Genomic DNA, 70,514 nt, shown 5'->3' with positions numbered 1-70,514 from the left:
TTATATAAAATAAAATAAAAAGATTCATACACTTGCCTTGAAATTGTCCTCTTTTTCCTGCAGCCCTAAAATCATTTACCAAAGAAACAAGTTTTGAGACTTCAGTGTCACCGAGCAACTCTTCATACAATTGCAGTCCATCAACCACATTAACCTAAACAAAAGAAAACCATAAACTTCCCCCTCAAAAAAAAACCTACTGATTCCGAATGAACTTCAAATTGAAAAAGATTGTATCAAATGGAGTAGCTACCGTCTTTCCATCAAATATCTCGTTGCCAACAAAAGTTTTTGGAACCATGGAAAGGTTCTGCTTCTCATTCTGAATTTGGATAGAATGTGATTCATTCTCTGGAAAAAAGAAATCACAGAATCCCATGTTTAAATACAATAGTTACAAACGTAGAATAAAATAAAACTTCATTTTGAAAACCAATTATAGACAGTTGATGAACATATATTGATTTCAGATATTCCACCCAGTAAAGCCACCCCCCATCCTTGTATAAAACCCCTCCTAAAACACTCATTATCCCACATCTGAAGAACTCCCCATCCCCCCAACCCAAGAAGAAGCCAAAAAAAGCAAGAACAAAAAGGACAAAGTGTATAACCCTTAGAACTTGAGGTGCATCCATCATCTACCACCACATCTTCAGATTCTGAATTGCCAGATATGGTCCCTTGGGAATTTCCTAAACTCCTTAAGCTGCTATCTTCATGAGATTTTGTAAGAGAATCTGTCACAGCAACCATAAATAAGTATTTAAAATAATGCATTACTTTGAAATAAGCCATTTTTCTTACTTTCTACAACTGAGAATTATTTGAATTGATACAAAACACATGCATACAAATATACATATGATTATGTATTAAGAAGCTTCAACAGGAGAGTAAGAAAAACTGTTGTTTATAGAAGGTTGTTCTCCTCGGTTTTGGATTTTATAAATCAATGAATTGGAAAGGATTCATCTATTATTTCAATTAGTAGCATTTTATCATTGTGTAAGAAAAGAGTAATAAACTCATTTGCAATTTGAATCATCTCTTAGCATTTTGAAGAATACGCTTCACTTTCTGAAAAAGTAACAAACATAATTTTGATCTCCAGAAAAGCCCAAGGGCAAATTGAGATGTCATGAGATGGGCTACTTTTTTTTTTACAACTTGTAAGACAGCACATTTGCCCCCTGTGAAGGCAGAATTCATTGAGACGGGTGGATTATTCTGGTAACTTTTTTAGTCTTAAAAGAGCCATTCTAAGGTGGCGAAAAACCTTCCTTATCAGTTCACAAGTTATGCATTTTGAAATTACTAAACGAAATTTTTAACTTTTCCGCAAATACCAACTAAAGAAACTTCCTAACTTGATCAAGATATGCTTCTTCAAAAGAATTTAGTTTCCTAATTAATTTCATTGCCTAATAATTATTTAAGATTAGAATTTTCGTTGAGCCCTGATGTTCTGATTTGATTTAACATCAAACCAGCATTTACTAAACATTTATGTGAGCACCAAATCACCAATCCAAGACCCAAAAGTTACCTTTCTTCTCTTCAGCAGGCGCTGAACCCTTATCATCCAACTTCCCAAGCTCGGCAGCAAGCTTAACTTGGTCGACTTTCTCCGAAGCCACAACACCCAAAGAATTCGAGTCATAAGTATGAGACTCTACACTATAATTATGCCCTTCCTTGACAGCCTCAGCCCTCTGGTGGCCCTGCTTATTATACCCCACACCAGATCTCTTAAACTCCTTGTTCCCCATTTTTACAGGATCATAGTACCTCTGCTGTCTCCTCCACGCAACGTGTTGCAGTGCATATATCACCTCGGCCACCGAAAAGTACTGCTGCATATGAAGCACAGGGTTCCAATTGCACCTCCTCTGCTGAATACACCCGATAACGACGTCGTACTCGGCCGGTTCCCCTACCGCACGCAAGTGGTGGCAAAGGGAATCTATAATCGCATTCGCTGCAGCAAATTCACCGCGCAGCCAGGAGATGAACCCATCGCGCTCGTCCGGAAACCACTGACGGTGGTGGTGCTGGTGGATCTCGCCGCCTCCAACGGCCCCACCACCACCACCACCACCACCACCACCACTAGCATACTGCATTTTGTCCGATAAAACCACATTTCCCGAAGGCATTGTCATTAGAACCCACTGCTCAAAATTCACTGCTATCACATATAAAGCATGCCTCAGTATCTCCTAGATCCAATCAATCAACCCACGGCTATATTTTAATTCCCAGACAATTCAAGCAGATCCCACCAAATTATACGCCAAATCTAGCAGGAATCAGCTTAAATAACACAAATTTCTTCGATTTTACCACGTTTACAGTAATAAAAACTACGAATTTTTGAAAAACAATGCAAAACCTGAAACGGGTTTCTCTTATTTTGTTCAAATTTCACACTGATCCAATAAAAATTCTGAATTGAAGCGAATTGGGTGAGCTGAGAGGTGAAAATCCAAGCTGGGTCAGTGGGAATTGTGGGGATGAATTAGTCAGATCTGGAAATGGGGTTTGTGGGAAATGAATGTAAGATCAAAATGGTGTGTCTGCCTGTGTATTCATTGGTGAATGTATGAGAGTGGGGCTGAGTCTCAGTGGCGTAGAGATTGGGGTGGGCTTCCAAAGTGTAAGATCTAGGGTTTGGGAAAATGCAGTTTGTGCGCGTGTGTAGTGAGGGTGAAGGTGAAGAATGGCTTATTGAGCACGCATTTGGTATCTATAGGTTGGTCTTAAATGGTGGCTGGGAAACCTTCTCACTCTCTCTCTCTCTCTCTCTCTCTCTCTCTAACTTGAGAGAGCTCGGTGTGGAAGGGACCAAGAGAGCATATTCCTGAATATAGGGGTATCTGGGTCATTTTGTTAGGGTTTTTTCGAACTAGTTTTCATTTTTGTGGAGTCTGTATGGCCCTTTCCCTTTGGGATTAAGTTTCAAGCGTCTAACTAACCGAGGCTGAGTGGCTAATTTTCACTAAAACTCATTTCCTAATCGCCTAATCTAATCATCTGCAACCTGGCTTTGTATTAGTTACCTAAACAACTTCAACCTGCCACCATGAAGATGGCATCGTTTAACATGGTTAGTCGGTTACAGTTTGTCATCATCCACAATCTTCTAATTTCTAATAGTACTCACTACTTCTTGGTTCAAGTAGTGCGGCTACCATGGTCTTTGGGTTTGCAACGGATGTGCCATATATATAGACTTTGTATCCATGTGAAGTTTATATTAATTACATCTCTCTAATCGTACTCCAAAAGCAAGACTAAATTTCTTGATATATATCAAGCAAAATTGAAAATTGACTATCATTATGTTACAATCAGCTATTAGCTATTTTTTTGTAGATAAATTTTAGACTCAAAATCCTACCTTAAAAAATTAGAAAAGATGAAGGTCAATAGTAATGATAAATGAAAAATTTAAAAATTATGTTATCCCCTGACCATCTGTTAGTCCATTTACGGAACGACTGGGCTGGTGTTGCGGGGCCCAGAAGAATTGTTGCTTACTTTTATTTTTGTTGGGCTTCGGCCCACAATATACCCAAAAAATATAGGTAAATAGGCACCATTACAGCACTGCAGTTACCAACCCACTGACAGTGGAAGCGACTGATCTGTGAGTCTGTCTGTGTGCCCTACCTTCTCCATCTCTCTCAACAATGGCGTCCACAGTGATCTCTCAGGCCTCTCTCATACAATCAAAACCCTCTTTCCCTTCTAAAACCTCGCTAAGCCTTCGCCCTACTTGCATTTCCATGCCCTCTACCACCTTCTCACGTACCTCTCTCTCTCTCTCTCTCTCTCTCTCTCTATTTATGTATATATATTTTATCTGCTGCATGAATTTGACGGAAAGATGCTATTTTTGTTTGCAGAGCTGCGTTGTGGTGTGAAATTGGGAAATGGGTTCGCCACAAAAGCTTCAATGGCTGTCGCTGAGTCAAATTCCAAGCCTACTGTTTCCGAAGAGAGGGTCGACAAGCCCATCATTGTTATTGACAACTATGACAGCTTTACCTACAATCTTTGTCAGGTTTCTAGTTTATTTTGTGTTCGTGTATTCCTTTTTCTGAAAACGATTAATTTTTACTTTGGGCCTGGTTGGTGTATACTAAACTACTGAACGGTTTTTTTTTTTTTTTTTTTTTTTAATTTGGGTTTAGGGTTACCACTAGATTAAAACAGCTAGTTTGTACTGAATGGTTCATTGGTAGTGAATGATTTTGCTTTTAACAGTTTTACTTGCTGTTTGGTTCTGGGAAAATGTAGGTGCACTAGGATATAGAATTTTTGTAGTGGAATTGTCTTGTTCTGTTTCATTTATTTTGTGAAATTTGAGAAGCCCCTTTTGTTACCTGTTTGGCTGTGCTTTTAGAGGGGTTAAAGCATTTTAAGATAACCAAAAGTGCTTTTGATAGCATTTGGCATAAACAACTAAAAAGTGTTTACTTTTCCGTGCTTCTTCTTAGGAAGCGCTTCCAAGTGTATTTACAGGAAGCACTTGCATATTTACCAAAAAAAGATTTACAAAAGTGCTTCCACCAAAAGCCCTACTAAGTAAAAGCGCACTTCCTACAAAAGCACTCCCAAACCGTTACTAAATAGTTTTAGAAATTCGCAACAAGCCATTATTTCTTCCACATTTATAGTTATTTTACATAAATAGTTTCTTTCCTAAACCCAAAGCGCAGATCAGCAGACGATCGTATTTCGCTTCTTTTTACATGATTATTCCCCTTGTATTTTTATTTATTGATGGTTCTTACAAGTCAAGAAGGCGTTGAACTAATACCTTATCTATGATGGGTAGTATATGGGAGAGCTGGGATGTCTCTTTGAAGTTTATCGGAATGATGAACTAACTGTTGATGAACTAAAAAGGTAAGAACTTGTACTTAGTTAATCATTATTTGTCGATCCATAAGCATAATTAATGTGTTTTGTGTCATGAAGCAATTATGATAGGACACGTACCCTCTTTAAGGCGTCTGTTTTAATTAACCAACGCATGCATAACCGTCTGTTTCTATCCTTACAGGAAAAATCCTAGAGGAGTGTTAATCTCCCCAGGGCCAGGTTAGTTCTGGTGATGTGTCCTTTTTATGGTAGATGCTTAAAAAAGGAAACAAAGGAAAAACCTGTACATATTCTAGATTTATCACACATGGTATTTTTTTTGTAGGTGCGCCCCAAGACTCTGGAATATCATTGCAAACTGTATTGGAGCTGGGGCCCATTGTACCCTTATTTGGTGTTTGTATGGGTTTGCAGTGCATTGGGGAGGCTTTTGGGGGTAAGTATTCTAAGACATGATTAAGCTTTTTAACAATCTCTATATTTGGTTTATGAATTTGACTGTCTGAGTACCTTGTGTTTCAATGTTATTTTTTCACGTGTCCAACACTCTGTATGAGTGGCAAATAAAACTGTTAAAAGTTCAGTGGACTTATTTTTGTTTTTATTGTGCCGGCTAACCCACTTTATTTTATGGGTTTTTTTTTATCATAATTCGCGTGGTTTTGTCATTTTGCAGGGAAGATTGTTCGTTCTCCTTTTGGTGTCATGCATGGAAAAAGTTCTCTCGTATATTATGACGAGAAGGAGGATAGCTTGTTTTCTGGATTATCAAAGTATGATTTTTTTTTTTCTTTCTTTTCATGATATCTATTAATGGTTTGTTTTCTAGTGTAGATTTCCCCTGACTGTCAGCAAGTATTGACATTCTTATTTAGGCATAGTAACAGGTTTGAAGCATTTTCAAAAACTAGTTCACATTTTTCTTTTTTATCTTTTTTTCCGGTCAAATAGATTTGGCTTATCTTGTGTCAGTTATGGTCTTAAATGTGTTGCAGGCTTGCAGCACCATCTTTATGTTCTGGGTTTTGCTTTACTAATAGTTAATTACCGTTTCAAGCATACTAGCAAATTTGTGGAATTCACATCATATGCCAAGCTGCTAGCTTTAAACTCCTTTTGTTGATGTTCAATTTGTAAGAAGAGCTCTTAGGTTGCCACATTAGTTTTGCAAAGTCTTTGCACATCTCTTTTTTTACAGTTAGCTATATTTTCTTCTGACTTCCATGTAAGCAGGCTTTAAAGTTATATTGCATTTATGGTCAAAACACGTTAGTATCAGTCAATTCGTACACGGCAGTTTAACTGGAAAATACTAGTCAGACCAAAAAAGTGGAAAAATGCTAAACTTAAATTTAAAGAACATGACCTATCTTAAAGTAGTAACTGAATTATCTTGATTATATAGGTATGCATTATCTCAATCTATCCCAAATTACCAATTTCTTATTACATAAAATTATACAAAAATGTATTCAACCATCCTGTGCATTACATGGGCTCTCAACTAGTTATAATAACAATTGAACTTTCCTTCTGTCTTTTCAGCCCTTTTATTGCTGCTAGATATCACAGTCTTGTTATTGATAAGGACAGTTTTCCTAGTGAACAACTTGAGATTACAGCATGGACAGAGGATGGACTGATAATGGCTGCTCGTCACAAGAAATATAAGCATCTTCAGGTAAGAGATTGTCTTCCTCACGAAATGTTACATTCACGAACAGAAAAAGAAAAATTGCAAAATATGGTAATGTTACAACACAGTTGTCTTCCTGGGTGATGTTAGAGAACAATGTGGAATTCGAGATGGTTGCTACCTTATTTCATTACCCCAGATATATGAGATTAATCCTTGACTTCTTATCCCTCCTTTCTGACCTTTAGATGTGATTTTTTCTAACTTTATCCCTGAAGTTGAAGCTGAATGTAGTATTGTTGCTATAACCAAATAAATTGGAAATTGCAGGGGGTTCAGTTCCATCCTGAAAGTATCATAACTACTGAAGGAAAGACAATTGTCCGCAACTTTATAAAATTGATTGAGAAATGGGAGTCTGAATCCGAGAATTAAGCTTGGTTGATCTAGCCAGTGTAATGTTATCCTTCTCCTCAATTTTTTCGTTCAAACTTCATCACATGTATTATATCAAGGTTGTTAACCAAATAAATGTATTTGCTCTGCAGGTTGTTGTAATCCTGGTGGAAGATTACCTGTGCAACCAGACGACTGATGATGGTGTTTTCGTCTAGTGTTGTAGAAATAAAGAAGATGAAAACATTTTCATTTTCATTAAAAAGCTGGTCAAAAGTGGTCGGCTATGTAGCGTGTTTGCTGTGCAGCTTGATTCAAGACTTCGAATATTTTCATACCCTCTGTTTCCTCCTGGCCCTTTGGTTCAGGCCAAAAGAGTATAATCTATGGTCCCCGTAACTGGAAGCCATAGATTTAGCCAATTATTTTGAGAGTTAATCGTAAACTCTAGATCGAATCCATTTTCTATATGATGAGAGATTTTTGTACATGGGATTCTCCTACCAACCACCCGACGCCCTTCTTGACCACTTGTCCAACCTTTGGGGCAGGTGACCCATATCTCCATGGGCGCACCTCTGTGTGGGATCTGATACCAGCTGTTGTAGACTGGGTACTTGCCATTCGATCCAAAAGATTAATCTATTAGGTGATGCCTCTTACCCACCTAAGTAAATTCTTGATTGAACTCATTCTTATCCGATTAGGGACTCTTGCTCCTAAAATGCATGGATTGGACAAGCTAAATGGTCCATGCCAAAGAATAAAGATACGCACTAGTCTTCAACGCTGTCTGTATACAACAATCTGCTTCTTGTAATCGTCGATAGTTGTCTTTAAACACTTGCAACCCTAGTCCCTAGTATTAGTATCCACAACCTAGTCCCGTAGGTTCTCCTATAACCTTAAGTTGTAAACAGCTACATTAGGACATTATTCACTTTTTAAGTGTAGGGTTGGGGGTTAACGAAAGCTAGTAACGACCAATATATCACTGCGGTTTGGTTAAAAGATGTAATTTAATGGTACCCAAAAAAAAAAGATATAATGAAATATATATAAAACTGAAAGTCATATTATAAAATTTATAAAATGTGTTTGGTTAGATTCTTTAATTGATCCTTGTTGTATTCCGTTGCATGAATATGATGCTACAGACAAGATTCGCTGTGTCAGACGGATATAAGCACTCAGCTCAGCAGATGTCAAAGCAATTAGCGACAATGAGGATCTAATCTTATATTTATTTAGTTGGCAAAACATGCAGCAAAGTCAGCCAAAATGGTCGGTTCTGATGGCTTTTGTTTCGGAATCTTGACCATTATCTATTTTATAATTATGGTTTTTTTTTATATTTAGTACTTAAATTTTGATCATTGTCTTAATGTGGTACTTAAACTTTTATTTTGTATCTAATAGGTACCTTATAATTATCTAACATATTCTCTTCTTATACATACGTAAAGACTAAAGAGAAACGTAATAGCATATTAGAGAATATAAAAGAGGATTAGAATGAACTTTCCTTCGCAAAGAGGAAATTGAAATTATTTATTTTGGAATTCACGAAGCAGAGGCAGCCCAACAAGTCTTAATTGGGCCAAGCTGATGAAAAGCCTACTTGATTTTCCTTCTCAATTTTTTTTTTTTTTTTGGTCGAAGATTTTCCTTCTCAATTTGCTCAAGTCAATTTTCATATATCAGGGAGCTTCAAGTGTGGGATTCCACATTTAGCGTTAAATGTGGGATAGGGCAGATAAATCCACTTCATGTAGTTTTTCAACAATATAAACTATCTATTTTTTAGGCTTTTATTCATATATCATCTTTGCAAAAAATTAGTCAAATCAGAAAGAATAATGCTATATTACCACATTCTTATACCATATTTGTATACCATCTTACGTGTCATTATTTTACTGGACAAAGTTTTTCTTTTTATTTTTGGATTTTTGTTTTTAATTTTTAGTGTCCAATGCATGAATGCCATGTAAGTTGTCACATAAGGTGGTATGAAATTATGGTATAAAAATGTGGGATGTCTAGCACTATTGAATCAGAAATCATTTGCCTATCAAACTTTTATCAAACAAATGGACAATTTTGTCGAAAATATTTGATTCGTTTATTTGTTTGATCAAAGTTAAAGAGGCAAATGATTTCTGATTTGACTAATTTTTTACAAGAATAATCTTTAAATAGAGGCCTAAAGAATAAACGGTTCAGATCGTTAAAATACTATATGGAGAATACTCTAAAAAGGATTCACAAATAAAATTATTAATAGGATCCCACAACGGAAGAGACATGTCTCATATATATAGTAAATATGTTTTTCAAGTACATGTGTGCCTAAATCCTGTTAGGACACCAGAGTGGCTGTTGGCAACTTGGCATGTTGCCAACCCTTCCATGAACATTTGCTACATTTGTGAGGTTCAATCTACCTGAGCTGCGATCCTTCACTGCCTAAGAGTAACAGCGCAGCTTATCTTGTGGCCAAGTGTGCTCTTACTATTGAGTATCTCAAAGTTTGGCAACGCTGAAAGAGACCCCTGATACTGGTTGTTTCTCTTTAACCATCTCTCTTCTCTTAACTTTCAATTCTTTCCTCAACGTTTTACATGTTTGAGACCAAGTTTTTTCACCAACTTAGCAATAAGCATACACCAAGTATTTTCCTTTTCACTTTCTTTTATGACCGACATAAATCAAGTTGCAAAGAGGACCACAAACACAAACACAAACCTGCATACAAATTATAGTTGTTACTGCTTTATCTAAGAAAGGGTCAGAAAGGGTTAGTTGCCAGTTACCACTCACCACATGAGCATCATACTCATACTGAACCAAATACTGGCCAGCACATTTCTCTTGTGGTCCATAGGATTTCCATGGATATTATTTATATGCCAGAAAATTCAAAATGTTGTTTACTTTCAGCAATTGGGTTAGGAATTCATTTTTGTCCACAAGTCATGACAAATAACAGGCAGTAGATTTCCCCAATCTTACTTCACCTTCCCCTTTTTTCAGTCACGGACCCAACTTTGAAAGCATGATCCCTATGAATCCAGACTCATGAATATAACCTGCTGCATTCACTGCGAAGGAAAAGTCCAACATGCTGCCATTTGCTAAACCAGCCCTTGTCACATCCAACTGACCTTGGATTCCAATTAACCATTGACAAAGTATCATCCCCATATGACAAGTCTGACTTTAAAGAATTAACCGATACCGAGCCCAAGTTTTGGACATTAATGAAAAGTTGAAAACAAATTTAGCTAATAATATCTAAAAATAATTTAAATCAAGGATACTTCATGATATAAATACAAAATCCAAGCCTAAATCTATTAAGTACCATAGTAATTTCCATCTGCTAAAATATTTATTGAACCCATGAGGGTGTGTTTCAAAATACAGAAATCATCTCACTAAATTCAATTTGTAATAGCAAACTCCAAAGACAGCATGAATGATAACCGGGAACCTCTAAAGGTATGAACTATACACATACCCCCCCCCCCCCTTCCAACCATATAGAACTAACTCTGTTCACCCTCAATAAATCTATGCTCTCTCTCTCTCTCTCTCTCTACACAAACAGACCCAAAGACAGCATGAATGATAACCGGGAACCTCTAAAGGTATGAACTATACACATACCCCCTCCAACCATATAGAACTAACTCTGTTCACCCTCAATAAATCTATGCTCTCTCTCTCTCTCTCTCTCTCTCTCTCTCTCTCTCTCTCTCTCTCTCTCTCTCTACACAGACAAACAGACCCAGCTATATCACTCGAATGCCAATGGAAATAGTGCTCATGTGAGAAAATAATTATTGCAGCCCTCTCAAATAGAAGTAGCATCTGCCTGGCTTCCTCTGCTCCGGTGGTGATGTTTTCCATGGCGGTGGCGCCCTTTTCCAAATGTAACAGGGTCAAACACTCGGAGTCTTTCAGCTTCTTGGGGATTAATCACACACTCTGAAGGAGGAGACTTGTATCGGATTCTGTCATAGCAATAGGAGTATGTCATGTGCTTCTTCCTGAAACTCTCCATTTTAATTCTTTGTAGTGTTGTAACACCAGTAGGGACGGATTCAGAACTTTGGGTGTTATCGCACTTCTTTGATAATTGTTCAATTGGATCGACAGCACAGCCATGTAGAACAAGGTCAGAGAACTCGGCCAAATACGGGGCATACTTATAATTCACTTTGTATTTGCCTCCATTGGTAGCCCAATTGGATCCATCCCATATTGTGGCATACAATGACATTGGCTTAGAGGGAAAGTCACCACCCATAGACTCTGTTCTCTTAACCACTCTAATGGGAACATTGTCAACATAAAATCTGCAAGAGACATTGGAAACAAACAAGTAGACAATTGAAATCGAAATTAGAGAACACATTTAAATTGGTGCAAAAAACACAATTTATATTCTGCAACAAGAAAAAAGAACACAAAAAGGGAACTTTTTTCTCAATGGTAGAGAAGATAAAATAAGAAAACCATTACATTCTGTTTAAGTTCTGCTAAAAGTCAAGAAATGACTACCCACATGATTTTGAATTGAACTACAAAAATTCTATTTTCTTCTGGTTTCCCTAAAACCAAAAACTTGCATAAACTAGCCTAGTGGTTGAATTAGCCTCAATCATACCAAAATTTTGTTTTCTATCTGTCGATTTAATTTAGAATCTACCATTCAAACCAAAATTCTAATCTTTTTCACTTTCTTTACTCAGAAACCAAACAGAGCATCAGCTAATTCTAGTGATGCAAACACAGGACAGCTGGTTTTGATGAAACGAGGGGAGGTATTATGGGAAAACAGAGCAAGTTCGGTAGTGCATTTTCCTAAAAGAAGAAACATGCCTCTACCCTCCCACAGAGGCATCACATCAAACCCCAAAAAACAGTAAAACTCCAGACTTAAGAATATGATACTATTAGTGACAGTATGGGAAACTATGCTTCATGAAAAGCTGATATACTAATCTAAATATGGTGTGGTGAAGTTTGGTTGATGCTCACATGATCTGAGAGTCGGTCCAGAGAATGCTGTACTGATGGAAATCATCAGACGGATCAAACGCGAGATTGTATCTCTCTTCTCTCCCGATGCCGGTGCTTCCATTGCCATAAACATTGGTCTGAATCCTCCATTCTTTGCCTCTTATATTCCCCAAAAACTCAAAATCAATTTCGTCATGGTTCTTTGGAAACATGTCACCATTTGACATCTGTTAACATAAAACACGTAAAATGGATGAGAATCTTTTTAATTTTCATTTTCTGGTTTGATTGAAACATTTAAGAGTAAAAACAAACATTTGGGTGGAAATTTTTATTCATAGGATAGATAACAGAGGGTTGTTTGTTTTATTCCATCACATCTTGAATTTAAACGAAAAGGAAGAAAATACTCATCTGGGTGTGATGGGTTTTTTAAAAGTTTTGAACTTCAGGTCATAAAATGGACTTTGAAATGAAGAGATTAAAGAGTAATCTATCTGTGTTATCATAATGAGACATTACTAGGGATTAGATCCACAATATTTTTTGGACTCCACGAGAAATTTGCAAACAAGGAAAACCATATGGGTTTCATAGTTCAGATTATTCAGCTGAACATAAAAATTTAATCTTCACTGAAAAAAAAAAAAAATCTGGGTCAGATTGAAATATTCAGGTTGTCTTCAATACAACCTAGAGCACAACAAACAAAAAGAAAAACATTAATCAGATGGAAAAAAAAGAAAAATGACTACTTACATAAAACGCAACGACAACTCCAGCAGTGTAATCAGCGGGCAACTTAATCGAAGCACTGAAAAACCCATGAAGGTAAAGGTCCTGAGAAACAAATCCAGACCCTGCACATAGAGACCCACCACATAGCCATGCCCCCAAAATAAGAAAACAAACAAAAACAAAAACTTGGTCAAAAACCCATCAAACAACACCACCCCAAAAACCAGCAATCAAACCATAACACATGATACACGAGAACAATCCAAAGGAAACAGACCTGTCCTTTCGTTTAGTGAGAGATGAACGGATTTCCCATCTCTAAGGACCATGAGGTTGTCATCCCCAAAAAGTTTGCTATACCCTTCATCAAAGGATATGATTGGTAAATTTCTGGTCGACCCAGAAACAAGAACTAAAAGAACAAACACACAGTACACAAATAATCCCAGATGAGAGTAACCCATATTTCTTTTCCTTCCTCTTGGGTCCTAAAAATAAAGGGTTTTTCTTTTCTCTGGTTTTCTTTCTTCTGAGTTTTTTATTTCTTTGTCTGTGCTTATATATAAGAAGGCAGAGAGAGATAGCAAGAGAGAGGTGTGTGTGGAATATATCTCTACAGCTATGGGAGACAGAGAGAGCCGAAAAGCCTAATGAGAGATGGAAGACAGTGCCAAGGGGAAGTCATTTTATTGCTGAGTGTCAGTGGGAGCTGTTGAGCTGTGTTCTGTTCATATGCACGTTGCACCACCTTTTCTTTTTATTTTTTTTTTAGCAAATATTCTATAAATTGTTAACGGAAATAAAAGTATTCTATTATTAAAAATGCTCTAATAAAGCTAAGAGATTAATATGTTAATATAAAGTTAACTATTTTTTTGAGCTCTCCATATAAATTAAAAATTATTTAGTCATTTTATGAAAGTTATAATTATTGATATATTTTTATCAAAAATAATATTTATTTATTTAATCATTATTAGATAATTAAAATAATTTTTAATATAGTTAATTTTTTATAATAATAATATTTAAAATGGAGCCAAACAAATAGACAATTTGTATTATAAAATAAGTCATGTAACAGGCCAAAAAAATAATTAGATTTATATCAATTTATTAACTAATGAATTTTAAAACAATTATCATAATGTATATCGTACTGTTTATTTTCATGCCAACAAAAAATAATACTTGATTTACATAACTTTTTAAACCTCTTATTTTATTGATGCACTAACCTGTTATCAGCCTTGCACAGTCACTGGCTCACTGCGTGGCGCATATACTATAATACACATATATTATAGGAAATGTTATTTTAGGTTAGATTAATAATCTAAATCATGACATTTTCTTTCAAGATGTAATCAAATTATCAATCTAACAAGGGTGATATCAAATATCTAAATATTATACATAACGATTACTTTTACTAATGCCAACTTAAATTAGTATTTATCCTTCTATTTATATAATTTTTTTTTTCTATATCTTTTCTTTATGATGTTTTGTCTTTACTCGATTGGTGTCAGTTATAATTATAAAATAAATTATAATTATGAGTTTATCCGTTTGTTAAAAAACTGATCTAACGTTCGTGAATACTTTTCCCCAACAAAAAAAACCGTCTGTTAATACGAAAACATGTGTAGGAAGATGAATTTGTCTAATAACTTTTTTATAACAATTTGTCTAATTACTAGAGCTTTACCCGTTTTTATTTCATTCATTTGTATTGTGCATACTGTATCTTTTAGAGTATTTGTCATGTAGTGGACGTGTGTCCCTTTTGCTTTTCATTAAGGGTAGAATAATAGATGTCAAAATAACAACACTTTCACATTGGGATTATATTTTTTTGGAAATTCAACACTATTATAAAATTAATAATTTATTAAAACAAATTAAATCTTTAGATATGTTGTCTCTAACCTGAGAATAATCTCAAAATAATGTTAGAATATAATGTTATGTGAAGAGACAAATTAACATAAAAGTATAATGGAGATTGAGAAAGACAAGAAGCTGCAGGCACAACTGGCTTGCAAACTTGATTAGAGTACTGGTGCGATGGGACGAAAGGGTACTGCATGCCAAGCTAACATATCTAATGATACCGTTCCAAACATTTATTTAACTATGTTTTCATTTTGTAATATACAAGTCTAACTTGGGCATGCTCAATACCATTTGTCACATGTTAATTTGATATCTATCACACCCTTGAGACTATATTTTTTATGCTCAAATTGAACTTTTTTATTCAAATAAATAATTATTTAATTATAATAAAAAATTTATATGTATGTGTAATGCAAAAGGCATTTTGCATGTGTGCAATGAGAAAACAAGTTCCAGAAACTAAATATACGAGCAATAGGAAAATCTTATTCAGCACACTATACGCGTTTCAAAATATCAATATTTCCACAATACACATAAAAAAAAAAATCTATTCGCGAGTGTAGAGAGGTTAGTAAGAATAATATCAATTTTCTTTCTTTCACACATGAGATATTTAGTGCTTGAATTGTGCACTTTTCTTTTGTTTTTTATCTGAAAAATAAGATATTTGAATTTGACACTCTAATATTATGGAGAAAAATATTATTTAATTAACAACAAGTTAGTAATGACTATAATTTAATTAATTTCTTAGTAAGACTATAATTTGACTCTTTGTCCTCATACACTTTACCATATTTCGACTCTTATTTTTTTTTGAATTAAAAATAAAAAACGAAACATAATTATAGCCAACATGAGATATTTAGTGCTTGAATTGTGCACTTTTCTTTTGTTTTTTTATCTGAAAAATAGGAGATTTGAATTTAAGACTCTAATATTATGGAAAAAAATATTATTTAATTAACAACTAGTTAGTAATGACTATAATTTGACTCTTTGTCCTCATACACTGTACCATATTTCGACTCTTTTTTTTTTAATTAAAAATAAAAAACGAAACATAATTATAGCCAACATACGTATTGCTCTTATTAAATTCAACCATTCCTTATTCAATGACTTCGAACACTTTATCCCTCCTTCAAGACTTTCAAATAGAATACTCAATAGCTTGCAAATTAAACTTTGAAGTCTTCATTCTTCAGAGGTATAAAGTGCTGAAACTATAATTGTATTAAAAGTAAGAATAGAAAATAAAAGTAGAGGACAGTAGTGAATAGTGGGGATAAGGATACCAGCGCATGAATCATTAGGGTAAAAATAATGATTATTAAGACTTTTGGGGCAAAAAGAGGTTCACCTTTAAATTCTCTAACTTTTTTTTTATTAAGAAAAAAAAGGGATGCTGGTTGCGTTCTCAATCAGGTAACCGCCCAAGGCGCCGACCCTTTTCTGGTTTATTTGTGCGGCTTGCTTCCCAAAATGTCCTTAGTTGCCGCGCCGATTTACGGATTTGCCACAACTAACGAGGTTCGGCCATTGATGGCAATCTCGGTAAATAAGGCGGAAGCATTAGCCTTAGGCTCTTAGCCAGCGTCTAAATTTCGGCGCCCGTGTAAATTAACACGCGGCAAAAATAAGGGACCGGGCCGGTAGATGTACCGATGTACATGCCTTCAGTCAATGCTCGAAGAATCATGAAATCATATGTTTTTTCTTTCATTCTTTTAGGGGTTTATTTCATATTTAGTACCTAAATTTTGACCCTTGTCTTAATGTGGTACCTAAACTTTTATTTGTCCCAATTGAGTACCTAAGCTTTTATTTTGTGTCTAATAGGTACCAAAATGAATTTTTGTTAAAATTGTCAATAAAAATTAGGGGCAATATAGTCAAAGTATATTTTAATTATTTTATTTATATGTTTAAAATTATTAAAAAAAACACACAACAAACAAAAAAAATTAAAAATTTAAATTTAAATTTAAATTTAAATTTTTTGAAGTGACTATATTGCCCCTAACTTTTGTTGATAATTTTAAGAGAAATTCATTTTGGTACCTATTAGACACAAAATAAAAGTTTAGATACTCAATTGGGACAAATAAAAGTTTATGTACCACATTAAGACAATGGTCAAAGTTCAGGTATTAAATATGAAAAAAACCCTTATTCTAGCAATTTTCATGTTGATGGAAATACATGTTTCTTTTTTGTTTGGACTTTGGAAAAGGCTTCTAGCAATTTCTCATTAATGTTATAGGAAAATAAGGTAACTCTAATTACAGGCCAGCGTGATCGCATTATTCATTCCGAGCTCCATGACCTCATCTGGTAAATGTAAATGAAAAATATTATAGATTATGTATCGCAATTTTTTATATTTAGTACCCAAGTTTTGGTCGGGATCTAAATTGATATTCTAATTTTTATTTATTTCAATTGAGTGTCCAAATTTTTATTTTGTATCAATTAAATACTTGTCAATTTACATTACTTTGTTAATGAAAGTATAATTTTAATATAAAAATATCTCGATAATGACATTTTGTACTAAAATTATATCTCAACTTTCTCACTCTCATAACATTTTTAGCAATCATTAAAAGAATGAACCCAAACTTTTTAAAAAATAATACTTTATAAATTAATGTATTAGCGTTATCATTCAAAGAATGAATCCAAACTTGCCTAATTTATAAAATCAAATATACCACTCATTGGATTCCTAATTTTATCCTAACTTTAAAACTTTATTATACACATACAAATACATATACGGTAGGACCCTTTTGGTTTACGGAATTAATTTATTGGAAAATTAATTTTTTTGCATTTTCCAGGGGAAAGGGAATGTGAAATTCTCATTCCTTTGTTTGGTAAGCTTGAAAAAATAAACTAAGAATCGAAAAAAAAGAGATAGATGTTGTATTTGGTCAATTTTTCAATTGGATCATAATCTATTATTTATTTTAAAATAATAACAGGATTAGTTTTATCAAAAAAATAATATTAAATGATTTCTCAAGAGAGGAAAATCAATTACATTGTTTCAGCTAATGTTTCATTTTCCCCCAATAAGGAGATTAGATTCTCTTAGATTATGAATTGATTTCTTATTCTCAGGTCTTTAAAATTTAAACCGAACGGACTCTTAGTGTGTAGAGTACCTTTTGAAGGCTTTGAGTGCATATGGGTGAAATACTAAATAATCAAAATAAAAATATTTTTCTCAACGCTTGACTTTTAACATACAAAAATTAAATTCTACAAATAAAAAACATACTATAACTAACTAATATTTATATAAAATAGAATACATTGGATGTCTTCAAAATGAAGTAGAAAGTGGGTAGGTCTACCGTCTACCAAGAATTTTGCTTGTTAAATTGGTTTAGGCTTAGTAAATGGCAAAGGCGGTGAACAGCTGACGTGACACCCTGTCTCCCTCACACCTCAAATCCCAACTAGCCGTTGATGGCCCCCACCCAGAATCAACAAAGGGGGCCAACACCGAAAAAGAGATTTGGACCGTAATTCATGGGCCTTCTGGACCCCGCTCTTAACGCCGTTAATCACGGGGTCAATCCCGTCAGATTAAAGCACAGGTCCGTGACCCCCTCCTTAACGTCCGTGTCCGTCGTAAACGGCGTTGCCCCTTCCCGATTGGGCCCCACGTTTCACGCGCAAAGAATATCTTATAGGGATTCATTTGGTTATAGGGAAGCGTGCGTGCACTGCCTGCCTGCCTGCCTGCCTGCCTGCCTGCCTGCCGCCGCTGCTACTGCATGGGAAAGGGCTCGTCCTCGACGCAAACGGTTGGATGAGCGCACGTTAGATATGAGTGTATGATGTATGCTAACTTACGCCGTACGTGAATATGCCTGGCATTGGCATGGGATTTTCAATGTCTGGGAAACATGGGATCTTTCTAGCATGAGATCCCAATGCGCATTGAGGATGATGCTTGCCTATGCTGGATACCATGCACGTGAGCATTGCAAGATCTAATGGACTATACCCATCCACTCATTCACTAGCCAAGATCAGCCGTTGATCTTTTTTTCTCGGGGTTCTGAAACACTGTTGACTATGTGGTTAATGTTGGGTCTTAAGGACAATTCAATCCAACGGCAACGATTGGTCGTGGGGTACGTGGGCCATGGAGTGCTGTGGGGCATAGAACACTAGAACACAAATACACAATCTGTTTTGACATGGAGCTATTTTTGTCCATTGAACTTAGTCTCATAACTTCATAAGCAATGGTACGTTGCTTGCCAAAAAAAGTATATAAATATATAAAAACTAAAGGACAACATTGTTGGTTAGTTGGGTATTGATTCTGCAAAAATGAAATGAGAGACCTGGTAAATTGGTAATTTTGATAGAATCTTATACCTAAACTAAGTTTTTGTAGCTGTTGTTGTTAATGTTATTACTAAAAACATCACACACATGCTATGAATGTGTAATCCAATAAAATTTGTGATAGAGAGATGAAAAAGTTGATGTGTACTGTAAACTTACTATATTGATTTTTTTACTCATAAATTTACTATTAAACTTATTTTAATATAAAATAAATATATATAATTGAATTTCTCTAACTCATATGTTGATTGGATTCGGAACTTGGAAGGGCAATAATACCTTAGCAGGCTTTTTTGGAGTCTTCGAGAAGACTGTACTCGCAAATCAGGTTTAGTTGGTTGGTCAATTGCTGCAAAAATTCAAGACATTAATTTGGTTGACTTTTCTTGAGCATAAGTGCATAACTAATTGACATGAATTCAATTTAGACACATAATTATATAAGTTATTTCAACGGGGTCTATAAACTTTCAAATATTTTAAATATACACCCGATTTATTATCTAAATTGAAAAATAAATTTTTGTCCATTGATTCGTTGAGAGATCAGTTAAATGACAGGTTGGCTTTTGCTGACCGGGATTACTTGGCGATGTGGCGCTATCTCAGCAAACATTTACCGACAAATGAGCGACACAGATCCACAATTTAATAATAATAGAGAGAGAGAGTTTGTGGGCCCGTGTCAGGGGTTAGGTGGACCCGCGGGAAATGAGCAACACGAGTCCACCTAACCCCTGACACGGGTCCACAAACTCATCATTTCTTTTTCGGTCGTTGAACACAAGTGAGAGATTTATATTCGAATTTGGAAAAAAACGTGATGTTTTTGGGAGACTAAATGGTCAGGAGAGCGTTCGACGAGCGAGAAAGAGGTGATGAGTGTGTGGGCCCGTGTCAAGTGGATATGTGTTGCTCATTTGGCGGGAAATGTATGCTGAGTTGGTGCCACGTCGCCAATTAATCTTTGTTAGCAAAAGTCTAGCTGACATTTAACTGATCTCTCAATAAATTGATGGACGGAATTTCATTTTTCAATTTACATAATAAATCATGTGTATATTTGAAATATTTGAAAATTCGTGGACTTCGTTGAAATAGCATATATAGCTATGTGTCTAAATTGAATTTATGCCTAATTAATTTGATTGACTGAATACGAAATCTCTCTCTCTCACACAATCCAAAGTCTCTATGGACTATGGTGATCTTGTGGTATCATTCTCTCTTGTTTTTAGTGAAAGATGTTTAGGTGTAAACTTGTAATGAAGTAGGTAATTGTTTATACATGCATGTAGGGATCTTATATAAGGGTAAAGTCTCTTATAGTATCTATTTTATATTATAATTCGATCATTAAAATTGTTTATTTTATATATAGGGCCCTTCCAATAAGGGATTTCTCATTTAGTGTTAAATGAGGGATCACCTTGTGTGGCCCATAAGGGTCGTTTTGTGTTAATCCGAACCGTCCATGTTTTACATCTTCATTGATAGATTATCCTTACAAAAAATCGGCCAAATCGGAAATCGTTTACTCGTTCGTTTAAGCGGTCAAAGTTTAAAACAAATGGACGAACAACAAATTCTTCTATAAACACCTAAACTTTGACCGCTTAATCGAACGGGTAACGATTTTCGATTTGGCTGATTTTTTACAGAGATAATCTATCAATGAAGATGTAAAAAACGGACGATTTAGATTAATACAAAACGACATGTGTGGGCCCCACAAGGTGATCCCTCATTTAACACTAAATGAGGGATCCCTTATTAGAAGGGGTCTATATATATATCACTGCATCTAAATTTTCACATCTCAACGAAATTGTATTCTCTCTAATAACAATTCATTTTAATTTCTAAACAATCTTTACCAATCAAATGGAATATCCATTTTATTCAACTCAATTTCAATTTTGTTTAAATTTAAATAGTTTAGTAAAGTAAATAATTTTAATTTTTTAAATTATCAGATAGGTTAATAAAATAAGATTTAAAGAGTCTGTTAGAAATATTCTCGGGCTTAATTGAGAATGGGATCCATTCAATGACTCTCAACCAGTGTCACGAACTCACGATAATCAACAGCAACCGCGACTTTTATTCGCGTAGATATGTTATCTTTGCCACGTCATCGATGATAACCTGTGACTTTTTTGTTCTTTCTTTCTGCCCCGATTTTAGGTTTATCCTTTTCTGAAGTGGCAATGACCATCAACAAACCCCACCATGTTCATGGAATATGATTCTTTATCAAATTACAAAAATACCCACACAAAAACAACTTATCCTTATATTTATCCTAACACTTATTATATTTCCATGATTCCCATATTTTTTATTTTTTCTGTTCTGAGCAACATATTCAAATGATAAAACAATTGAAAATATAATGGAGAGAATTATGTTCAAAATATCATTATGCTATATTTCGAATTTTCGATACACAGCCCCTCTTGGCTATTCTTTTTCTCTCATTAAATTAAATTAATGAAATACGAGGGTGTCATTTGAGGGGTTCAAAGTTCAAACCAAGGCTCATCATGAACCCTAATCACTTGCAGGCAGTAGAGTTGGCAAGCTAAGCTGTTTGACATTAATCAGTAATTACAACTCACATTGGTCAATGATTTTTTCACATCACGAACCATATTATAAATTTAGGCGATAAGACAGTTTTTTAGGGTTAATTATTTGTGATATTTCATTTCATGTTTCTATTCATTTGCTATAATTTTTTTCAGAAATAAGTTAAATAACTTCCAATTAATGCATGTGTGAAAGATCGAAAAACTGTTTAATATTAACTTGTATTAATTAAGCTGTCATGTGCTTGTAAGAAGAAAGAAAATCTCAAAAATCAAAGCTGTATCCTACTACCCCAACAAGTTGATTCTGAATCGACAGTAATGACACAACAAGTAGCTAGCTAGGTAGTAGGTACATTATTCATCTTATGCATGCTTAAATTGGTTCATCAAAAAAAATTAATTAAACTATATATTAACCATATGTACCTAGCGTCACTTAGCGAACTACATTGGTTTGCTAACTTTGCTCTTAAGCGTCTTGTATATTATATTATTAATATATTATATAGTGAGTTGTACGTAGAAGAACTGAAGAACAAATTAACCATTATTGGCAAATAAGGGAAATATGTCTTCCGTGAGTATTTTAGTAGAATACCCTTCTCTCTGTGTTAGGACTATTTTAGTCAATTAAACATTGTTTATTTAAACGTCACCAACAGACACTGTCACCTAAATGATTATAAGGGATTTGAGTTTGACTGTGCATGTGTAAGTTGTCTAACAAAAAAATTTAAAAAAGCCTCTGTATCTATAATTATCCTGTACGTATTATATGATACATATGAATAAAAAATACATAAGAAGCCTGATTATAAAAACAGTATCCATATATTTTAAAACCTAACACAAAGGAAGTATATTGAAGGATCTTTTTCCCAAGCAATTCTAGCTTAGTTATATAAGCCTACACTGCTACATATTCTTCAAGCAAATATATTTATATATATATAGTACCAAAAGAAATAAACAAAAAATGAATATATTTCTTAATTAAGGACAAGTATACGAGACAGAGAGCATTAACTGACTGAAACAATTAATAGAAGATCGAAAACCAACATAAAATAATTAATGGCTCTGTGTTATAGCCGTTGGCTGACGAAAATAAGCTCTAAAATTAAAGCTTGTGTATGAAATTCATGGTGCAAATATGGTAGCCAGGAAAATACTTTACATAAATGGGTATGTTGTATGCACTGAAAAAAAAAAGATCATTAGATTCCGCGGAACCAGTATGAGTCTAAAGAAAATAACATTATAATCCTTGTACAATGTGGTGGACACCACCTTCCTCAACAACTGCACCTCTCCAGTCTCTAATTTTTGTACATACAAATTGTTTGGTCATATTTGTAGGCCCGTTTTTACATCATTTATCCCCGACATGTTAAACGCACCAAACCATTTACATCATTTATTCTAAATACAATTGACCCCCATCTCTCTCTATTATGAGTCATGACACATCAAGAGGCTAAATATACATGTGAATTTGCTTAAACCAGAAGAAAAAGATCGATAATTGAACATCATAATTCTTTGTCATGATGGGTCATTGGAGCTTTAGATAGTGGATCAATTGCCCAAATGTGCTGTGCTTTGATTTGACGATTTCTTTCCGTTTGATGTTTAAAAGTTCAATTTTCATTCTTGAATTGCCTCAATCAATAAAGCAATGTTTAGATTTTTTTTTTTTGTCTGTCAATGTTTAGATTAATTAGATAGACGACCACCACAAAGTAATTATCATATATGTGTGATGTTCTTTATGCCCTAATTTTTTTTTTCCTTAGAAATATAACTAATATGGGTGGTCTCCACACTCAAAAATGGTGGTAAAGGTGATTGATATTTACTTATTTAGTATTGTAGTTGGGGGGGGGGGGGGGAGCATGCCACTATCCTTACTTTTCTTATCTTGTTTTTTTGATGGGACTTCATTTTTTCATCAGTTGTTATAAGTTATAACACCTTTTCATGTGTTATTGACACCTATCATTTACATCTATCATATCGAGCCTCTGAAGTTTATTAAAATCGGAATCAGCACCACTCTTCTCTCCTCTATCTTTTTTCCCTTTTTGTTTTTGTTTTTGGGGTGGTTATATAACATAATGATCCTTTCAAGTTTAAAGTTTAATTTCCTAGCCCAAAAAAAAAAAGTTTAAAGTTTAATTCATGGTAAAAGTATATTTTTTTGTCCTTATGCTTTAATGAAAATTTGACTTTGATCTCATTTTTTTAATTTTGAAAATTTCAATTTCATTTTTTATTACGTTTGTAATTAGATTTAAATAGTTAAATTAAGTTTAAATTAATTACAAAAATATGACATAGCAGAGATATTTTGAATATTTTAAATAAACTATGAGTAAAACTCTTTTAATCGAATGATTTTGCCCAATCACATTGGACACATGTCTTTTATTTTTCTTAATTTTTAAGTTTTTATATGTTTTTTCTTTCTTAATTATATTTTTTAATAATATTTTATTTAACTTTTTAAATTATTTTTGTAGACTTTATTAATTATGAAATGTTTAAAATATCCATTCATATGTTCTGTTATGTCATATTTTTGTATTTAAAATAAACGGAGTTAACAGTTTGGACCTAATTACAAACGTAATGAAAGTACGAGACTAAAATTGTCAAAATTAAAAAAACAAGGATCAAAGTAAAAATTTTGTGAAAATACATGGACAAAAAATGTTCTTTGGCCTTAATTCATCCCCAATGTGGCAACGTCTCTTAGCAAGAATACTCAAACTTGTACGTACTCCTAGATAAATACTTTTGGTAGGTAGCTACTATATATGCCAAGGCAGTTGGCAGTTTAACCTTGTTTCTGGACTTAACCATGGTTTCTAGCTGCAGTCTCCTATTTTGTTGTCACTGGAACTGAAAGTATTAGTAAAAAAAAATTGCTTGATATTGACAAGCCTAAAGTTTAACTAAATATCACTTTTCTATGATTGATCCATCCATATCGTATCAAGAAAATTTTGGTTCATACGATTTTTCTACCTATAAATGACCACTTAATTTACATGATATCCTTGATTATCAAGTCTTTTTCTTGGACAACTGTAAGAAAGAATATTTAGAAATCAAATCAGATGAGTATCGATCATCCACCCAAAGATAGCTGCTCAACTTTGGCATGTATAGCTTAATTAGTGAAGTACATGTACACCTATCTGGTATGGCCACCAAATTAAGGTCCAAAGATGCCAAGTAGTCGATGTATTAACAAAGACGTACATGCATGTATATGATTAATATGCTCAAGAAATAATACATGCCACTGATGTTTCTTTGATGGATCGTTACTGGTGTGTTTTTGTCGTGTATGACACATACATATATTTCAACTTAATTTTCCGCACATCTAGAGTAGTACAGTGGGTCCAAGGGGCTAGAGACAATTTAATATTACAACCAAATGTGCATATAAGAATTTTGGAGCCAATACAGAAATTCTCTACTTAAGACGTCTGGTTTTCTTTTTTTATCATTTGATTTTAAATTTGGCATAATTTAATTATTTAGAGTATAAATTATCAATCGAGAAATATTTTTTGATTTTAGCCCTCATAATTTTGAGTTCTCAAATTTAAGTTAGTTTTGAGCTACAACCCAAAACTCAAAAGTCAAAACTTAAAATATAACATCAAACAATAATTATATACCCTAAAATAAAACCTTATATTTTAACATGTTGAACCCTATAAAAAATAGCCTAAAAAATGATAAAATGTCATAGAAATAAATGTCTGTTCTTTAATTAAAGAACGGATGTACAAATAGAATTTGTGCATATATACATGTAAGAATTTTAGAGAAAAAAAAAAATAATAACATGGGATACAGCTTGATTTGGTTTTGCCGCAGTACTGATCAGTGATCACATGCGCTTCACACTATACTAAATTCTTCGGAAATAGCGAAATTAATTACTTCCATGAAGTTTTCTTATATATTATACTACTACTTAAAAACCGTAAAAGCAATTCAGAATCAATATAATATTAATACATTTACGTGCGAAACAAGTTTGTGTAGCAGCTCAAGCTCTCTAAACCTTCCCAAAATAATTAAACTAATTAGTTGATAAAGAAAAATTAATATATTTTTCAGTAATTAAGCATATTTCAAGGAGAAAAAGTAATTTAAAAAGGGGCATAAAAAAACAAATAAAAGACAGTGGAAAATGTTAAATGAACCAAGGTCTGATCGAGGTAATGGAATCATGGAAAGAAGAAGATCGGGTCTCATCAAGGAGTTTATATTTCTATAGATGGTGAGAAAAAAAAAATGCTTATCAGCTGACAAGCACTATACTGCTGTGTGATGATTATATAGATATATCATATATGTATGCTAATCCCATAGATAAAAAAAAAAAAGAGAATAAAAAATAATGATCACGAAAGCATCGAATACAATGGTAGCAAATGAATGCACATGCTTGCGCCATCAATTAATGATAGCAAAGAAAACCTAAATCCATTGATCGATCTCGATCCATCTCTTTTTCCCATTCCTGAAACTCATTCATTCTTTTTTTCCTCCATACCCCTTTGTACGGGTTCCAATTTTTGTTCATATCATGTAAAAAAAAGAAAAGGAAAATTTGAAAAGTAGATATAAGAATTAGCTAGTTGGTACTTGGTACTATATATTAGTACAGCTAGCAAGTAGCAAACAACTAGGGGAATTGTAAAAGTAGAGGAGGGTAGCTACACTAAACTAGCCTGCGTGGTCCTGTCTCTTTGTAGACCATGTGTGTAGGTGTAAGGAAATAGTGCATGCAAGCTCATGATCAAACATGATTTCACTAGTCTTCTCTTTTGTACATGTAGCAGGGTCCAAATGTAGCAGGGTCCAAGGCACATCCATCATCAAAGTCCAAACCAATTAAATTGGCTACATACCTAACACCTAGTGTTAGTACCAGCAAATGTTTTGCTAAGTATATTTGTTTTGTTTAGTAGACTGGTTTGATGGACACTCGGATGAATGATAACTCAGAGGTTGGGCCTTCAAGTGTCTTACTTATCTCTTGGATATACTTGGGCCCAATTCAGTTTAGCAAGATGGGCCAGGCTGACCCACTTACTGAAATAGCTAGACATCCACCTTTCTTTATACAACAGATACAGCACCACCTTTCTGTCTGTTTCTTTGTTTGAATAAAAAATGACATTTCATGTAATTGAAGCCCAACCCAATGCATTGAGAAAATGTATGCCTCATTCTCAGAATGTTAGCACAATATATTGTGAATAAACTGCAATGTCCTATGCAGCAGTACTCTGCGTTACTTCTTTCTACAGACCTACAAATTACTTATTTTACTTATTTGTTGAAAAAGGACCTACAAATTTACAAAAGCAAATATGTTTTTGAACAAATTCGAAAATGACATTTCTTCCGTGGAATATTTTCCCCTTATTCTTTAAATAAGACAAGAAGACTTGAGGGCATGGTCACATACTAACATCTAGTAGTATATATCCCCTGAAACCTCAAACCTTTTACCAGAATCAGGGTATGATCTTAATCTGGTTAACAACTCTGATCGATGAAATGAAGTAACTTATATATATTAATAGGTGGTAGTAGCGGAGTGCATTTTGATTGTGATATGTATTCTTCCCCAGCTGCTCTGTACCCGACTTTTTGATTGTTAGAGAGACTTTAGTGATACCTTGATCTCTTCTAGCTCTGCTTTGCTGCTTTATTAATAATGTCCAATTAATCCGCGTCTACCTTTGGGCTTTATCTTCTGTCATCTTTTTCATTGATTCCTTGTGTTTTTAATTACAAATTAGCTAATGCTCGTTTCTTTTTTTGAAATGAAAACCAGATAATTTGATGGATATGAATGAATCTCTACATGTGCTTTAGTTTCTTCTGTTACAATGGTTTGCTAAATTGTAGGAAAGAATAGATACCCCAAGTACAAATTATAGCTGGCTTTATAAGTTTGTCCTACTGCAGCTGAATGCTGATGCTTTGCTAAAGTTCAAAGTCATTCCTTGGAATTCCAGAACCCAACAATGCAAGCAATCCCAAGAACATCATGGTTTTCATTTTATATTTTAATAAAAAAATATCAAAAAGAGATCTCTATAATAAGAACGCATTGAACCTAACACTGGCTATCAAATCAAAAGGAACCAAATTTATATTAAGCTTAATTAGTATCCATCACCATGCATACTACAGTGATCACCTACAGGTACCAACGATCAGCCTCTAGATTGACAATGGGGGCACACTTATTTGGCATCTTAGCAATCATACTCTTGCTTGTTTGGTTGTTGCATTATCGTGGGGGTCTCGAATATGATTCAGACAATGCAAACCGAGTTTTCAATGTAAGAGCGATCCTGATCGATCCAGCAGTTGCAATTACTTAACAGTCAGTACGTTACTGGGTTAAATTCTACTTATATATATGTTAACTTGTTGCGTTTGAATTTGGCAGGTTCATCCGTTTCTTATGTTCTTTGGCTTTATTTTCTTTGCTGGTCAAGGTACGTATAAGTATTACTAATATATGTACACAAAAGTGTTATGAATCTAGCTATATAATATTTTTGAATGGAGCAGCAATGATGGCGTACAAGACAGTAAAGGCGGAGCACAAGGTGCAGAAGTACATTCACACCTTCTTACACCTAATAGCCCTGTGTGCCGGAGTATGGGGGATATGCGCTGTGTTCAAGTACCATGACATGAGAAACATAGAGAATATGTATTCACTCCATTCATGGATTGGCTTGACCACCTTTTGCTTGTACTGTTTGCAGGTATACTTAATTGATATATTAGGCAGCTAATTAAATTCAATTAATAGGTAGGGGTGTATACATGATTAATTATTAAATGGTTTGGGGGTTTGGCAGTGGTTGTTTGGATTCGCTACATTCTTGTTCCCAAGGGCTTCAGCAGAGTCAAGGTTGAAATTGGTTCCTTGGCATATGAGTGTGGGTAGGGCACTACTCTACTTGTCAATATGCGCAGCTCTAACTGGCTTGATGGAGAAAGCCACATTCCTTAAATGCCTTACAGATTTTGATCTCAGTCGCAGAGAATTACATTTGATCAACTTCACGGGACTCTCAATCCTCCTCTTTGGCATCTTCGTTGATCTTTCAGTCGCTCTTGCCCACTACGTCTGATTAATATGTGATTCATCGATCACCGTTCATTTTATGTCACATTCATATTATTATTTCAATTAATTATTTTTGGACTTAAGATCAGTTATGTATGTGTATAGAATCATTGATTCCTTCATTGGGTGGGATTGTCTCGATCCCTATTCCCTAATAAAATATAGTGTGTTAATTTCATGCTTATTGTTTCATCACCGATCGCTTGTAATTTTTGTTTGAAGAAAGGTAATTAATCATATATGATCAGAAAAGCTAGAATAATCAAAATTGCTTCCCATCTATAGTCAAAAACTCAAAATTGAAAAAAAAAAATTCAGGTTCATTTCATAGGTAAATCAACAACTGATTATTTTATATTAAAAATAGAAAGGACTTTTTATTTCAACAAAGAGTTTTGTTTTGTTTTATTTTTTTCTTTTCTGATCGAGAAGGTTGGCTTTTATTGAATATCTAGCTGTTGGTAAAGGTAAATGCTCTTTGGCCAAAACCAGAGTAATACTGTGGAAGTGTGGAATTAGCAACTAGATTTTGAGTCCATACATAAAAGACATTAATCAATTAATTAATGATTACTCAAGCAGATGGAGGGATGGATCTATGTTTTCAGCAGATTACCAATTAATTAATTAATTAAGTAGAGACGCTTTTGTATGGCTTATAAATGGACCAAAAGACTTTCCCAAAATAAAAATGGACCAAAAGACACACAAATAATTTTATAATTCCGTAGCTTAACCTTCGATCTTTATCAATTGACGGAAGTGTTACATTAATTAATTGTTTATAATAAATACAATAATCATGCATATTAAACTTGGTGTTTTTTATCAATGGTGTCCTTCAACAACCTAATAAACTTGTTTTCAAGTTTTTACTGATGGATCAGCATAAAACGATCGTCTGAAACAAGTGAAAACACACACTCTCTCTCTCTCTCTCTTTCTCAGTACGTGGATGAGAATTAATAGATGGCACTAATTATGGGTCGCAGCAGCTACCAAGTATCAGCAATGCCAGTTACAATATTCGCTCATCTGTTGGTCATTGTAGTCACAGTCCTCCTACTTGTTTGGCTCCTACACTTTGGAAAAGGCCTCGCTTTTGAATCTCACCACAAGCGCAAGATGCTAAATGTACCCCTTAATTTTACCCTTTAAAATTTCATGAATCAATGCATTAATGCACATCTTTTAATTAATTCTTTATATGCATGTAATTAAATAATTTTATGAAATTAACAGGTGTTGCATGCTCAATGTAATTAATTACTTAAATTGCAGATGCATGCACTTCTAATGATACTTGGACCTGTTTTAGCCGGAGGAGAAGGTGAGCATATACACAAAAATTTACCATCGAATTAATTTATTAATTGTACGTTTTAACTAATTAAATATCATATATATGCATGGACGCAGCTATCATGGCATACCAAACGGTACATGGCAGAAGAAGGTCCCAGAAAGCATTTCATTCAGTATTGCATCTCACAGCTCTTGTGCTTGGAATTCTGGGGATTTATGTGATTTTCAAACTTCACAATGAGAGAAGAACATGGAACATGTACACCTTACATTCCTGGTTGGGCATGATAGCCATTTGTTCATTTGGTTTACAGGTAACGTACGTACAAGTGTACAACTTATTTATTTCGAATAATATTATAGAATAAAGCAATCTAATTAAAGTTTCTTTTAAATTGATTGTTGTCTCTCTCTCTCTCTCTCTCGATCTGTCAGTTTGTGTTTGGTTTCTTCACGTTTTGGTGGCCGGGTGCAGAGAAGGCAAACAGAGCAGCACTTGTAGCGTGGCACTCATTTATTGGGATGGTCATCTTCTTGTTGATTACATGCACCACAGAGACAGGGTTGCTTCAAACATTCATATCCTTAGGCTTAGGCCGCAACCAAGAAGCACATATTGTCAACTTCACTGGCCTCTTCATTTTTCTCTTCGCAGTCACCGTTAGCCTCACCGTTGTTCTTCCACGAGTTTATAAATAATATTAATTTTGAAGTCTTGTGCTCTTGTCCATGTTCTGTAACCTAAAATAAATTGAATATGGGTCATCAATTTAATTGTTATCATCCTTCATGTAATGCTGTGTTGTTAATAAATTGGTTCATGTTTTGTCGATGTTCAAAACAAAATTGCTACTAAATTGATAGTTGATTAGTTGGTAACATCTACAACTTTACTTGGTACACCGTACAAGTGAATATGCCATTCCACAAGCAAAAACACACAGAATGCCAAACTTGGTACTTCTCCAAACCCATTGGCCATTGGACTTGCCACCACCTTAATTGGTACAAGTACTTGCCGGCCAGACGGTTTTCCCAATTCCATTTATTTGGTGGTATCCAATTCTCATTCAAACAAAACGCTCATCTGTTTGTGCGTTTAACATACATTGTGTTCTACGTTCTGTCGATCGGCAACATTGATCATATCATTTTTTTTTTTTGCATCCCGGCCTCTTCTTGTCAACACTACTGTTTCTAGCTCTTTGTCTATATTAAATACTGAATACCATATGATGATCATATCAAGACACTGATCAAGCTTATAATAGCTCCATACATCGATCTCTTCTTTTAGTACGTATTTCTTAGATACTAAATAATCAGTTACACAGAGGCCAAGTGGTGTTACAATGGCACCTAAGAGTCGTAGCTACCAAGTGTCAGCAACCCCAGTTACAATATTTGGGCATTTGTTGGTTATAGCTCTGACAACCCTTGTGCTTGTTTGGCTCTTACACTTCCGAGGAGGCCTTGCTTTCAAATCCGATAACAAACAGAAAATTTTCAATGTAAGTCATGTTAATGTTTCATATAATTAAGGAGATCTTGCATTATGCATGCATGCTCATAATTAAATTAATTAAGTTCATCATAAATATATCATCAGTCTGAACATATATTAATTCCTTTCTCATTTTTACAGCTTCATCCACTTCTAATGATAATTGGGTTTATTTTGATTGGAGGAGAAGGTAATAATATTCACGAATATGTCACAAGATTAATGTCTTTAATTGAGCTTTCATAAATTAAGGACTAATGGGGTGGCTACAAATGAGTGCAGCTATCATGGCATACAAGACAATACCGGGAAAAAGAGAGACACAGAAAGTGGTGCACCTGATATTGCATCTAATAGCTCTGGCGGCTGGAATTCTGGGGATTATTGTAGTTTTCAAGTTCAACCATGAAACCAAAAATGGTAATTTGGTTAGCTTGCATTCCTGGCTCGGCATCATCACCATCTCTTTGTTTGGTTTTCAGTGGCTGCTTGCTTTCTTTGTGTATTTCTTTCCGGGTGCACAAATGTCAACAAGGGCAACACTTCTGCCATGGCACACATTTGGTGGGATGGTCATCTTTCTTCTAGGGATCTGCACAGCTCTCACCGGCTTGGTTGAGACCTTCATTTTCTTAGCCTTAGACCGCAGCCAAGAAGGCCTTATAGTCAACTTCACTGGCCTCCTGATCTTTCTATTTGCAGTCGCCGTCACCCTCTCTATCCTCCTCCCGAGACAACGTTATAATTAATACTAATTAATCACATCTCTAGCTTTGTTTGTTTTTTTTTGGCCATACATCTCTAGCTTTGTTCAATAAGATACCTTTATTTATTTTTTCTTCTTGTCATTTATCAATGTTGTTTTGACGCTCGCACTTGAACATCTACAGTTAGTTCATTTCTTGAAAATAAAAGTCCAAGAATTATGCAAGCCTAGTTATACTCTATCTGCTCTCTCTTTTGGTCCCAACAGGACCAGTTCAGATTTTTATTTTTTTATTTTTTTTTTCCAGTATGCTAAAAACAATGATAATTCAAATAAGATTTATTCTCCTACTTTTCTATCTTTCTTGATTCAGAGTGGATTAATGTAGGTGGGTATCTAAACTCAGCTCGCAGTATCATTACTTTAGCATAATGTTGTCGTTCTTTTTCTGTATATATATGCACCATATGTTGCAATCAATCACAAAGTAATGATCGCGTTTTCAAACACCCAAGCAACATTCTTAATTGTTACAATGTAGTGGCAGTGGGAGTGGTAGTGAGTAGTGAGTAGGCCCCTTAATTAAGAATAAGTTAGAAAGAAATTGGAGAGCATGGCAGCAATCAATGTTACAAGATCCTAGTTAGCAAGCTAGCCGCAATTAACGCCAAACAAATGGTCCCAATTATTCTAGGATAGTATCTTGTGTTCTGCACAACAGAGTTGTTGGCGCACTACCTGTGCACAAGCTTTAGCTCAGATAAGAGTGCCACACATACACATCTTCTGCTACAAGAGATTGTAATATTCTATGTACCAATATAATATTATATATAATAATAGCACAAAAGGAGGATATCTGGATAGCGGATATGTTATTTTATTACGGCAAAAAGGGAAAACACGTGTCCAGTATTGCTTAGCTAGCTCAAACATTACCATCCTCAGAGAGAGCATCTGCAGAAAGAATGATGCCAGCGACTAATGTAGAAGAGAATATGTGGGGCTGAGGGTGCATGGCTTTTCAAGTCTATCCCATTCCCACCTCCAAAGCATAAGCCACTTGATCACCATGTTCATGGTTAACCAATCAACTCATTTTTTACAGTACATCAGTTTGTAATATTAGACCCCAAACGAACTACTTTGTAATCGAACAACAATGCAGAGAAATAAAAATGACCAAGAAAACCCATTTGTTGTTGCAGCCCACACAATCAAACTTAAGATGCCTGGGACCTCATAATGGTTTTTGTTTTGTATGCATCAAATGCTAGATTACCAAGGTCATAGAGGAGAAAAGAATAAATTTGGTATTTCACAACTGAAACAACCATTCACTTTCATTTGATTTGAATTGACAACCAGAATCCAAAATCGAAATAACATTAATAAACTAAGCACAATTTGCAGCATTGTTAAAAGAAAAAAATTAATAACAAAAACAAAAGAAACTAAACCCGTTGCTGCTTTGTCGCTTCCATTCTGTCCAACAAGCCAGCAATCTCGGCTTGCATTCTAGTCTTCATGTTGTAATAATCACAATGTGAAGTTTCCAAAACTTTCAGCTCCTCCAGTTTCTTCCTTCGATTTTCCTCTGTTTCTTTCAAACACAATTTGGAAAACTTCCCAGCATACTCTTCCTCCAACTTCTCCGCCTTGGCCCGAATCACCTGCCTGTACCCTTCTGCCTCTCTCCGTGCTTCGTCTGCCTTGTTCTGGAACATTCTAGCTTCAGCTTCCTTTACCCTCACTATGCTTTCCAAGCTGTCAAACCCATCTATTTTTGATACTGCTCCAAACTGGAACTCATCCTCATTGCTTATGAGGGAAGATTTGAGGTTGTTCTGACGGGGGGTATCATTTGACAATAAATCACATTGCATACTAGAACCTGTGTTGTTGTAAACAGCATATTTTGGAGGTAGAGCAGCGGGTTGAGAAAAAGGGGTTGCATCTTTCCTAAGGCTGGCTTGAGGAGCTGCCAACTCTTTTGTGGGTATACTAGAAGCAGGATATTCTGACACTCCATCTGTATCTATTTACAAGAGGATAAAAAATGCAGAGTCAGATAAAAAATACATATCGAATAACAAGCATATTTAAATCACACAAACAGATACATGTAAAACAAGTATATCGAATAACAAGCATATTTAAAAGTCATCTAGAATGTGGTTCCCATTGTACCTATCATAATTCTTCAAAACTTAAATGGAGGAATACAATCCTTCCTACAACCATTGTATAGAATTACAACATTGTTATATGTACCAATATTATTTATCTTCCCCTCCCAAGTCTAAGGATCACAATCTTTAAATGCTATATATATGGGGTTGCTAGATTTTTTACGAAAAATCCAAAGACAATAATTAAAAATAAAACCATAACTGCAAAAAAGCACAAGAATTACATAAAACAAGTTGTAAGATTCCTCCAACATTAATCCAGGTCTTCTAAATGTGTGATCAAGTCGTCACAATCCTCAAGGAAGCAATGCAGAGAGTATTCTTTTCAACATAGTTCCAATCATTACACTAGCCCTCCTATTTCTCTCAATTCACCAACTCCTCTCTTGACTGTTCCCACATTGCCTCCACCTTTTTAGCTTTCCACCACTTACATGTGTGGGGTGCCTGCAACTCCTCTCTATGCTTTTACATGTAGTCACTCTTATCAGCCATCTTAAATTTCTCGTTTCCGCTACATAGATACATTGCTCTTGTTTTTTACAGTAACGCCCAACATTTTGTCCCATAAAGAGTAGCTTGCCTAATGGCAATTTTGTAGAACTTCCCTTTTAAATCTAATTAGTATTGTTTTTATCACAAAAGTTATGAGTGATCATTCCTAACATGCAAGGAATAAGACAAATTTATGCAGCAAGCAACTAAATACAATGAGGCCTAACAACTAGTAGAAAGTAAAAGAATAAATACGTAAGTGGAAATACAAACGCAAATAAAAAAATTGGACTTACAATTAAAGAATTGAGTGATGAAATTGCAGGCATCTGATGGAGACATCAATTGGGATCCAAGCTTGGAGATAATCTCCTCAGCCTTAATGTGCAGTTCCCGGCCTTTAAAATCATCGCTTCTCCTAAAAATCTTCTGAACACAGTCAAGCTCCTTGATAAGTGTCTCTAGTCCCCAGTCTTTTGCGCAGCACAGAAACACATCCTTAACAAACCCAAACATTTCTGAAGCATGACCACACCCAATGCAATGAAATTGCATCTCAGTTGTCCCGGAGGGCCCCTTCAAGCTAGGACCTGGCTTAATGAGATTTCTCTGAATACCACAAGCAGCATGGCACCAATGCGAACAAACATCACAACCAACCCAACTACAAGTATTATTGGCACAGTCAAAATTCAAACAGACAGGACACATACAGGAACTGCAAAACCCCTTATTTGCAGAGCAAATCTTGCAATCACAATCATCAACAGGCAATAAACTATTGCAATTCACATTCCTACATCTCGTAAACAAGAAAATCTCCACCAGCTCGGTTGTGGGGAGGCGGTTTTTCCCAGATACAAAGTTCCCAAGACCCATCTTCACAGCAACCAGAATCTCCAATTGATTTTTCTGGCACTTTGAGAGATTCTCCTTTGTAAGGTCAGACCTTCTCTCAAGCCGGTTTTGGAGACTCACTAACTCCTCTTTCTTCTCGGGCATGGAAATCAGATTCTTCAGGTATTCGTTAGTTGATAAGAGTGTATCATCAGGAAGCTCCTGAATTATCGAAGCCATGACCGGAATAGACTCCGAGACAATGTCACGAAGAATTCTCTCCGGTCTAGAAACCTTCCTGGCTCTCCCACTACCATCTACACCCTCCAAACCTCTCAAACTCTCCGAACCTCTCCCTCTAGAATCCCCAGACTGGGTGTCAATTCTAGGCTTAGCAGGCAACTCAGATGGGAAAAACGAATGGTTATCAGAGCTAGTTGTCATATAAAGACTATTACACGAATCCTTACGATTACTCTGCATCAACGAGAAAAGCCCAGCACCATGATTTGCCAGAGCAACTCCATCTCCAATCGGCTTAAACCGGCTATGAACAGACCCATTAGTCCCCTCTCCACAGTTCCAGATTTGATCATCTTTCCCAACCGAATACTCGTAATTCTCAGTCGAATTTCGTGTAAGCGAACAACTGGGGTTGTGGGAAAAGGGGTGTGAATAAGAGTAAGATAATGAAGCTGCTGTGAAATCGTTGGAACAAGTGGTTTGCGTATTGTTGGTAGATGGTGCCAGAGATTGTATACTCCTACTAGGCTTTGGCATAGCTGGAGGATCACCATTTTGTAAAGCGTTTGAAGCAGTGAGAGAGAACGAGACCTCAGGCAAGGCCAGAGAGAGATTCAAAGTCTCAAGCTTTGGCTTCTTGTCCCTACTATCTCTCTCAATCTCTTCCACGAGCTCTCGTTTTGAGCAATTCTGCCTAGTTTCGTTCAAATTAAGGAAATCCCTCTCTACCCATTTGTGATCTTGGTTAGAATTCTCAGGAAAAACGATTTCTTTACCTTTACAACTCACTTTCTCCAAGGAAGTCAACAAATTTTTCCCGGAAAACTCTTTCTCAAGAAAACCCAGTTTGGAACTATCGCAGAGGTAGCTGAGAGTCAGCTCCTGAGAACCTAAATTTCCAATTTTTGTGGGTTCTGATTGAAACCCTTCAGAACCCATATCTGATTCTCTGAGAAAATTGATACCCTTTTCAGGGAAACCCATTTTCTCTTCTGGGTTTGCCTTGTTTTGCTTGGAGATGTGTCGTGTGAGCTTGCTCTGAGAGGCCTCGTCCTCAGAGGCAAGAAGACCATTTGAGCGGTTCTTCTCACCAAACATGATCTTATACAAACACAGGCAGGGACTTACGAGAAAAGAGAGAGATGGAGAGAGATGGAGAGAGAGAGAGAGAGAGAGAGAGAGAGAGGAGAGAAGAAATGAATGAGAAACAGAGAGGAAAAGGTCTACAGGGGCTGTTTGGAAAATAATGAAGAATCAGGGGGGTGTTATTCCAACTCACTTGTTATGATTCTTCAGCACACCATGACTGATATCTGCAACGGGCCAACGGCTGGATTTTCAAGCGTTCACACGAAACGGAAACGGCGTACTTTTTTCTGGTTTTGCTTTAGATTACCGAACTGCCCCTCTGAGTTTGATGGAATTACTGAATGCTCTGCTTTGAGTCTTTGACCAGAAACTTTGTTCACATTTTTCTAGTGAATGCCTGAATGGTGGTGGAGGAGGAGGACGACTTTATATGTGTTTTTTGAGAAAAGATGGATTACAAATTTACAATATAATTAAGCTTAATTAACGTTTTTTTTTTTGCCAAAGCTTAATTAACGTTTACCTACCCCAAGAAGGTACTTAATTGCTTTCAATTTGGACTTTTGGAGACAGATTCAGCTGGTAAAAAGGTCATGGTTCAAAGTTACCTCAATTGTCCAATTATATCCCAACTTAGGCGCGAAAATACTCAAATTACTTGAAGGATTTAAGGATATGATTTCATATCAATTTCTCATTATCAATTGATTACAATATTACCTGTAGATTTTGGTCACTAAGTGGGAAAGTTGACTGCTAGCTAGCCTTGAGCTGTTGATTTCATCACTAATTGGTGTCTCAACTACTTTCTTAATCAAGATTTCAATCAGTTTTAATGAGAATACATCAAAAGAGATCAAGTCGTTGTACCATGGTTCATGGACTAATTAATATGTTAAAATATTTTGAGACAAAATAAACTTAGTTTTGTGAAATCTAAGTCAATCATCACATGCTATATATATTTTTTGTATTGAAATAGCATACAAAAATTAATTCATTATCAAAGTATTGCTTAGAATATTTGTTTAGTTGTCCTTTTTTCCCCAGCAGAGTTCTCAAACAAACTCAAATGCCTGTGAATATTTTTATTTTTTTAGATTAATAGCAATTAGGTGCGCCATTATGTGGTAATCAATTTATATTCTAGTACAGTGTGATGATGTTCTGAAGAATATGGTTTCTGTCCTCTAAGAATTTCAAATTGGAAAGCAACTTTTCCCAAAGAGATTGTAAGAATTTTACTTTTGCTTTCAAGGTGGAATGAAAATGTCTCACATTCTACATGAAAAAATTTGAGAATTTTTAGAAGCATCTTCAAAAGGTAGTCAAAAACATGATTTGATCTATTATGTACTATAGTCCACGACAATATATGTGCAATTCTCGAATTCAAAGAATATTAAAGCGCATAATCCATGGAATCCATGTTTTTTTATTAAGGGATAGGACAATGCATGCGAAGTATTCACGGTCAAGCTAGGCTTTCATTTTATATGTACATATATATACCTTTTTCTACCTGTTTTATTTGTCTCTTATATACCTTGATATATTCTATAATGATCAAGATAGGTTGAATTTCTCTTGTTTCATTTTAAGTATTCTATATAATATTTTATTTCCAAAAGAAAACAAAGGAACCTAGCTAATATATAGCTTTTTTAATTACGAAGGTATGGATGCATGCCAAAACGTTATAGCTTTAATTTAAGCATAAACTTCACTGATCGATAACAGCTTTAATTAGTTGAAGATGCCCATGAAGTATAAATAAAATTTTGTCGGACTTTTAGCTCAACCCATGTAAGCTTAGTGCTGACGGTCCATAAACGTTCACCTTAAAGTTTGAAAATGTTGAGTTTATTGAATATATAAGAAGCGTCAAATAAATAAATATTCAAGAAGTGTTGACATTTTTTTTCTTTTGAAAAATATAAACGTTGGTGTTATGAAATGACAAAGTTAACGGGGCCGACCAAAAACAGTAATTTGCATGCCGTGTACAAGAGGCCGGAAAGTTGGACTTGGTCAATTGACTCACTTCACATTGCATATATATAAGGCCAAAAGAGTTGATATTTGCATGACATATTCTCTTTAAATTTTGCTAATCCCCTGCTTAATATTATACACGTACCATTCAATTATCTTCTTGAAATTAGGGTATGATTGTGGCATTTATTAATTCCAGTAACTTAATTGCGTCCGTAAATAGATGCTATATAATTCTAGGGATTTTGTTTTTTGTCTTTAGTATTACTCTTTCTATATATACATTTACTCCCACAATTTAGGGAAAAATGAAGATTAAGAGAAAAAAGATTTTCCTAGTGAGAATTGGAAAAACGCGTTTCATTAAAAAATTTAACCCTATAAAAATTAAAATGGAAAAGAAGAATAAATTTGATCTAAGCATACAGATTAGATAGACGTTTCGCAGACAAATAGATTGATAATGATATCAATGTCCGAAGACATTTGATGGATCATCAAAACCAAAATTAGTCAGCGTGCCTCTATGCACTGCACCGCTGAATTATGCCAACATCGATAAATTCAAGATATTTTTTCATGACAAAAATTAAGTCCATCAACATGCATGTATATGCACTTGATTTCGCGGCATGCATGGAGTTGTGTTTTATTTGGATGAACCTTGGATAAAAATCTAAGGTTAAGTAACAAGCTATATATTGATTAATTAGTCATTAGACTCATTACTAAATGGGGTCATATTAACTTTTATCATAAATCTTTACATTTCATTGTGCAATATAATATTCTTAATAAATCATTCATATCATACTTTTAGTTTTTTATAATAAACAAAACAAATCCTGAGAATAAAGAAATAAATGTTGCAGTTGTGTGCAGTCTGGAAGAGTACCTGGAAGCATGTTAAGACAGGCTGAAGTTGCATGAGAAAAGAGAGAATGAATGAGCAGAGCAAAGTCAACGCGGTCTTGCGTATGCGGCTTCCCATCCCAACGTGCAAGGAAGGTCCCATGATCCCATCGCATGCCGTGTTCTTGTCCTGTTTTATATATTCTTCACGTTTCATATTTAGTCTAAGACATTCATGTATAATACCGTTAAAACTACAAGTGTTAATTTTCAACACAACACAATAATACAATTATATTTCAGCACCAAATCAACGAATTATGGTTCAATCATTAGTTGACACGACCCTACTAACACCATTAACTAATGACCCTTGAATTCATATGAGTTCATATTTTTTATCTTCAGATATAGATCGTAAACTCTTAAATATGTGTGCACTTTATATTTCATCATTATAACTGGTCTCTTATTTGATATCAAATGACAGTCTTAAACCAATTATTGCCGACTTATATGATAAAATATAGTGTCATCATGATCACAAGCCAAATTACCAATTACTCACTTTCACCTCCAAAACTTGTCATACATGAACAGCATTCAACGACAAGAACAACAACATCCTTAATGAAACAAAATACAGCCATAAAAAATTTAGAATTCTGCAGCCGCTAAAAATGCATATCTCACTGTACAAAGTTAATTAATAGCGGCATCTCTAATACGAAATATATGGATCTCCTAAACAGAAAATAAGAATCTCAAAGCTTTAAAGTAAGATCTGGTGAATTAGATGAACTTGTACTCTTGGGTGGCACGGTATTGGTTGCTCCTGATGAATTCATCATGTTTGAATTTGGGGCAAATTCCGTATTGAAATGACCCCCAACTCTCTCACCCACCTGCCGGAAACTCCCGGGCCAAAACAGACCCACATCATCATCTTCCATGAACACTGGAACTCCAAAATAGCCTTGCTGAAACCTTGCCACACCTCTCGTGTCAGGGACAGGGAGCCTCTGATGATCGGATTGTATTATAATGTTTTGGTGCACTCCAGCATGAGCTTCGATCCCAAGAGACCGGAATGCAGAAGCAGCAGAACCATGCAGGGGAAGAGATGCCAAGCTAGTATACCTGTCAGCATACATTCCCATCCGCATTGCGCGCTTGGCCATTGTCCTCTCCCTCTTATGAGCATTCTGATGGCCACCCAGTGCCTGTGAGCTATAGAACTTGCGCTTACAGTAGTTGCATGAGAATACCCTTGGGATTGTTGCTTCTGAATTAGGGGGGGCTGCAGCTACTTCACTGCTGGTTTCCCCTGTGCCCTTCAATTCAGTGTCACTGGAGCTAAACTGGAGTGTTAAGTCAAGGGAAATAGGCCCGAGATTTTGTTGAAGGTTTGTCTGATTTGTGAGACAGGAAGAAGTGGTGGTGCTGTCCTTGGAAGGGTCTGGGGATTCTTCTTGGAAAGGTATGTTGGAAGTTACTTGGCTTGTGACTTCTGAATCATTTTCAAATTCCAAGTTCAAGTTTGGTCTTACCATGTTTCAGCAGAACAGCGAGTGAAGTCAAGAACTTTGCTGTTTCTTCTCTGTATGAGAAATCACAATTTGAAGGAACTGCTCAGAGTGCCCTCAGCTTGCTCTCCACCTGCAATCATGAATCCCACCAAAATAAGTCATTTTCCATGACAAAGTGGGATCCTTTCTTCTCTTCTATTCCTTAGCGAGAGAGTTCAGTAATTTACAAAGGAATAATTTAATAAGATGATGTGTAATTGGACACAGGTCATTCCTACCTTCATGTAATTCAACAAACCAATTAATGATTTTCAGCTTATCAATGTCTTTCTGTTTGAACATGCTAATGCAGTGTTGCTAATGCAGTTGATGTTATCTAGACTAGGCAATGCAGTAATTGAACATCAATTCTATGTTAGCTAATTCCATATACAGAAACATCAGCCATGTTCCATCAGAATACCACATAACAGAAATTCATAAACCATTTGCATCAAACACAAGTGCACAATATCCTATAGAGTATGGTGCCGGGGTTTAGTGGTTTACTATATACAAACACCTGCGGGTTTACACTCTCTAAAAGTAAAATATTATGACTCCTGCCTTTTGTTAAATTAGTGCAGATTCTCTGTCGCAAAACAGGGAGATTTCTTTAAATAGATTTCAAACAGTTCCCACATGTGTGAATCCAATATCTCAGTTTCTGAAACTAATTGGAGCTTGGAAGGCCTTAGGATTAAAACATACCACTATTTCTTTGATACTATCTAACGCTTTTGCTAAAGCAATTAGGAAAAGAGAATAGTACTATCTCAAAAACTCAGGGAGGAACTTACTTACCAAAAAAGTAAAGGAAAAAGAACAAACATCATGGAGGAACTACATATCTCCCAATTGAGTGAATGATTAAGAAAAACATTAGAAAAATTAAATTATATTTAGCCTAAAGAAAAGACGAATGATCACACATCATCAACTAGAACTATAAGAGCATTGCAGCTGTTCTTTTTCTTCTTTTGTTGGTTGAACCAGTAAACTCATTCAAATAGCTGCAGTTTCTTTGAGCATTTCAATTTAGCCAGTATGGAATCACCATATACAGGCATAGTACACAATAAAAACCAGACTGTTGTGAAAGCCATCACTTTCATTCTTTCAATAAGAGAAAATATTTGCCACTTCAAAGTTCACAAACAAAAATTGTGCTCTGGTGGTGCTTTTGTGTCTCTTTTTGTTCAAGAGTAATCATCCTCTTAAAGTTGAGGAATCATAAGTTCTCTCTAAAGTATTCTAAAGGTATTATGAGAAATCAATGGACATTCTCTTATTAGTTATCTCTAAGTAGCATTTAAATGGAAAAACAGAATTCGGAAAGATACAACCATTTACCAAATCTTTGAGACAAGAGATTACTATTATTAGAGAGCATGGAGAAAAAAACATCCAGGATCATCATTGAAAATGGAAAAGACAAATTTCCATTAAATTAGGAAATCATTTACCATGATACTGTTATGCTCATATATGCTTCAACAAATTGCTAAAACGCTATAGCTATGCATGAACAAACCAACAAGATTGTTGGAATAAGGGATTAGTATGCACGCCCTGGTGTCCCATATAATTGCAAGTGATAATTACTTCATTTGACTATACTATGAAAACTGGTCCTCTTACACCAATTTTCTCTAGGCAAAAAAACATTTTACTCTGAGATGTGGTAACCAAATTGTCAATTTCCATGCGGATATATATTACAAAATAAAGGTAATTTTGTATACCATTACTCCTTAACTATTAAACTGCAGAATACTAAATCAATGTGGTGGAACTGTCCAAATGCAGTTTAACAGCAAAAGCCCATAGAAGGCATCAATAATTTATAAGCGATCTATTTTACTATGTGTGAAGGCTTGCAAAACAAATTGCTTCTTTCACACGAATAAACAGCTACCAGTTTCCTGTGATAATCTACTGGAAATAAACAGCCACCAGAAATTACTACAACTCAGCAAAATCAAACAATTACTCAATCGGAAAGATAGTATGCATCCAAAGTTCCAAACCGAAAGGTGCAACTTCAGAAAAAGCATAATCTCTGGTTTATTTGGGGAAGAAAGAAAATAAGACAAGAAGATCACACATAAGAGAAACCCAGAAAGTCAGGACTGAATATGGTACAAAAGGCACGAAAAACAGAAACTACAACAAACCTACAACATACAAAATACTCGGATTCAGAAGCACAAAATCAACCAAAACTCACCAGGCAAGTACAAGTCACTGACTGAGCTCAAAATTAAGAAACCTTAGCATTCACAACCAATAAAGTATAAATTTAGGAACTACGCAGTATTATCTATAAACAACGACTATGTTGAATTGCAGTGATTTTAGACCCAACAATCAAGGATAAGGAAAGAGAGAAATTACAGTAATTACGAGCATCAGGCAACCTAGGACTAGAGCGAAAGCAAAAGCAAAAGCATTTAAAAGCTGCTATCAAAATCAAATCTATAGCTAAGGAGATAGGCAGAAAGAGTTCATACATAGTATTGAAGTTGCAGGCTATGGTTTAGGGATATGGCTGATGCCACTTAGGAAAGTGTAAGTACCAAAAGACTAAAAAGCAGGCATCTGGGTTTTCAAGCTAGCTAGTTTTTACCACAAAAGGAGTTGGTAAAAGGAATTAAAAGAGAAATAAATGAGGATGAGATGAGGAAGGCAGAGACAGAGACAGAGACAGAGACAGAGAAAGAAAGGTATACAATTATGGGAAAGAAGTGGTAGGAGAGATGGGGATGATGGTGTAAAGTCAGAGAACTCAAAAAGAGAGAGAAAGGAAAAATCAGATAACACGGTTAACCACTATGTTTGTTGAATTTTGGGCTCTTCCAGTACCCAACAGCTATTAATCGAAGAGAGAGAGAGAGAGAAGCAAACAAAGACAGAGAAAGCAAAGAGTACTTGCTTACTGAAGAGTGAAGTCCCACATAAAAAGATAGTTGCGAGTGCAGTGTCTCTTCGCTCAGTGCTGATCATTCTTCTTTCACTTTTAAAAGAACGGTCAGATTCTTTCCAATATTTGAACACACCCAAATACACAATACAATACAAGATATCTTTGTCAGATGGGACTCCCATAACTTCATTTACTCTCCCACCTGTTCACCTACATAACATGCACATATTCATAGCCCATACATTTGCATTTTGCTAGCTTTTATAATATTTCTTATATAATTTGCAGGCATTATTTTTATTTTTTATGGTTCCAACATATGGGACAGACATATCATTAGTCATACTCACCATGCAATCTGACACGCAAAGAGGAAATAAATCAAAAAAGAAAAAACCCCTTTGCATTTGCAAGCTGCTTGGTGTCACTGAGCACCAAGACAAGGCTAGACTCTAGAGGACCTCTGCTCACCTTAAAAGTGGGTCCACAAATTCTTGCAAGATCTCATCTTCAACTGTGAAATGACCAAATTCTATCTCAAGATGATGAAAGGTGATGCTTTTCTCGTTTTCTTTGTAATTCGACATCGACATTCCCGTCACTATTGTCAGCATAGCTGGAAATTAATATTTTTTTCAGTCCATTTAAAAAATAAAATTTTGAATTTCGAAAAAATTTTGATGCAAATTTTAAAAATTTTTAAATTTCGACAAAAATTAGATATAAATGACGAAAATTGCTATCAAAATACGAAAATTTTGAATGAAACTTTACCATATATTTATTTAACATATTATCTACTAAATTGATAAAAAATATTGAAGAAATCAAATTATATAGTAGGTTTCATGTAATATAAGGTGAATATAATGCGCGATGGAACAAATACTGTTAAATAAAATTAATATAATAAATACACAAAATTAGTATATTCTTTATACTGTATAATTTAATTATACACTAAAATCTAAACCATACTACTCTATATATTCTATATACCCTAATACTCTTTATACTCTATAATCTATACATTAAACCTCATATATTCTATATATTTTAGGATATTAAGTTTTAACCCCTTTAAGATACTTTTAATTATTATTTTTATATAAAAATGTATTAAAGTTTAAGATTTAAAATAACTAAAAGAAATCTCAAACCTTTTTTTCTTTTTTTCAATTGCCCAAAGGCCTCAAACCCCCCCTCATTTTTTTTTCTTTCCTTACTTTATTTCCTCGTGCCTCTCTCTTCAATCTTTCTTTTATTTTTTATCTTTCCTTCCTTTTTTCCCGTGTCTCTTACTTAGCCAAACTTTGTCTTCACTAAGTGTAACAATCCAAATTTTGGCTTATGGTAATTTTGTTACTTAAATTTTTCAAATTTGTTTTAAGGTTTGTTTAAAGGGATTAGAAATTTCTTTAAATTTATTTTAACTAACTTAGACCTATGGTTGTGGTTCTAGAGTTTAGTTGTGTGGAAATGAATTTTAGAAAATGAAAATTCAAGAATTTGACGATTATTATTTTTTTCAGAATTAAATTATAAGAGTAGGATTTTTCATAATTTTTTTGAAAGTAATTTGACTATTTTGAGGTTATAGGAAATTAGTACTCATCAATACGAGTTCGTAGAATTTTTCGGTGAATTATTTGGAGTCTCGAGCTATTTTTGATAAATTTCTGAAGTTGGAGAAAATAGAAAATATGATAATTTTGATAATTTCGATAAATTTCGGTAAATTTCAATAAATTTCGGCGAAATTTTTCCGAAAAAATTATTAAACATGTGTTTCGATTTCGACACCCTAAAAAAACAAAATTTTCAGCAAAATTTCGTCGAAAATTTCAAAATTTAATTCCTTGGACTACCATTCTGTTATTTATTTATTTGGTTTAAAAATCTCTTTCCATTCCTATATATTTCATAATCTCAAAACTTGGGCATCATCAAATATTGTGATACTAATATTTTTAAACTGAAGTTTTGCCATGTGATCAATCAGGCTTAAATAATTCATCATTTTAAATTCATTGGGATGGTTGAGTCTGTTCCCAGCAATAAATTTGGATAATTTGGGCAGCTTGGTCTAATATTCCATGCCATAATTTACACTGATAAATGAGCTGACCAAATATTGAGGATAATTTCCATACCAGAAATTTCAAGTTTTGCATCATAATATACAAAATTCTGAGACTCTTCATTGTTTATTAACTGATTTTTCAATTTTTTAAGAGACTTCTATGATAAATCATATGCAGACGGCTTGGACTACTACAACGTTTATAATATAGGAATCGAAATAGACAAATTCGTTAATCCAATAGAAACAACAACATCGTACCATAAGAACAACATCGTATCACAAGAACGTTTCCATGGTAGCCTTTTTTTTTTTTTTTTAATAGCTCAAAGTTGAACAGTAATAACCCTTTTGAAAACAGACAGGCATCAAAGGAAACTTATTAATCTCTCATAAATGGATCGGCCCACTAAGACCCGACAGCTTTATGTTCACAGTTGATGTTGCCACTCCAATACAAGACTTGCTGCCCACACTTCCCCAAACCCCAAAAGTAATAAAAAATAATGATTGAAGATTATTACCAAATAATACTTAACAAAGAAATAAAGAAATGGCCGACCGCTAGCACATGATGACGACACGTGTCATCGAATGAGATGAAAATGAGAATGGCCCCCCCTAATCCCAGACCCTAATCATCCTTATTCTCCATTGGGGATAGAGCACTAAGCATAAAGATATGTAATTGTTGCATATAAACAAGATCCAATCAGATCATGCATTAAAATACTGTTTTATTTTTGTTTGTTGTGATTTTTTTCATATGGTATGAATATGATGTATCTTCCCAATATTGCTTTTTTGCTTTGTTTGATTGACGTTACTTTGGCTGCATATATAATATAGATGTATCACTGTTGATTTGCTTGGAGCTCCTAACCATTATTCAATTATCGATCTGCTTCCTGTTTGCTTTTATGCTTTATACATGTATGGATGGATATGCGTGCCTTCATATGGTTTCAATAATGCTTCTTTTATCCCATCACATTTCAGATTTCCTTGTATGGGATATTTTAGTCATACATTAACAAAATATATACCCAGAGCTTTGGGCTTAATTGGGCTCACAGAACCAAAATAGGGCCCAATGGATTAACTGTAGCAGTTAGCATTGACCCAAAAAGCAGAAAAACATCATCTACTTGTGCTCCTTTAGTTAGTGGTCATTCAAGGCTTGGTTAGTAGCAGGGTTGAGGGGCATGACTGCATGAGGCATAGGCATAGCATAGTCACTAGTCAGTGAATAAGTCATTTGAATTGAGTGTGATGCACTGCAAGTCTGCAATTAATGGCCAATTGGGTGGTCAAGCAAGCCACCCACCTGCCACTCCCACATGCATTATTGTTGGAGAAAACCACAGAGATAACAACAAAGCTGTAAGCCCATTATACATGTTGTAGAGAGAGAGTGAGCAGAGTGTGTGTGTGTACTGTGTACATATGTGAATTGATATGCCCATGAGTTTGACAGCAGTTTAATTGCACTGTCCGGTCAAAAATGAAATGGACATTTGAGTTGGCCCATTGAGTCCTTGACCTACAGTAGCGAATATTGCAATTTGCAACCCGTGACTCTGGAAATATCAGAGCCCAGTCAGTACATATCATATACTGCTCATGTAACTTGTGTTCAACAACACCCCCACTTACTTGTATCAATCATGTCTTTCTGGTGATCACATTAATTGCTAATTTAACAAACCCAAATTAAATTCTTCCTAACTAGCTTAATTGTAGGTGACAATAGGTACTTCAATGCTCGAGCCCAATTACCACTATGAGGCCAATAAGTTTATAGACCAAGTAGTTAATGATCACTTGTTGATTATCAAAGACTCAAAAGTCATCCAACCCTAACATGCATTCACATGGAAAACACTTCAGTCCGATCAAATAACATCAAGTCTATCTTGCTGGGCTCAACTCAGAGTTGATCACCTACATTCTCTTTTTTTTTTTTTGGCCTGGGATCACCTACATTCTTAAACATTCACATACAAGATCTTGCTTTTAACAAAAAAAAAAAACTATAATTTCAAATTCTCACTCACTCACTAACTCTCATAAGAATGCGAATTAACTTGGCCCTCAGGTTGATTTTCTTGCTTTGACTTTATGCTTAATTTGGCCCACTAATGGGCATCTTCTTTTCTCCATAATAATCATTAATTTTCTCCTGCTTTGACTATGAGATTTGCTGCATTATATTCCTAATCCTTTTGATCTATGCATATTGCATATATCTCGATCTTCAATCTTATCTCATTCTTATTCTTAGAAAATCAATAAACTGATATTAACAGTCAATCTATAGGCTATAACACATGTCATAAGACCTCATCATTATTCATTAGGTATATACCTGGCTAATAATTAATCAGCCTTAGGGCTGCCTATTCCCTAATTTTGTGATGATCCCGCTGCAATTGGAAAAGCCACTTGCATAGTTGCATGCATGTCCATTGTCCTTGATCCTGTAATTAAATCCAACTCCAACTTTATTCTTTTTATCTGAAATGTACTAAATAATACCATCGGGGAATATAATCTAAGTAGATAGAGATTATGTGGAGCTATCTTTTCTACCGCTCAAAATATTAAATTTTCAACCTTGTTGACAAATTATTCAACTCCTTCCATTAATTGTTTTCGGGATGTAAGAAAAGAGAGGAATTTTTATTATATTATCTATAAATAAATACGTCGAGATCGATTATCAATCTATGATTGCCTAATGCATCCAAGATTGGTATATATATATAAATAAAGGGGACTGAAAATAGTACTATTCAATAGAATTCCAACTCTTACACTGAACAATTAGTACTATTCAAATAATTCATTAGAGATGAGCGGTTTAATTATCACAATTGGGAGAAATTTGAGTTGTGGATTACCAACGAATTAAATATATGGGGGGAATTATTTCATAAAAATTATTCGTAAGTTATTAGCTAAGAAATGTGGGAACAATGCATATATATATGTGTCAATTATAAAGCTAACAGCGATTTGTGAGATCAATCTTACAAAACTGAGTTTTTCAAGAGACAAGATATATAATAAAACCCAATTGTAGTATCTGAAGGAGTTTAAACATCTATTTCAAAATCAATTAGTAATAAAAGAAGTAGTTCAAATCTTTATAAGTTATTATATAAGGTCTTATATTTTTGATGTGATGTTTTTCTCTCAACAAACCCACATTTAAATGATCAAAGTGTAAGGATTAAATAATATTGGTGTAAGAGGAGTCGCAACTCGCAACTCGCAAGTGCAATGAACCTTTAAGCAAGCACACAATTGGTGCTGGATCATGTGCACCGAAGACCCATATATCATAATTAATGGGTTTAATAAGCATGCATGCATTCATTACAGAATTGTTGCTAGCTAGCCTAAAGAAAGATTGAGAGAAAAATATATATAATTAATATCTAGGGATTGACCATGCATCCTTTGTAAGGCTATCAATTATTGGTTCACTTGTGGCATCGAATTAAAAGTACAAAACTATCTAATTTTGAAAAATTTAAAGAAAAAGAAATGAAAATGAAATATATATATAGGGGATGAAATAAAAAAGAAAACATCGACTGTACGTGGGTCAAACGAGTTGTATACTTGTATCCTCTCATTTTCTCTTTCTTCTTTTTTTCTTTCATTTCTCTTAATGTTTAATCTCATATTATCAATCAAATTTATTTAAGCAGAATTCATCACAGTCTCGATTAGAAAAAAAGTAAGAAGAAAATGGGAAAGGTTCAAAAGAACGCAACCTCATGTAATTAAAATATGGGTATCGGATCTCTGCTTCATTGGTTTTGAGGAATTTTGTTTCAAGGACTTTGACTTTTAAAGCAAGGAAGCACTTGATTTTAATCAATTTGATCCTCGATTTTCTCCTTATAGACCAACGGCTTCTCAGGCCTCAAATGGAACTTGAAGATGCACTTGCTCTTTATTTAAACAAGTAGGGGTCGTTAATCGTTATGATTAAACAAAATAGTAGGGGCACTATATGAAACTGCGATGAATTTACAGTTACACCCTCTTTTTTTTGTCCGAATAACAAAAATTAAATACAAAAGTAATGAAAAATAGTTAGGCAAATATCCTAAAAGTAGTAAAATATGCTAGTGCATGATATATATATATATATATGGGAAACTATTTGTAGAAAATGGAAATAGGGAACCCATTATAAGTTGTATATGATGGGACTTGTGAGCTGTGAACCACGTACCCCCAAGCACATGGTTTCATATCCAAAGAGAATTTTGATCAAACCAAATTTAGGTATCAAGACAAACCACACCACATAAATGTTGTTTTTTTTTAATTAAAAAAAAACAGTACAAATTAAGTACTTTAGAATTTAGATTTACCCAAATCCAGCCTTCTCCTCAGAATAATTAAGTTAATTTCTGCATAATTACCTTTTTGCAGGTCCTAATCATAGATTGATAGGCAATAGAGTGAATAGAGCTTTAATATGTAGTCATTGGATTTACTATCTAGGGACCTGAAAGAATCACATGGCTCAATGAAAGCAAATTAGAAATAGATAGAGGGGGACTACCGACCACGTATGCCTTTGGTGCGAGAAATAAGCATCAGCTGGTCCAGCTCAATTTGGTAGGCCAGGTACTACATATTTACCACTCTAAGCTCTCAGAGGAAGCACCTGCCCATGTGTGGATGGCATGGCATGGCAGGACTCAGAAGAAGGACATGAGATGATCATTAATTGAACAAAGAAACATAGACTTTTATGTTTGAGAAAGTGATGGATGGGCTTCACTACCAGACCACATGGCCGACACCCTAACCCCCACACACTTTTGAGTGGCAGAAAAAAATTAGAGAGAGAGATATATAGTCATATAGATAACCTTGCCTAAGCTAATATATAACCTAGCTCCTTTGCCAATTGGCCCAATTGCTGAAAATATTGCTAGAGGACAAACCAAACCCCTCTACTTTGCCTAATTGCCTCTAACTCTCTATGTGTAATGTGTATATGAAAATGGTCCCCATGCAATCTTCCCCTTATTCCATCAAAAGATATCCCTTTTTTGAACAAACCAACATCAACTACTATTTATGTGTCGTTTACAAAGATATAGCTGCCCTTTGGACCCAACCAACTAACATGTGAATCAAAAGGGACCAAGCTAGGGACTAAGGCCTAAGATAGAGGGAGAGTTTGCTGGTGTGTTATACATGCTTCACTTTTTGTTGGTACGTGTACGTTATATATGGTGCCTAACTTGTGAGTTCTCAAAATCCAACACAGCTATACATATGTGATATGTAGAGAGACTCTTTCTCACGATGAGGTGAGTTCCACATGTATTGGGACATGCCCATGGAAGACTTAGTCATGATATGTCTGATTAATAAATGAAGTTAAGGGTTGAGCTTTGTTAATTATTAAAAATCATTATGAATAAATAGATTTTGCATGCATGGTGCCTAGGATTTGTTTGAATAGCAAGCTCATACATATATTTTGACAATTATAAAGGATATTAAGAGTTTAATTAGTTATGAATTATATAACAGATAAAAAAATTAGGGAGACGATTTTCGAACTCCTCTTTTCTCCGTTTGCACTCTATCTTTTTTTTTAATGTATTTTGTATATTTTTATTATATATTTTTAAATCTACCATTTATGGCTGTTGAATTTTTATTTTAATTATCTTTCAGTAATGATTATTTTTTTCTAAATTATCTCATCATTATTAAAAAATAAAAATAAGTAATTTTCTCGCCCCCTCATTGTATCTTCTTCATATTGCATCTCTTCGCCTTTTAAGCCATTTTTTTTCTTTTGTGAACTAATCTTATTCGTACTTTCAATCATCATTCTATACTTTCATTAGGAAAATATTTAGCCTGTCATATTTTTTTTTTTGTTTCCTTCATGAGGGTCATAATTTATGTGAACCAATCTTGTACGTGCTTTTAATCATCATTCTATACTTTCATTAGGAAAATATTTAGCCTGTCATATATTTTTTTTTTTTCATTTTCTTTATGAAGGTCATGATTTATGTATCTTATTCTTCTTTGATGGTGGGTTTTGTGTTATGAAATTAATTGGGGTTTTCAATTAGTTTACTCCCTCATTTTTGAGTCTTTTGACACTGCATAGCAACCACTACTAATTTGTAGCATATTTGATTTTTTAACATGAATGTCACATGATAGCTTAATAAGAAAAAAGAGTTAGGTGTACAATATATCAAGAAAACGAACAGAAGTGTAGAGAATTACATAAATTTTTCTTCCTTTTTAAAAAGAGAGTTATAGAAATAGATATATTATTATGACAATTTTAAAAAATTTAATGTGTAGAATTTAATGTTGCATATGTGACATTCTATAATTAAAAGCTAAAGGGTATATGTGAAAAATAAATAATAAAAATATATACAAACATTTAAAAAAATAAGAAGGAGTACAAATGGAGAAAAGAGGAGTGCGAAAATCACCTCCCAAAAATTAAGCATTTATAAATTTAAGGGCTTCCGTTTAGTAAAGTTTAGAAGATAACCTGATTGTCTTAAAACACTAATGCAAGGTTGCCGGCCTCCCTTTGCATCCAGTAAAGAAAGAGAGGGATGAGGGAAGTACATGCGCCGACAATGGGATGGGGTGATCGAGTGAGGCCGCCATCAGTGGAGGTGCCAGTGGTGAGTTAGGAATGGCTGGCTGGGTGGTTTCTAGGTTTTTCTAATTGTTTTTTGTTTTATGCTTAAAGATAAAATGAAAAGTTTTCTAAAAAAAAAAAGGGTTAAATACAAAAATAGTTTACAAACTTTACACTGATTCTCAATTTGGTTCACTAACTATAAAAAGTGTCAATTTGGTCCACGAATTTTTCAAAGTTGTATCAAAACAGTACAAACGTTAACTTCCATTAAAAAATTAACGAAATTGATCACATGAAAATGTGATGAACGGACTGAAATGCCCCTCTGAAAATATGGTCACTTATTGCTCACATAACTAGTTTCCATTAAATTTTCATTAGAAGTTAACGTTTGTACTCTTTTGGTATAATTTGAAAAATTTGTGGACCAAATTGATATTTTTTATAGTTAATAGACTAAATTGAGAATTAATGTAAAATTAATGGGCCATCTTTGTATTTAACAAAAAATAAAATAAAATAAAATGAAAAGTTCCAAAAGAAAAATTAGAGAGACCGGTGAGAAATTTTAGAATGCCTGAATAAAAATTTTTTTAAAAAGGAAAGAAAAGGGTAGTTTTGGAATGCAGTATGAAAAGTTGTGGGTTTAAGGTAATTTAGAACTTCGAAGAGAATGAGATCTGGGGCTTAGTCGCAATGTCATTATCGCAAAGATTTGTGATTGCGATATTTGGACTTCCCTTCTCACCAATCGGAATTCAATAAATCCGAATCAGACAGTCTCTCTTAGAAAAACAACATAGTAAGCACAAGAAAATGAACAGTAAAAATGAAAAAAGACCAAATATTTATTTGTAGGATGATATATTAACACTCGCACATAAAAGAAAAGAAAACTACAGAAAAGAAAACTGGAAAAGCCAGCCATCATATCTGATTCTGGTTTCAATGAGAGATATTAATTATGGGTAATTCAGCTTCTTTTGTAACTCTTTAATCCTCTCCTTTTTAATGTTAAATGTAACTAAAAAATGTAACCCATTTTGGTTTTCTTTATCTTTTTCCTTTTTGAGGGTCAGAGTCAGACCCATCAAAAATTTCCTGTTGAATTTCAAAAAGTCCGGACTATCAGCTTCAATGGTGAGCTCAGAAAGTAGCAAAGAACAGAGAGAGAGAGAGAGAAAGTAGGAGAGAGAGAGAGAGAGAGAGAAATGGGGGGAGACAGTGTGTGGTGTGAAATGCATTATTATAAGGAAGTAGAGAGAGAGAGAGAGAGAGAGAGAGAGAGAGAGAGAGGAATTAGTTTATAATGTAGAGAAGGGGAGACAAGAGCGTATCTCTGAAAATCCAAAAAATTCGATTCAGTTTGCTTTAAAAAGCAAAGCATAAAAAGTCATAAAACTACTAGTCTACTATTATACACTGGAAAACCCAAAAAAAAAAAAGGGCGCCTCAGATCAAGACGACCCAGAACACTTTTTCTATTATACATTCATTGTATTGTACCAAGCCAACCTCTTTCTATAACTGTACAGGTGAAGATGGTTTCTTTCAACAACCCCATTTCTCTCTCTCTCTCTAAAGCTCTTGGTGTCTGTATTTTTGTGTTGTGTGCTTAGCTGTGTGTGTTTTCGGGTCAATACGAGGCTTCCATTATTATATGGAATAAAAACAGTGAACGTGCTCCTTCTTTGTCTGAATGCCTCTAACTAAACTTCACGCTTCGAGATGACATGATTAGAGTCCTCTATGTTATTTTATTCCTTAAAACTCTCTTTTTTAACATTCACAGCCTCAGACAGACCAATTTCAGAGAGAGAGAGAGATACTTAAGAATTTGAGCTTTATTTTTTCCATCTTTTGAGAACCATGCTTGTCTCTGAGAATTGAGAATTCCTCTTTTCGAGTTCTGGGTCTCTTTCTTTTATACTATGGAAATGGGTTTTCAGTGAGAGGGAAGAAAGACCACACTCTACAGTGGGAAATATTTGTTCATATTGGTCATATTTTGCTTGCTTGTGCTTGTTGTACTTATGCTTTCAGATGTTTGAATCAAGCAAAACAATGCTGTAATGATAATTTACTTAGAGCTTAGCAGTGCCTTTTTCCTTTTCTAGATCAGAAAAAGTGTCTGAAAAATAGCCAGTACTTTAAGAAAGTTAGCTTATATAATGTGTGCAAGTGTGTGACTTCTTGAGGTTGTTTTTTAGCTTAGATATGAGGTGGGTAAAGAGGAAACAGAGGAAGAAGAAGCAAAGAGGTTGATTTTGTGCTGATGGGTGAGAATTTGAAGATGCAGAGTCACCACTCTGTGGCTGTGAGGCTGAATGAGCAAATGGGGACCAAAAAGAGTTACACTTTTGTTCAGGCCTACAGGGCTTGGTTCCCAAAACTTTTGATGCTCTGGATCATGGTGATGGCATTCTTGAGCATGCTAATCTACAATTACATGGATGCTGATAACAAAGTGAGAAGGGTAGAAGTACTTGGTAGCATGTGTGATCAGAGGGCAAGAATGTTGCAAGATCAATTCAGTGTTAGCGTTAACCATGTTCACGCCCTTGCCATCCTTGTTTCCACCTTCCATTACTACAAGAACCCATCAGCAATTGATCAGGTATGTGCTTAATTTTGTGCTTGAATTTCGACTATGTTTGATTTTCTATAAAATTGAGGAAGACGAGAGGGGAAAAATTGTGTATTTTGCATTTGCTGCTGTTCTGTTTTTAACTAATAAGGACAATTTAGTTTATTTAAGCCAAATCGCTTCCAAATACTCTTTCTATTTAAAGATTCTGGGGAAGCTAAGATGATTCAATGTGCCACTGCTGGTTTCTGCTTTGCATGTTTGGTTTTTTGATGTTGCAAAAAATACAGGAAACTTTTGCAGAATACACTGCCAGAACCTCCTTTGAGAGGCCTCTTTTAAGTGGGGTGGCTTATGCTCAAAGAGTGGTTAATTCGGAGAGGGGAAAGTTTGAAAGGCAACATGGCTGGACGATTAAGACAATGGAGAGGGAGCCCTCGCCCATCCGAGATGAGTATGCACCTGTGATTTTCTCACAGGAAACTGTCTCTTACATTGAGTCACTTGACATGATGTCTGGGGAGGTAATATATAGAATGTGTGACCTGCACTTTGCTTATCTTGTTTAACATTATTTATATTTTTAGAACATTTTTGGTGTTTCATTTGACCTGTAATTTTCCATATAGGAGGACAGGGAAAACATTTTGAGGGCTAGGGCTACTGGAAAAGCTGTTCTAACCAGTCCCTTCAGGCTTCTGGGTTCTCATCATCTTGGTGTTGTGTTGACTTTCCCTGTTTACAAATCCAAGCTCCCTCCAAACCCAACTGTGGAGGAGCGCATAGAAGCAGCTGCCGGGTAAGTTGGTACAAAACTATAGAACTATGAAATCCTATTCTTCAAATGCTTTTTGCATGCCATTATGTTCACCTTCAATACTTGCTTTTCCCATTTCCTGCATCTACCACAGAACCCTTGGAAAAGTGATTCCATCCTTCTGTTACTTATCCCTTTTTCTTCATGGAATAAAACAATTTTTCCTAAATCAAATGCACCTGGAAACTAACATCTATGAATCCAAATGAAAGCAGGTACCTTGGTGGAGCCTTTGATGTTGAGTCCCTGGTGGAGAATCTACTAGGGCAACTTGCTGGGAATCAGGCAATTTTGGTTTATGTATATGATGTCACAAACTCTTCTGATCCCCTAATCATGTATGGTCACCAATATCAAGATGGTGACACATCTCTTCTGCATGAAAGCAAGCTTGATTTTGGAGATCCTTTCAGAAAGCATCAGATGATATGTAGGTAAGGGCGCCCAGTCAATCCACTTGTAATAGATGGAGAAATTTTAGTGGTTTGTTGATGCTCATTATTTGATTCTGAGCAGATATCATCAGAAGGCACCCACGTCATGGACAGCGATTAACACCGCATTCTTATTCTTTGTGATTGGTTTATTAGTGGGCTATATCTTATATGGAGCAGCAATGCACATTATTAAAGTTGAGGATGATTTCCATGAAATGGAGGAATTAAAAGTTCGAGCAGAAGCTGCTGATGTTGCCAAGTCCCAGGTACTGTTCCCAACATTTTCCAAAACATAGTTCATTCCCCATTGCCATTTTTGTGATCTGTTATCTCTTGTTTTTATGCCAGTTTCTTGCGACTGTTTCTCATGAAATCAGGACACCCATGAACGGAATCCTCGGTATGCTGACAGATCTCCCTTTTTAAAATTTTGTTTTCCGAACCATATTATGCTATCTATACGTGAATACTTCCTTGTAAGTGGTATAATCATAGTTTTCTATAATTGCAGGAATGCTTGCCTTGCTTTTAGATACAGATTTAAGTTCAACCCAGAGGGATTATGCTCAAACTGCTCAAGTCTGTGGAAAGGCACTGATAGCATTAATAAATGAGGTGCTTGACCGGGCAAAGATTGAAGCTGGCAGGTTAGAGCTGGAAGAAGTTCCATTTGGCATTCGATCAATACTAGACGATGTCCTCTCTTTATTTTCTGAAAAATCTAGAAATATGGGTATAGAGGTAAGCTCCAGTGACTTCAATAAGAGCAGCTCAGGGTCCTTGCAATAATTTTGTTGTTGGCTTTTTGGTTGCATTATCAAATTTGAAGGGCCTCATGATTGCTTCACTTCTGACATGATTGCATTTTCATAATTCTTAAATTGTGAAATATGAACTGTCATGTTTCAACTAATTTTCCTTTTCATTTTTCAACTCTGTTTCTTTTATTCTCAATGGATGGTGATGCTCATAATGCCTTTCTTTTATTTTCGCAAATCTTCTAACTCTGATAAATATTTTGGGAAGTGAAGCTGGCAGTGTTTGTTTCTGATAAAGTTCCAGAAATTTTTATGGGGGATCCAGGGAGATTCAGACAGATCATTACAAATCTAGTGGGCAACTCTATTAAAGTAAGTGGAATTTTTCATGCTTTAGTTGCTAACTCACAGCTCTAGGATTCATTAAATGTTTTACTCAATCTTGCTCGGATTGATGATCTATTGAAAGTTATGGTTGAGTTTTGCATTGGCTGAGCTATTTTTCCCCATTTCAGTCATTATTGTCTTGCATGTCTAATTCTTCATTTATAGTTGAATGTTGATATTCATTATATTAAGCATTTGGCAGTTCACTGAACGAGGACATATATTTGTCAAAGTCCATCTAGCTGATCCCTCAAAGGCCATGATAAATGGGAAATCGGAGTCTTACTTGAACGGAGGATCAGATGAAGTTATACCAACATCTGATGGCCGTCGTTATACAACCTTAAGTGGATGTGAAGCAGCGGATGACCAAAATAGTTGGGATACTTTTAAGCATCTCATTGCTGATGAAGAACACAGATCTGATGTTTCAAGTAACGTGATAACCACTAATGAAGCTCCTGAGCATGTTACTTTGATGGTATCTGTGGAGGATACGGGAATTGGTATACCATTATGTGCCCAGGATCGTGTTTTTATGCCCTTCATGCAGGCAGACAGTTCAACCTCTAGAAATTATGGAGGAACTGGTATTGGCTTGAGCATCAGTAAGTGTCTGGTCGAACTGATGGGTGGTCAGATAAACTTTGTAAGTCGACCTCAGGTTGGAAGCACATTTTCTTTCACAGCTAATTTTAAGAGGTGCAAGAAAAATTCATTTAGTGACATGAAAAGACCTAAGTCTGAAGATCTACCTTCTGGTTTTAGAGGATTGAGAGCAATAGTAGTTGATGGAAAACTTGTGAGAGCTGCTGTAACGAGATACCACTTAAAGAGACTTGGAATCCTGGTGGAAGTTGTGGGTAGCATCAAGACGGCTGTTGCTTTATGTGGAAGAAATGGTTCTGCGACATCCAGGTAGGTTTACTCTTGCTAAATCTTAAGGTTATCATTATTAACTGTGATGAAACGGAAAGTTCCAGTGAGGTTGCGAAATACATATCAAACTGTTTATATATATATATATGTTGATATTATGTACTGTATAACTGTTACTTGCGGTCTTGATTTTGCCTGCATGCATCAGAATAGGATTTGATTGGTGAATCATTAATGTCCTTTTCTTTTTTGTATTTTCTATTTTTCCCTTAATAATTAGTTAATCCAGATTCTATGTTTTATTTTCAAAATGAATGATACTTGACACTGTTTGTGGCATTGACAATTAATTGCAAAATATTTAATTAATTTTGTCACCAAATAAATAGAGTAGATTCAAAGGAAATCCAGAGAAAACCAGAAACTGGTAAAAATACTCTCTCGTAAATTTGGAGAGTACATATTTGTAATGCCAAAAACTCATCATTGTTGTATATGGTGAACATTTACAAGTAATGGCTGTATACGGAAACTTGAAGATCCCTACCAAAATTCTTGTTAGTGGACCCAAGCTTGCATGAATACACACAATAGAAATAGACTTTGGAAATGTGTACTATTTGACTAACTGAGCTGAACTGCTTTATTGTATATGGCAGAAATATTATCCATCCAGATATAATTCTAGTTGAGAAGGATTCATGGATTTCTGGAGAAGAAGGTGATCTTAATGTACAGCAATTGGACTGGAAACAGAACGGGCATATATTTAAGCTGCCTAAGATGATCCTCCTTGCAACCAATATTAGTAATGCCGAATTTGATAAGGCAAAGGCAGCAGGTTTTGCAGATACTGTGATTATGAAACCTTTGAGGGCTAGTATGGTGGCTGCATGTCTTCAGCAGGTTCTGGGAATAGGGAAGGAGAGGCAGCAGGGGAAGGAGCTGCCTAATGGATCTAATTTCCTTCAAAGCCTCCTCTGTGGTAAGAAAATTTTGGTGGTTGATGACAATAAGGTAAACAGGAGAGTGGCTGCAGGTGCACTAAAGAAGTTTGGAGCTAATGTAGAGTGTGTTGAGAGTGGCAAGGCTTCATTGGCATTGCTACAACTACCACACAATTTTGATGCTTGCTTCATGGATATTCAAATGCCTGAAATGGATGGGTATGTCTCAGTGCATGAGTATTATATTTTAGATTTGAAATGCCCTTGTTCGATTTTTTCCCATTTGTTATTTCCTTTAGGCAAAAGTATCTTGAAACTCTTCCTAAATAAGAACAGCATTTGTTGTATAGAGGGGAGATGAGTTTATTGCATACATGATAGCAATTAAGTTTATATGCATTGTACTGTATAAAAGATTGCAGTTACTTGGGGTTTTGTGTTGATGCACACCAGTGAATCTGATCAGAGTCTATTGGAAGCAATTGACTGATTTAGTTCCCAATGGGATTCCAAATGCCCCTTTAAAATTTTTTGGAATATAAAAATTTCTCAATGTATCTTTTGATTGCAGGTTTGAAGCAACTCGTCGAATCCGGCAGATGGAGAGCAAGGCAAATCTGGAGATGAATGGTGGACTTGAAGGAGTTGCTAGAAAGAGTGAATGGCATGTGCCAATATTAGCTATGACAGCAGATGTTATTCATGCCACCTATGATGAGTGCCTAAAATGTGGGATGGATGGATACGTGTCGAAGCCCTTCGAGGAAGAGAATCTTTATCAAGCCGTTGCCAAGTTCTTCAAATCTAAAGCAGCCTCAGACGCATAACAAGATCGTCTACTCCTTCGTGGAAGCTTCAAAATTCAAATCTGCAGAGATGTAAGTTGGTCGGTTGTTACCAGAAATTTTTCGATATTCTGCAGAGGAAGGGCATGCAACAGTTGGTCCTAGAATTTTGATGATTCCTAATGCGTTGAATACAGGTTTGAGTAATCATTTCTTACCAACTTTAAAGTTTTTAACTTGATTAGCATCCACGTACATGTATACTACAGAACCTCCATTCCCACTTGTATATGTTCAGGATCCTTGGAAGGGGGAAGGAGCAAAATGTGTAAATCATTTTATTTTTGTATGCCTTCTTCGGATCTTTCTTCTAAGGAAGAGGTTGAATTCAACACCTTGATTTGTATCATTCTCTTGTATAACAAATTGAATGTACTTCCAAAAAGAAATTGTTAGGAATGAACCAATCTCCATGTTCATTTAATGTTTCAGGAACCCATGTACAAGTAGTTTTGGTTTTTTGTGGATTTTTTCATTTTTCTCCCCATTTCTGGATAAATCATAGCCATTAGGCTAAATAATTATGTTAAGTTTGGGTTGTGTTTCAGATGCAAATATCATGTCTACAACATAGAAAACTGTTGTCCTCTGACTTGACAATGATAGATTGGAGAACAATATTGCTAGTTACCGTTGCAACTTTTACCCCATATTACATGTAAGAAAGCTATTCTATAGAGGCTATAGAGCAAACGAAAAGCCATCAAAATATAATCTGATGGCTGTAAGTATTTTTTTATCGATGCCGTCAAAGCCATCATCAAAATATAAATCAAAAGGTTCAGTGTTGTTAAAAGACTTAAAATTGTACTCATTGACAAAGAGAAAGAGTAAACTATTTGCTCAATAACATGAAATATTATTTGTAATTAATGAGTTCCACTTTGAATAACTATAATGCTTACAAGTTAGCTGAAACAAAGAAGAATTTGAGCTCAAAGGGACAGAATCTTGTGAATAAAAAATAAATGCTACAAAAAAATTCAAATGTGACGTCAGTCACTTTCTTCATTGAAGAAAACATAGTTATGAATTGTCACGGTACATGATCACAATGTGTGGTTATTTAACTTGTTATACTGAGAAATTCATAGTTTCACATAAATCTCAATATTTTTCACATAATTTGCTCAAAACAAAACTAACCAACATGTTTAACTAAAGTTTAATGCATATTATTTATTATACACACAATTAATACATTAAGCATTCGCTTTCCAACTGATGCATATATATCCACCCTTGGTCCCTTACACAACTGAAAACGTTCACAAGTACCTTATATTATTTAATACATAGGACATGCAGAAAAAGAAAAAAATAAAACACAAAAGATTTCACACACACATGACACGTGACACATATATATATATATATATATATATAAATAGAATAAAACTATATGGATTATTTTAACCAATCATCCTGTGGATCAATTTTCTAATAAAAATAAGGCTCATATATGTGGGTCTTAGATCTTTTATCAAAAAGATGATTGGTAAAATGATGATTCATCTTAGGCCAGGAGTTGAAAGTCTATCTTAATCTTTCCTGCAGTTAAGTCTGCAATGGATTGGAAAGCATGTCTAGACAAGTCAAAGTGTTGGCCATGACAGCCGGGGCATAAGTCCACAACATTCACATACACCACGTTGTTCGGTTTGCAAGGGTTTCGGCCCGATTTATATGCTGCACTTAGACACGTCACCTTTAATTTCTTTCCACAAATAGCTCGATTTCCGTACAACTCCTTGCTAGCAGCTGCAACCATAACCCCCTCGTATTTGCTCCCATGACAAGCAGAAGCTATACGTCAAAAGTAGTAATCAAATATATTCAATATTAGTATTAACAAAATTACATTTATATGTATCATTTCAATTTCAATTGATTATTTTCTAATAGAAGCTTACGGGTATAGCCGGTGGTGAGATGAGGATTATAGTAGGTTGCTTTCCCTATCGTTGCAACAGCTGACCTTGAAAACAAGCAAAAGACTAATACTGTTGCTGTGACAATGAAGAGGTTGTGTACCATTGCCATGATTATTAATTTCTTTCTTGTACTAGCTTAATTACCTCTAATTAATGAACTTACAATTACTAGTGTTAATGATGCTCGATAATGCTCTTATTCATTTGCTATCTATTTATAATACAAGTTTTTCTATACTGTGCAAATAAATTATATGCATTTTAATGTGGAGCTTTCACATGACATATTGAAAAATTACTTAAGGAAATTTAAGTTAAATGTATTTATATTTTGATTAGTTAGTTTATATTATTTTTCCGTTAGTGGATGTGAAATAAACAAAGTCATGTTTAAATGTTTAATTTTTAAAAAATTTTGTATGGGGTTGGTCTCAAATTAAGATTCTGTTACATATAGAAGTTATAGCTTATAAGTTATGGACAAGGATCCTCTGCCAAACTTTTCCTACCAGACTTGTGCCAGCCTTTTGATCTTGACCATTGAAAGGATCCAATGGTCATGACTGCACAACATTTTTAAGGCCAACCTACTATATAAAAATAAAACTAAAATAAAAAAAATGCAGAAACAATTCTCAGCCCATCCCCAACTCACCTCCCTCCCTCTCCGGCCACCAGCAGCCCTACCGCCGGCGACCCCACTGCTGCATCTCTCTCTAAAAAGAAAATTTTGGATTTAAAAATAGAAAGAAAGAAAAGAAGAGAAGGATTGAAGGGAGGGATTAAGAGAGAGAAACAAAAGCCTTTGTGAAAGAGCTTTGACTCTCACTCTCTCTGCAAATCCGTGACGTTTTCACACTTTTAGATCGCCTTTTCTCTTTCTTCCCCTTCCCAAATCTCATATTTCTTGTTTTAGCTTGAGCGCTCTCTCAGAGAGATGCAGCAGTGGGGTCGCCGGCGGTGGGGCTGCTGGTGGCCGGAGAGGGAGGGAGGTGAGTTGGGGATGGGGCTGAGAATTGTTTATGCATTTTTTTATTTTAGTTTTATTTTTATATAGTAGGTTGGCTTTAAAAATGTTGTTCAGTCATGACCATTGGATCCTTTCAATGGTCAAGATCAAAAGGCTGGCACAAGTCTGGTAGGAAAAGTTTGGCAGAGGATCCTTGTCCATAAGTTATAACTTATATAATTGAATCCACTCAGACCTAGGATTCTTGTTTCTGTCCAAAAAAAAAAAAAAGATTCTTGTGTGAGAAAAATCTTTTGTATGATGAACGTGATGTGACTTGTGAGCCTCTCCATATTATCAAAAGGGTTTTAATGATTAAATATATATAAAACTGTTTGCTTAATTAAAGAGACTTGCTTTCGTTATGCATTGTAATTTGGAATCATTCAAAATGGTGATTCCTCTAATTGACATGGGTAAAGGTGAAAATCATATGAATTACTAGATTTTTAAAAATAATTTTGTCAATCATTATTCACTACCTTGGTTTTTCTTACTTCTCTCATCAAATTTACCATCTACAATTCCTATAAATTAATACTACGGAGGCTAAGAAAAATTATTATTTTAGAGGGGTTATTTATATATCAATAAATAAATAATTTATTAATGTATCAATAAATAAATAATTTATTAATGTATTAATAAATAAATATTTATTAATTTAAAAAGAGTTTTATATTTTTTTTGTTCATGTATTATTTATTTATTTTTTACAAAGATACATATATCTTATAAAAAAAACAAAGATATTTCAAACTTTTAAATGGACGTTAAGAACTAGAAAATTAGGTAATTTTAAGATAAGTACATATACATACATTTTCGAAATAAGTTAAAAACTAGAAAATCAAGTGTTAAAAATATACCAAATGTGGTGTATGCATTGCAAAAAATTAGATTATTAGTTCACATTTTTTGCGTGAAAAAAAAAAAGAAGTTTTCCAACGGCGGACCAACATCATGTACGTTCTCGGTACTATTTTGGGCTTGTGTAGTTGTGTGTGCACCCTTTTCAACCATACAATATGTACATGGACTGAACATATTGTCACGTGCATATGGACTTGTATTATCGTGGGCTTGTCATCACTTATATTGGGCTTGTGCCTTTTATTTGATACTTGTTGGGTCGTTGCAGCGTCTGGGCCATGTTGTTTATATCGAGAGCCCATTTTGTCAGTCATCGCATATAAATTTTGTAATACTTATTATTTCAAATGAAGAAATGCTATATGCATAATTGATAAAGCATTAAAAAAAAAAGATTGTCATATCATATCAGGAAGATTTTATATAATTCCAGATTTTAGTGTCATATCCAAAATTAGCTGGAAACCTTTTAAGCAGCACAAACGCCAATTGCAAAGAAGTGTCAAGTTTGGGAGCATGCATGCACTGTATGACTGTATCCACATCCACCTAGGAAACTATACAGATAGAAACTATGTGTAATCGAATGGCATGGAGTCGCTTTCCTTCTTATATTTCCTTTCAATCTAATTCCCAGATTCGTCATCATGGAAAATCCAAATTCCAGAATAGCCATTAGCCAAGTTGAAAACATTTGTGGAAAATCCATTATATTATTATGTAACATTGGCTTTTCCAGACCCATTTTTTCATATTTCAACAAATGAGACACAAGAACAAATGCGAGGACCCCATTATACATGTGCACTAGTCACATCGGACCAGTTATTAATGTAAATTTATTGTACCACCTGGATCATGGTCCTCATGGATGCCCCAAAGAATAAGTTGATGTTAATTTCATCCTATTGAACATCTCTATTCTCTACCACTACCACTTTGAATGTGGGCATGCAGTGCAATGGGCATTTAAGACATTGTCATCTACTCTTCACAATCCCAAGTCCTAACCATTAGAGTCAAGCAAGATTGATTTTTGTTCTCTTTACACAATTTTGCATTTCAATATTTCCATGAGTCCTGAGGACCAAAAAGGCAAAAACTATACACTTCTAATATTTTATGTTTTCCTAACCACTAATTAGTGAATATATATCACATATTTCAAATTTTCAATACTCTATTAATATGATACGCCCGATATGGACGCAAATGATTGAATAAATGGATTTACAATACTTTGAAAATTTTACCATAAAGGTAAATAATTTGGAAATTTCCTTTACCACTTGGAGAAGTGCGAACCTTTCTCTGAAAAATAGTAAAATAAGATAGATAAAGAAATTCAACCTTCTTTGACAGGCAGAGGGGTCACTTCGATGATCCAAGTATCCAAACTACCCATACAAATAAGCTCGTTCAAAAAACCGAAAAAAAAAAAAAAATCTGGAAAACACACAAAACATTCCGTTGCCGGGACTTGAACCCGGGTCTCTCGGGTGAGAGCCGAGTATCCTGACCAACTAGACTACAACGGATTCTTGTTAAACAACCTAAATCTTACATTATTATATTAACGTGAATATTTTTGGGTGGCCAAGATTTGAGTTGGAATTGGAGTTGACTCTTTAATGAATAGAAAATAATTTTGTTTTAAAATGGAATAAAAAATATTAAAAGTTGTTTAACATTGCAAAGGAAAGACAATAAGCGTGAAATATGATTATATGAGACAATTACAAAAGAAACTATAGCCTTTACCAGCAAAAAGTACTTAGTGTATCTTAAAAGAGCATTAAACTATAATATTAATATGGAATCAGACAAGTCAGGCGCAGATCAATGCTACCTTCAGAATGGTTGGTAAGTTCCCAAATATATTTATATTATTTACTCCAAATCCCAAATTTTTTTACTCCAAATCCATTATTTTATTGCTGGATTCTGGCTTCAAATTATACAACGAGGGTTCACACGGCTTATTTCTGAATAAGGCTTAATTATCGATTTACTACCCAAAATTGTAACTCATTCCCACTTTATCACCTGAAAGTTTTTTTGTCCCAGATTACCACCTGTAACTTACATCCGTGTCCCATTTTACCTTGTTCCGTCAACAATTCCGTTAATGCTGACGTGGTGCGCTGGATGTGCGCCACGTGTTACATCTTTTTTATATTTTTTGATTTTTTTGATTTTTCTATTTTTATAAACTTTGAAAATTAATTAAAAATAGCTCCGAACTTAGAAAAATATACGGAAAATTCCTACCGACTTGTCTTAACTAGTACTAATTTACTATGGGGTCAAAATTCCAATTTTCCCTCTAAAAATTTCCAAAAAATTTGGAAAGTCCAAATTTATTTCTAAAAAATTAAAATACTCTAGACTCTTTGAAAATTCATAGAATAATCTCCCGAACTCCAAAAAATATGAGGTCTGCACCGTTAGTCTTCTAAAAACTAACATTACCTTTCTCGTGAACACTTGCTACCCAATAGACCTCTCGGTCTTAGAGAAAAATAAAATTCCCTATAAAATAAATTCTAGAAAAATTCTAAAATTTCTGTAAAGTCTCGAAATAATTCTCTAAAACAAGCTTTTGGTAATTTTTCAAAATATTTTTGAGAATTTGTCCAAGAGTTTACGAAAATTCTAGAATTTTTTCTAGAATTTATTTAATAGAGGAAAATTTATTTTAATTTTTTAGAAATAAATTTGAACTTTCTAATTTTTTTGAAAATTTTTAGAGGGCAAATTGGTAATTTAACTTTATAGAAAATTGGTGCTAGTCAAGACGAGTTCGTAGGAATTTTTCGTGTATTTTTCTGAGTTCGGAGCTATTTTTAATGAATTTTCAAAGTTTATAAAAATAAAAAAATAAAAAAATGCGAAAAAATAAAAAAATATGTGACACGTGGCGCACATCTAGCGCGCCACGTCAGCATTAACGGCCAGATCGTCAGCATTAACGGAATTGTTGACAGAATAAGGTAAAATGGGACATGGATGTAAGTTACAGGTGGTAATCTGGGACAAAAAAACTTTCAGGTGGTAAAGTGGGAATGAGTTACAATTTTGGATGGTAAATCGATAATTAAGCCTTCTGAATAAATGTATAAAATCAACACTCAACTGGACTACAGGAGGATCCTCTTTTTTTCTTTTCCAATTTTTTTTTTCATTTTCTATTTGGGACAGAAAATGATAATGAAAGACAGCTAAGCCGCTTATCCAATGTCCACTAATTATAGAGTGTTAGAGGGAGATTACGTGTAGTGGCATACTGGCATGGGTGAGAACAAGTAACAAAACTAGAAATGTGAAAGGGGTATCCTGAGAGGCCATCTATTTCAAAACCTCCATAACTCACCATTGGAAACCGAAAACAAAGCCCCCACACGTAAATCGTTGTTCTCGCATGCCAACTGTTTTTCTCTGTTCCCAAATCCCAACCCAAACAAATACCAAAACGAACACACAAAATATCCCAAAAAATAAAATAAAAAAGCAAAGCACAAAAACCTGACAAACGCTTCTTCTCTCATTCAAAGCACACAAACCACCCCCCACAACGCAATTAAGACCAAACGCGCCTTTTTTTTTCCCTACCAAATTTTCTTCCCCTATCTCCGCCGTTTCTTCTCTCCATTCCTCCAAAGTCACTTTCAAAAGATTATTGACTCCAACGCCAACATTGTTCAAACACAACCCATAAACCCTAGAGGAATCAATCTACTGTTCCTCCATAGAGACTTTCTTTAAACTCTGTTTTCCTCCACTTTCTCTCTGATTTTCCCGGAAAACATGAAGGAACCCCATATGGGTTTCTGGGTTGTGGTCCTTTTCTTTGCACTGTGTGCACCGGTGCAGTCCCAGTCCACTGAAGAAAGCGCAGCCATGGAAGATCTCAGAAAAAGCATCGGTTCCAACAGTCTCGGATGGTCCGCCGGCTCCGATTACTGTAAATGGCCCCAAGTAAGCTGCAACAAAGACGATAACACCGTCCGGAGCATCCAAATAGGGAAGCAAAAACTTACGGGCAAACTCCCAGCCACAATTCGAAACCTGACGAAATTGGAGCGATTGGAAGTTCAGCAAAACCAACTCAGCGGAGACTTCCCAAGCCTATCCGGGTTGCAATCGTTTCAGGTTCTTCTCGCCCACGACAACAATTTCACTTCGTTCCCGGAAGATTTCTTCACCGGACTACAGAGCCTTGCCAATATCAATATCGACTACAACTCCTTCGCGCCGTGGCGGATTCCGGACAGTCTCAAAGACGCCGTGTCCCTTACGAATTTCTCGGCCAACAAAGCCAACATTGCCGGTAAAATCCCCGATATCTTTTCGAAAGAAACTTTCCCAAGTTTGAATGAATTGCATATGGCCATGAATGAGCTCGAAGGCGAATTGCCTGCGAGTTTTTCGACTTCCAACATTCGGTCCCTTTGGTTGAATGGCCAACAGCTTAATGGTACTATTGATGTGTTACAGAACATGACTAATTTGCATGATGTTTGGTTACATGGGAATCAATTTACCGGTCCTATACCCGATTTTTCAAACTTGCAATTCTTAACCACAGTTAGTTTTAGGGATAACAAGCTCACTGGCATTGTTCCAGAGTCTTTGGTGAAACTTAAATCCCTTTCTTCTGTCAATTTGACCAACAATCATCTTCAAGGACCGATGCCTCAGTTTCCTGGTACCGTTCAGGTGGATATGATGGGGATTAATAACTTTTGCACGGATAAATCTGATTCTGGTTGCGATCCCCGCGTTAATATTTTGCTATCCATCATCAAGGACATGGGTTACCCTTATGCTTTTGCAGACAGTTGGAAAGGGAATGATCCTTGTCCTAGTACTGGTAAATGGATGGGGGTTGTGTGTACTGGACAAAACATTACTCTTATCAATTTTCAGAACATGAGTCTCACGGGTACAATTTCTTCCAATTTTTCTATGCTTGAGTCCTTGCGAAATTTGACACTTGCTAACAATAATCTCACGGGTACTATACCATTGGAGCTTACAAAACTGCCCAACCTTAAAGATCTAGATCTTCGGAACAATCGACTTTATGGTAAAGTACCGGAGTTTAAACCAAATGTGGTTGTGAGAACAGAGGGGAACCCTGATATCGGTAAGGATCCTTCACCTCCAGGTCCTAATTCTCCACCTGGAGATGGTGGGGGTGACGGTTCTGAAAGTTCTAATAAGAAATCTAGGACCGGGGTGGTTGTTGGGGTTGTCATCGGCAGTGTTGCTGGATTGCTTGTACTTGGGTTTCTTGCTTTCTGTCTGATTAAGAGAAAACCTAAGCGTTCTGGCAGAGTTCAAAGTCCAAATGCATTGGTAATACATCCCCGTCACTCTGGTGATCAAAATGCAGTAAAGATCACGGTTGCTAGCTCTAGGGTTAATGGCGGTGGAAGTGAGTCGCATAATAGCCCCACAAGTAGTGGACCTAATGACATTCATGTGGTTGAGGCTGGAAGTATGGTTATTTCCATCCAAGTTTTGAGGAATGTGACCAATAATTTCAGCGAAGATAATATATTGGGAAAAGGGGGTTTTGGAACAGTGTACAAAGGGGAATTACATGATGGGACGAAGATTGCAGTCAAGAGGATGGAATCTGGAGTGGTGGCCGATAAGGGTCTAAATGAGTTCAAGTCTGAGATTGCAGTTCTTACTAAGGTCCGACACCGCCACTTGGTTGGACTTCTTGGGTATTGTTTGGACGGAAATGAGAGGCTTCTTGTCTATGAATTCATGCCTCAAGGAACTCTGAGTAAGCATTTGTTC

At 35.0% G+C, this 70,514-nt stretch overlaps 8 protein-coding genes, 1 long non-coding RNA gene and 1 other non-coding gene across 15 annotated transcripts in view; 5 read left to right on the top strand and 5 right to left on the bottom strand.

Annotated features, from left to right (window-relative positions):
- Nucleotides 1-2,793, bottom strand: part of LOC147295696 (hydroxyproline-rich glycoprotein family protein) — a 5,516-nt gene extending 2,723 nt beyond the window's left edge. For both annotated transcript variants that reach the window (XM_086233475.1, XM_086233476.1), the window contains exons 1-4: nucleotides 1,550-2,793; nucleotides 615-740; nucleotides 254-351; nucleotides 37-154 (exon numbers count right to left, since the gene is read on the bottom strand). In XM_086233475.1, the coding sequence (XP_086089601.1) occupies nucleotides 37-154; nucleotides 254-351; nucleotides 615-740; nucleotides 1,550-2,165 (958 nt within the window). In that variant the 5' untranslated portion in view covers nucleotides 2,166-2,793. The remainder of the gene's footprint in view (nucleotides 1-36; nucleotides 155-253; nucleotides 352-614; nucleotides 741-1,549) is intronic.
- Nucleotides 2,794-3,629: 836 nt separating this feature from the next.
- On the top strand, nucleotides 3,630-7,413 carry LOC147295695 (anthranilate synthase beta subunit 1, chloroplastic-like). The gene is made up of 9 exons (XM_086230391.1): nucleotides 3,630-3,813; nucleotides 3,912-4,069; nucleotides 4,847-4,917; nucleotides 5,075-5,112; nucleotides 5,219-5,329; nucleotides 5,570-5,666; nucleotides 6,439-6,574; nucleotides 6,860-6,984; nucleotides 7,078-7,413. Exons 1-8 carry the CDS (start codon nucleotides 3,696-3,698, stop codon nucleotides 6,962-6,964), a joined length of 834 nt encoding a protein of 277 aa, XP_086086517.1. The 5' UTR covers nucleotides 3,630-3,695; the 3' UTR covers nucleotides 6,965-6,984; nucleotides 7,078-7,413.
- A 1,852-nt stretch (nucleotides 7,414-9,265) lies between these two features.
- LOC147295694 (uncharacterized) lies at nucleotides 9,266-10,696 on the top strand. Its single transcript, XR_015120374.1, has 2 exons — nucleotides 9,266-10,429; nucleotides 10,579-10,696. It is a non-coding gene; the product is annotated as an uncharacterized LOC147295694 (long non-coding RNA).
- Nucleotides 10,474-13,364, bottom strand: XTH28 (xyloglucan endotransglucosylase/hydrolase 28). Its single transcript, XM_086232121.1, has 4 exons — nucleotides 12,972-13,364; nucleotides 12,716-12,816; nucleotides 11,975-12,183; nucleotides 10,474-11,289 (listed from the first exon to the last, which is right to left on the bottom strand). Exons 1-4 carry the CDS (start codon nucleotides 13,156-13,158, stop codon nucleotides 10,785-10,787), a joined length of 1,002 nt encoding a protein of 333 aa, XP_086088247.1. The 5' UTR covers nucleotides 13,159-13,364; the 3' UTR covers nucleotides 10,474-10,784.
- A 14,404-nt stretch (nucleotides 13,365-27,768) lies between these two features.
- LOC147295692 (Cytochrome b561/ferric reductase transmembrane protein family) lies at nucleotides 27,769-28,895 on the top strand. Its single transcript, XM_086234095.1, has 4 exons — nucleotides 27,769-27,959; nucleotides 28,070-28,118; nucleotides 28,195-28,394; nucleotides 28,491-28,895. Exons 1-4 carry the CDS (start codon nucleotides 27,795-27,797, stop codon nucleotides 28,764-28,766), a joined length of 690 nt encoding a protein of 229 aa, XP_086090221.1. The 5' UTR covers nucleotides 27,769-27,794; the 3' UTR covers nucleotides 28,767-28,895.
- A 4,683-nt stretch (nucleotides 28,896-33,578) lies between these two features.
- On the bottom strand, nucleotides 33,579-37,204 carry TTA1 (class I heat shock protein, putative (DUF1423)). The gene is made up of 2 exons (XM_086233894.1): nucleotides 35,261-37,204; nucleotides 33,579-34,315 (listed from the first exon to the last, which is right to left on the bottom strand). Exons 1-2 carry the CDS (start codon nucleotides 37,140-37,142, stop codon nucleotides 33,732-33,734), a joined length of 2,466 nt encoding a protein of 821 aa, XP_086090020.1. The 5' UTR covers nucleotides 37,143-37,204; the 3' UTR covers nucleotides 33,579-33,731.
- A 3,329-nt stretch (nucleotides 37,205-40,533) lies between these two features.
- Nucleotides 40,534-44,504, bottom strand: LOC147295690 (zinc finger protein 7-like). 3 transcript variants are annotated; one of them, XM_086233848.1, is made up of 2 exons: nucleotides 44,488-44,504; nucleotides 40,534-41,639 (listed from the first exon to the last, which is right to left on the bottom strand). In XM_086233848.1, exon 2 carries the CDS (start codon nucleotides 41,531-41,533, stop codon nucleotides 40,745-40,747), a length of 789 nt encoding a protein of 262 aa, XP_086089974.1. In that variant the 5' UTR covers nucleotides 41,534-41,639; nucleotides 44,488-44,504; the 3' UTR covers nucleotides 40,534-40,744. The 3 variants fall into 3 exon arrangements, with proteins under 3 accessions (XP_086089974.1, XP_086089972.1, XP_086089973.1); XM_086233846.1 differs by lacking the exon at nucleotides 44,488-44,504 and adding an exon at nucleotides 44,062-44,446; XM_086233847.1 differs by lacking the exon at nucleotides 44,488-44,504 and adding an exon at nucleotides 43,946-43,962.
- A 10,035-nt stretch (nucleotides 44,505-54,539) lies between these two features.
- On the top strand, nucleotides 54,540-61,353 carry WOL (CHASE domain containing histidine kinase protein). Of its 3 annotated transcripts, none has more exons than XM_086230484.1 (12): nucleotides 54,540-54,762; nucleotides 55,443-55,844; nucleotides 56,105-56,338; nucleotides 56,444-56,613; nucleotides 56,847-57,065; nucleotides 57,148-57,334; nucleotides 57,417-57,468; nucleotides 57,580-57,809; nucleotides 58,100-58,198; nucleotides 58,416-59,131; nucleotides 59,752-60,258; nucleotides 60,611-61,353. In XM_086230484.1, exons 2-12 carry the CDS (start codon nucleotides 55,503-55,505, stop codon nucleotides 60,864-60,866), a joined length of 3,012 nt encoding a protein of 1,003 aa, XP_086086610.1. In that variant the 5' UTR covers nucleotides 54,540-54,762; nucleotides 55,443-55,502; the 3' UTR covers nucleotides 60,867-61,353. The 3 variants fall into 3 exon arrangements, with proteins under 3 accessions (XP_086086610.1, XP_086086608.1, XP_086086609.1); XM_086230483.1 differs by having other exon boundaries at nucleotides 54,541-54,762; nucleotides 55,438-55,844; XM_086230482.1 differs by having other exon boundaries at nucleotides 54,540-55,844.
- A 4,812-nt stretch (nucleotides 61,354-66,165) lies between these two features.
- On the bottom strand, nucleotides 66,166-66,238 carry TRNAE-CUC (transfer RNA glutamic acid (anticodon CUC)). Its single transcript has one exon. It is a non-coding gene; the product is annotated as a tRNA-Glu (tRNA).
- Nucleotides 66,239-68,075: 1,837 nt separating this feature from the next.
- LOC147295687 (receptor protein kinase TMK1-like) overlaps nucleotides 68,076-70,514 on the top strand; it is a 4,177-nt gene continuing 1,738 nt past the window's right edge. Inside the window, exon 1 of the mRNA XM_086231950.1 lies at nucleotides 68,076-70,514. This exon is cut by the window's right edge and continues 268 nt beyond it. Coding sequence (XP_086088076.1) covers nucleotides 68,508-70,514 — 2,007 coding nt within the window. The 5' untranslated portion in view covers nucleotides 68,076-68,507.

The sequence above is a fragment of the Dryas octopetala genome, chromosome 2, assembly GCF_963921425.1.
Source record: "Dryas octopetala chromosome 2, drDryOcto1.1, whole genome shotgun sequence".
NCBI lineage: Eukaryota > Viridiplantae > Streptophyta > Magnoliopsida > Rosales > Rosaceae > Dryas > Dryas octopetala.
This window is presented reverse-complemented; position numbering and strand designations above follow the sequence as displayed.

Coding starts and splice junctions, on each gene's coding strand:
- LOC147295695 (XM_086230391.1), top strand. CDS start 3,696: ATGGCGTCCACAGTGATCTCTCAGGCCTCTCTCATACAATCAAAACCC. Junction 4,918..5,074: donor ACTGTTGATGAACTAAAAAG/GTAAGAACTTGT, acceptor CTATCCTTACAG/GAAAAATCCTAGAGGAGTGT. Junction 6,575..6,859: donor AGAAATATAAGCATCTTCAG/GTAAGAGATTGT, acceptor TGGAAATTGCAG/GGGGTTCAGTTCCATCCTGA.
- XTH28 (XM_086232121.1), bottom strand. CDS start 13,158: ATGGGTTACTCTCATCTGGGATTATTTGTGTACTGTGTGTTTGTTCTT. Junction 12,817..12,971: donor CTCACTAAACGAAAGGACAG/GTCTGTTTCCTT, acceptor CTCTATGTGCAG/GGTCTGGATTTGTTTCTCAG. Junction 11,290..11,974: donor TGGACCGACTCTCAGATCAT/GTGAGCATCAAC, acceptor TGTCTCTTGCAG/ATTTTATGTTGACAATGTTC.
- LOC147295692 (XM_086234095.1), top strand. CDS start 27,795: ATGCATACTACAGTGATCACCTACAGGTACCAACGATCAGCCTCTAGA. Junction 27,960..28,069: donor ATGCAAACCGAGTTTTCAAT/GTAAGAGCGATC, acceptor TGAATTTGGCAG/GTTCATCCGTTTCTTATGTT. Junction 28,119..28,194: donor TATTTTCTTTGCTGGTCAAG/GTACGTATAAGT, acceptor TGAATGGAGCAG/CAATGATGGCGTACAAGACA.
- TTA1 (XM_086233894.1), bottom strand. CDS start 37,142: ATGTTTGGTGAGAAGAACCGCTCAAATGGTCTTCTTGCCTCTGAGGAC. Junction 34,316..35,260: donor CATCACTCAATTCTTTAATT/GTAAGTCCAATT, acceptor TCTTGTAAATAG/ATACAGATGGAGTGTCAGAA.
- LOC147295690 (XM_086233848.1), bottom strand. CDS start 41,533: ATGGTAAGACCAAACTTGAACTTGGAATTTGAAAATGATTCAGAAGTC.
- WOL (XM_086230484.1), top strand. CDS start 55,503: ATGGGTGAGAATTTGAAGATGCAGAGTCACCACTCTGTGGCTGTGAGG. Junction 56,339..56,443: donor TTGACATGATGTCTGGGGAG/GTAATATATAGA, acceptor TTTTCCATATAG/GAGGACAGGGAAAACATTTT. Junction 60,259..60,610: donor CAAATGCCTGAAATGGATGG/GTATGTCTCAGT, acceptor TTTTGATTGCAG/GTTTGAAGCAACTCGTCGAA.